Source organism: Microtus pennsylvanicus, chromosome 11, assembly GCF_037038515.1.
Source record: "Microtus pennsylvanicus isolate mMicPen1 chromosome 11, mMicPen1.hap1, whole genome shotgun sequence".
In the NCBI taxonomy this organism is placed as follows: Eukaryota; Metazoa; Chordata; class Mammalia; order Rodentia; family Cricetidae; genus Microtus; species Microtus pennsylvanicus.
Window position 1 is genome coordinate 29,709,232 of NC_134589.1, and position 72,089 is coordinate 29,781,320.

Genomic DNA, 72,089 nt, shown 5'->3' on the forward strand with positions numbered 1-72,089 from the left:
AGTTTATCAAGGCATCATGGGGAACCATTTACAGGTTTTCTGTTTCATCTACATCACCTGCTGCCTTATAGTCTATAAAATTTTAAGCTCTTGTATATTTCCTTTTTCCTGTTTGATCTGCTTTCAGATTCTGAATATCTGAGTATCTGTGTTTCTGAGGACCCCTTGGTTATCTTATCCATAGCCAAGTGGCCACATAAGTTCTTCAGAGTGCTGGGTGGGGTACTGCATGGTTATTCAGTTCTCCTCCCATTCTCAGATTTCTGCTAACACTGTCCTTCTAGTCTCAAGAATAGTTTAGTAGTTACTTTTTTTAAATTCAAAATGATAACAATTTGATCATGAAATTGTTAAGCTAATTATGGTATCTTGACTATAGTAATTCATCAATAAAAAGACAATGGATGGGACATTTAATGAAATAAAAGGATGGTTAGAGTTAAGAACATACCTCAATAAATATATGATCCAGAACTTAGGTCCTGCTCTTAAATTTCAACCTCTAGCACCACAGAAAAGAAAAGTAGAAAGAGATATATAACACATTCAAATGTAATAAAGTCAGTTTTCTGAACAATGTTCATGTAAGTATGCATAAAATATTTGGCAATTGGTATACACGTGTATCACTGTGTATATTATGAAAAATGCATAAATATAAAGGTCTGAATGAAAACTGTTACCTTGGTAACTGTTCAGGGAAGGCCCAGTTTAGAATGAGTCAAGAAACAGTAAGTTTAGCTTATATTATATATCTGGGCTGCATACAGAATTGGCAGTTTTTAAAACCTTAATTGTTTAAATGTTAATTTGAAAATGTTTTGAAGAGTTGTGTCACTTCAAAAATGCAAAAAAAATTAAGGGGAAAAGTATACATTTAATAAATATGGTTAATTTGAACTGTTCAAAGCTCAAAATGACTTGCCAAAATCATAACAAAACTAGTGGATTTTTATTCATAAAAGTAATGTTAAAGAGCAAAACAAAAAATAAAGAAGATATAATTGGGCTGATCAGAACAGATGGCATGGTGTTAAAGATAAAAATACAATTACTTCACTCTGAATTTGTTTCTTAACTTTACAATCAAGGAGAAAAATCACTTTAGAAAAGAGGATAAATTGCACATTTAAAATAAAGAGACTTAATCTCAAGTTAAGCTAGAATACAAGAGAGGCCCTTGTTCACTGAATCACCATCTTACTTGCCACACTCAATCTCAGGAAATGAAAAGAATGAAGCAATCATTAACATTTGAGAGAAAAAAATTCAGAACAGAGTGAGAAGAATTCAAAATGTGGAAGCTGAAGAAATGGTAGAACCTCTAAGCACGAAATAAATGAACTTTATTTAATACTCTGCAGAATCTGAAAAGATAGCACCTTGCCTGGGTCATTTAGTTTAAATGTGGAAACCAAGACTTGTTTACCAACTTAATGATTAAACTGCTTTAAAGTATTTAAAAGGTTATTCAAAATGTGTGACAAAACTACTGTCATGCTGTTGAGTAGGATCTTCTAGTAAGGAAAATTTGTTTGAGTTAAACCCTTTACATTTAAAGTACAAAGGCTGGATTAATCCCACCAGTATTTCACAGGTAAGTTAAGATGCCAAAAAGGTAAGAATCTGATTTTGGCTATTTTGACAATATAATATTTTGGTTATTTTTTGTGAATTTCAAACCCCAGTAACCCTCCTAACTCTTTCCAGATACACACCCCTCTCTGAATCCATGGTAACCTCAAATACTTTTATTTTATTAATGCATTCCACTGATTCCAATGTGCTCTGCCCTTATACTCAGAGTAGTTGGAACAACTACTGTAGTGTCATGACCTACCAGGGGCCACACCATTGAAGAAAACTGACTCTTCTTTCTCTCAGAATCCATTTACTGTCAACTTCTTCTCAACTAGGTGTAAAAGTCCATGGCTCTCTATCCTCCACATGCCGGAATGCTGACTAGCTAGATCTTGTGCATGTCTTGCGTAGACAACCACAGCTGTTAGTTCATGAGTGCTACATTCCTGTCATATCTGGATACACTCTTCTAGTTCTCCCTGACCTCTGGCTCTCGTGATCTTTCTGCCCATTCCTCCGCAATGGTCCTTGAGTCTTAGGAGTAGAAATGCTATTAATATCCCATTTATGGCTGAGCACCTCATTTACACTTATTCGCTGCACTCTGATCAGTTGTGAGTTTCTATATTATCCATCATCTGCTGAACAAAGAAGCTTCTCTGGTGAGGTCAAGAAGCTACAATAATAATAATAATCTGATCGAGATATCAGAATTTAAGAAGCACTCTCATGGTGTCTATGTTTATGTCCCTGAGCAAGCGAACAATAGTAAGGTCACCCATGGACTTATGAGCCTCACTACTATGAGTTCTTGGCAAAATTCATAGTACAAGGCCTGTGCTTCTTCCTGTAGTGGATACTTAAATAAAACGAGAAAATGGTAAGTTACCCCCATAGCATTTTTACCATTATTGTACTTAAGGACATATCATACCATGCCAGTTGCTATTGAAACTCTCACTGCTAAAAGGTAGGAAAAAATATTGATGACTTTTTCCCCAAGCAGTCTGCTTACCACCCTTAGGACTTATGAAAACTAGCCAGCAGGGTGGAAGCTTTTTGCTTATATTCAAATTTATTTCTCAAAATCCAGTAACTAAATTTATGAGGTATCTTCAGCAGCAAGGTTATAGACTCAAGTTATGTTTATTCAGCAAGAGCAATAAAAATAGCCTGTATCATTTGGGGCAGGGGTGTCTATGGGAGACCTCTGAGCATTAACTGTAGCAGGCATTCCACAACTGGCCCTTATCTTTTTATTTGTTAATCTAAGGTTTCTGAGGAACATTGTTTCCTGTATAGGTTAACATCAATTAATTTTTTTTTCAAGAAAAGATTTTACTGTGTAGCCTTTGCTTCTCTGGAAATAGCTCTTTGGACTTGCATAGATTCATCTGCTTCTGCTTCCAGAGTGCTTGGATTAAAGGTGTACCTCACCATCGCTTGGTCTTTTGTTCATAATTTTTCAATTACACTCTTACAATACATGCATGAGTGCATGCACACATACGTGCACTTGTATGTGTCTGTAGCTTATAAAATATTAGATTTCCATATGGATTCAAAATATAGGATGAAACAGAATGAATGACTATCATTTATTGCCTGTATTATGCAAATATAGATATAGCAAAGCCATAAATAAAAATCTCAAAATAAAAATGCCATTTCCCTTATCACAGGTTTTGTTTGCATTAACTTTTCTAAAATCTAGATGCTCTGTGTAGTCATTTTTGTTGCTGCTGTTTTTTTTTTTATGTAACACCATCCTGAACTTAAAATTCATAAAATCCCTGAAGTTTAAGCCCCACTCCTTCACTGAAATATCTAATCACACCAATTTGTAAAACAAAGTACTAGGTAAGAGCAGAAGGCTTTGATACAGATGTCTGAGTTATTCTTATAGCTACATCAGGAAAGGTCACTGTGAACAATAATTTTCAAGTATTTCTTTCAACTTTTACTGAAACGGCTTGATAACATTAGATTAACCATACTTACAACATTCTAGAAAAAAATGCCTTGTTGTGATCTATAAACACTGGTGTTCAGATACTTGTAATGTGAGTTCTTGCGCATTGCATTTTAAACAAAAATGTAGGAAAAATCACACTGGAGCGTTGGGTAAGAATATCTGTTTGGTGGTGTCCATCCTTCATCCACAGGTAAACAAGTCAGTGAATGCAATTGCTGCAGTTTTCTCTCCTTCATTGTAGCTGCATAGCCTTAGCAAGTACCAACAACAGCATTTTATGTTTAAATTTCTCACTGAACACAGGGGATCCCACTTTCTGGTATTCACATAGAACTTTCTAGTTCAGAATTTTAATGGCCCGAGATTTTACTCTACCTTCAAATTACCTTGTTTTTTGTTGGGGATATTTCAGGAAGACAGGGGTTCCTATGTTAGAACTATTTATTATTCTAACAATTGTTATTAGGAAGAGAATAATCATTTTGTCATTATACATGTTGCCTTTTATTCTGAACAATGAATAATATTGGTCTCTCCACAGGAGTGGAATCTATGTGCACATGTCTCAGGGGTGTGTATGGGTTTAATAGGGTAGAAAATCAGAATGTAGTAACTATCAGCGGAGACTGACATGCTGATATCGTTATTAGTAGCTTCTATAGGAATTATCAATCTAGTCAACTTCCTTGTTTGGTACACTTTGGTGGTATGTGACTTTAATCCCAGTACCCAGGGAGACAGAAGCAGTTGTATCTCTTTGAGTTCCTGATTTCCAGGACTGCAAGACAGAGCTACATAGAGAAAATCCTGACTTAAACAAACAAACAAAAAGGACGATATGTTTCTGGAGAGAGGTCTGTATCATAGTAGTCTTCACAAACCCTCATATCAAGGTCAGATGAAGCAACCCATTATGAGGAAAAGGGACACAAGAGCAAGCAAAAGAGTCAGAGACACCCCCACTCCTGCTGTCAGAAGTCCCACAAAAACCCAAGCTAAACAACCACAACGTATTTGCAGAGACCCTAGCACAGACCCATGCAGACTCTGATTGCCACTTCAGTCTCTATGAGCTTCCATGATCACTGTTTTTTGATTCTGGGGGCCATGTTCTCCAGACAGGTATTGTTTCTTCTATATTAACATTGTTTCTATACTGATGTAACACATAACTCTTTAATCACCCTGTACCTGGCAACAACAACACATTTCTGCATAAGTTACATTTGAAGAAGATTCACAATATATAGGAAGAAGCATTTAATGGAGTTAAGAGATAGATACATGTTTACATGATCCACAGAGAGAATGTTTGAAAACTCCTGTGCAAATGTCCCAGGTTTTTCCTTTCTTCCTTTCTTCCTTTCTCCCTCCCTCCCTCCCTCCCTCCCTCCCTCCCTCCCTCTCTCTCTCTCTCTCTCTCTCTCTCTTTCTTTCTTTTTGTTGACAAACATCCAGTCTTCACCCAAAACACTGTTCTCATTTCTGATTTAAAGAATGTCTATCAACTATGCAACAAATTCTAGGGTTGTTTCCCACTTGCTCAGTGTAGAGTTCACCCTAACAGTGACTACAACTTACCAAATGGTATCATATTTACATCAGCAATAAGTTGACATTCATTAGAATATTATTTAGCCTTTGAAAGGCCACTATTCATTACAAGGTTTGCCACATAAGACATATTCATTCATTCATTCATTCAACAAATAGTGAAAGTCTAGTATTAACTGGCAATTTCCAGCCACCTTGGAGTCATTAATAAATTAAACAAAGAGACAATACTCTTCCTGTCGAAGTATGATGATCAGGGAAACATCACTAAGTATTTGTTTCATGTTTAATTAATGATTCATTAGTGCATTTATCTTTAGCACTTTCCTACTTCTTCCAAAGTGCTAACAGGTGGCTTTTAAAATTATTACACATATTCATATGCCATCATCCAGCCTAATGTTAGACTCTAGCCACAAAAATAGAATTTCCTTTCTGATGTAAATTTAACACTTTCCAAAGCCTTCAATATTTTATTACCCAAAGAGGTTAATTTTTACAAATTCTAGTCCTGCAGACAAACTGGGATTCCAACCTAAGTGTATCAAATCATATCTGATATGATATGCTGTAAATAATTTATTCTTAAAAAATACTTCTACGTGTTTACATTATTTGTACCACATTTCTATACTAAGTCCTTAAAATAGTGCAAAAGTAAGACAAGGAAGAGCAATTCTGCCATGGGTATTGGGATTTTGCTTTCCTCCTTTACTCTGATGTCAAACCATGAAGCAATGCATGACATCATAAACAACCTCACTCAAGACAAAAAGCTGTCATATTTCCTCTAAATCTGCTTGTACACATTTTTAATTTTATATGCTAAAACTTATATTTAAAATTGACATTTCCAAGTTTCTGTTTTCTGAGTGAAAATCTGCCTTTATTTGACATTGTTTACTAAATAGGTCTATTTTTGAATTGCCGCACCTTTTCTACCTGTATACAACCATGAAGCAAACACTAAATACACATATTTTTGTGCTTTTTTGAGTATGCCTTCAGGATATGTTACAGAAAAGGACACATTATATAAAATGAAATGAATATTTTATGTAGCATTCAGAAAAGATTAGGGGAAAAGTACCAACCCCAAGAGCATCGTGAGTTCTTACTTTCTACAAAGCATATTTCCATATTTTATTTGGCTAATCTTTGCTTATATTGCCTTTGAAAGAGAATTCTTACTTTAATTTGTATTGCCAAGGTGAACATTTTTAGATGTGTTTTCAACAATCCGCATTATATAATTTTTTGAGACAGTCTTACTTCCTCATTCCATATTCTAGGTTTGTTTGGAACTCACTACGTAGCTTAAGCTGTCCTCACACTTAGGGCAACCTTTTGTCTCTCAGTTACTGAATTATTAAGACTATTTATGTAGCTGTGATCCACCATGTCTGCTTGTGTGAAATGTGGTAGAATTTTCTAATGGATCAGTAATTCTCTCTATTTCAAGAAGATGAAACACCTCTTTTACTACGAATCTTCAAGTATGTATGCATTAGCAATAAAATAATTACAAGTAGCTAAACCTTACCCTGTTCATATATTTTTAGTTCATAAAGTAGATATTAGTACAATAAAAATCTAAATATAAAGGAAAGTCTCTATTTCCCAAAGTTACCTACACTAGAAATCAAATGTATTCTTTGAAATTTAATGCTATAAATAATTTACTTCACAGTGTATGCCAGTGTTATGCTTGCGATTCATTGAAAGGGGAAAAACACTTTCACTTGAGTCTGAATGTGCAGAATGGGAACTTTATATTAAGCTATATTGTGCATTTGTCCTGTTAAGTTTCTGTTGTTCCTTTTCACTAGAGAAGAAAGGAGAAAACAATTGTGTAGGAACTAAATCAGCATTCCTAGGCTTCAGCACACACACTGTAATACTTTTCGGTTTTTTGGTTCAGAAGCTCCCCACAGGTAGTTAACTTGTACTCATTATTGGATTTTTTTATAATTTTATATGTACATATAATCTCCTTTGCACTCATAGTTCATCAGTGATACATCCACACTAATTTAAAAATGATTAAAATTGAATTTTGACAAGTACATGTCATTGATGGAAAACAAAATTGAGTTCTATAACCTATTTTATCAGGTGTTAAAGTTCAGAGCAACTGATTCATAAGAATTAATGAAAAGAGGTCTTAAGAATTTTAATGCAAATAATTCTTATAATGCATAAGATTATTCCATCCTTCAGAATTTTAAGATGATATTACAAAATAGTAATCTAAGTGTTTATACTTTATTTTATCTATCTATCTATCTATCTATCTATCTATCTATATATATATATATATCATAATTAATTAAGTTGATTAAGTCCTGCTATGTAGCAAATTCTGATCTCAAATTCCTCATGTAGTCCAGGCTGGCCATATACTCATGATCCCCCTGCCATGTGCATTCAAATGCTTAGATTACAAGCATGTGCCACTGTCCCTAATTTTCATTATATATTATATTTAAATTTCAACAGTTCTATATATTTACTGCCTAGAAGATTTTAGAATGTGAACAGTCCATTGATCTCACTGTTGAGATGTTTTTAGTGATACTGCTCTTATCTTCCTGTCCAATATGACAACACTCTTCTGATTGCTCTCTGTGAGTTCTTGGAAGCTGTTCTCCATGAAGCAGTGAAGGCACCACTGTGATCATCTAGGAATATATGTTTTCTCTTTTGGAACCACCTTAAATATGTCAGAGGAAATCTCCCCAAGTACCTACATCATTGTCATCCAATTCACTGAATTAGTATTCTAATCATGTCTTTTACCATCTCTCTTTTATTTTCAGGGGGTGGAGGAAGGACAGTTTTGTGCAGCCTTTTCCTCCAAATTGAAACAATCCACCCTAGAGGAAAACTTACTAAGATCCAGAAGTTGTAAAGCAAGGCTAGGATTCCAGAAGTAACCAGTTCAAAATTCTTAGGATGTCCCTCAAAAATTTCAGATTCACAAGGCTCCTCTGTTCTTAAGATTATATAAGCAGTAAGCATTTTTCAGGGAAAGAGACTATTTGATATGTCAAGATACCTGCAAATCAAGCATAGAGATAAGGAGTTTCTTCCTCCAGGAATTGTCACCCATCCTGAGGTGGCCTCTACTGATACAGCTGCCTATGAGTGATCTGTTCTGCTGTATGTGATCCCTCATCCAAATTATTCTAAATAAGCGAGATCAAGTTTACAGGGTCATCGTGCTTGGTGATGACATCATTCTTGTCTGCAGTTGATTCAGTATCTGCAGTGAATAGATATTTGCTTATTTCTCCCTAAGATTGTAACGAAACAGTCACCAGTATCTATACCACCAATTTCTGAGAGTACTCTCATCCCTGAATCTTTATTAGTTTCTCTCTGATTGGAAGGCCTTTCCTGTCTGCACCTAAGTTAATTCCTTTATTTTTAAAAAGCCACTATTTGTGTTAAAAGTAATCAAGTGCACTCAAAGGTTTCCTGTCCTAACACAAGAAAGTTCCTTCTATACTTTCTATGGTAAACAGAATTCTTCAGACTGTGGATTTAACTAAATTAAGGCTTTTGAGATGGGAAGAACATTTGGGATGATCCTACTTTTCCCTCTGTAACTACAAAGGTTCTCTTAAGAAGTAGACAGGAAAGTCACTAAAGGTTTTGAGCCAGTGGGAGAAAGATACAGAAAGAGATTGGAGGATGCAACACTATTGCCTTTGAAAAGTGAAAGATGGATCCACAAGCCAAAATGACCTCTAGAAGCCAAAGGCCCCTCTAGTAAGGAACCTTATTCTTGCCTAGAGTCAACTGACTCGTGTTAGGTATTATTGTCTCCAGAAGAAGAAGAGAGTGAACTTGCTTTTGAAAACACAGTATTTCTAACAATTTCACATGTAAATAACAGGAAATACACACTATTAAATCCCATTACAGCCAGGACACCATGCGTGTTTTACATGAGGACATTCTCCTGTCCTCCCTGTGGCACAATTTTATCATCCTCAAGGCTTTCCTCTAGGACTGATCCAAGCACACATTCTGTAAATGCTTGTGATTGGCTGTACATTTCACACAGAAAACACATTCTTTATCATTCCCATTTCCTTTCTTTATTCTCAGCACTGATGCTGAGTATGGTAGATTAAAGGAGACATTCATCGAAGACTTAGTGAGTATAATTTTTCTTATTACATTTACAGAAGAATATACTACAGTCTGATGATTTCGTAAACAAAAAATAATGTCTAAAATCATGGGTCCTCAATCTTTTTTGTTTTTTTCTTTATCTGAAACCTGGATTTCTTTTACTACAGAAGAATTTACTCACCTCTGAGGTAAGATCTGAGTAACCACATTAAGGATAGCATATTCCAGAGATTTAGAAAGAGAACTAAGTTACTAAAGTACTTATCATGCATGTATAAGGACCTGAACATCATCCTTAGGACCATTGTAAAGAAGTCGGACATGATGCCATGGCACACACTTGTAGTCTTGCTTCTTGACAGGCAGGAGAAGGAGCTCTGGGCATACTAGCTAGCCTGTCTAGCTGTCTAGGAGAGTTTCAGTTGCAGTGAGAGACCATGTCTCAAAAGACAAGGTGGGTGGCTACTGAAGAAAAGTACAATAGAAAATGATCTCTGGCTTTCACATTAATATGCACACCCAGGACCTTGCATCTACAAATATATAAACACTCACAACCCCTTTACACATCATTATTCAATAAGTATCGCAACTATTCTATTAGGTTCAATTTTATTCTTCTAACAGTGCCAGAATGATTTGGAAGGAAGAGCCAAATGTCTGCAAAGTCACTATGACAGTGACTAGGGACATTCTGATTGAATGCCTCCATGGCCTTGGTGGGCAATTAGCTAAAATGGAGAGTTTCTGTTCAATGTAGGATGGTGACACAGAAAGGGATATTACACAGGATGTATTTGTGGTGTCTTCTGACACATCCTGGTGGAATTATTGCAGAAGCAGTGCTGGATAATCAAAAGAAGGTCAGAGCATGTCACCTGAATATTCTTCTTGACGCAGCATCATCAGTCACAAGTGAGTGATCTTCCGTCCAAATGATATGCCTCACTCTTGCCCAGCTGAGATTAGCTTTATGACACCATGCACCAAATCAGAATCAAGTGAGCACTAGAGAAGTTGAGATGAGGTGCAAGACACAAAACTTTGAGAAATAAGAGAATAAGACAAAAGCAGCTTGGGAAAACAAAGCCATGGAAAAGAGCTAGAAGATCACAACATAAAAGGCTTCTGAAAGATGGAAGTGTACTAGGGAATACCTGTCTGGTGGGGGAAACCAACATGAAATGCTACATTTATCGGAAAACAGAACTTGGATAAGTGATAAAGGCCCTGAAATGCCAGAGAATACATATTAAGCAATGCCATTGCCAGAAATTTTGGTATTTGTTCCTAATCTATCCCCTTTCTATTTCTCTTGGTTTTACTTAATAAGTAGGTTGGTCCAATATAGATGTGTATAGAACAAAATATATTAAACCTAACCTGTTGTGTTTCTTAACGATGGGGTCTTGGGCATTACCTCTAGAACAGATATATAACTGAATTTTTCAAAATGTTAATAAACATAATTAAATTACATGAACTGTGCCTGAAGACCTAGCCCAGGTGCCTGGAGGTAGAATACATTTACCAGTGTGTCTTGTTCTATTGAGAGTACCAGCTGGAAACTCAAAGTTTTTCAAAAGCAAATAAGGAATTGAGTTCTGTGCAGGAGCAGTAGTCAAAATACGAGAAGCACGAAGACACTGACAATAACTGGAAGGCACTGGCACTTGCTGACTCTAAAATGAACTGTAACTTATTGGGAAGTGTCAGTTGTTAGGGACTGGACTTCAGCAGAAGACCACTGTCCATCCTGAATCTCGGCAGAGAAAGATTATTTAAGTGGGAACTCAATTCCCCTTTCCTTTGCAGTCTTCTTGTCTTCAATTAGACTAAATTACATTAAAGTTTCCTTTAAGGAAGCCCAGTCCAGAGAAGCATAAGACTAGTGGCTAAAGGCCAATTTGAAAAGTCAATAAATCTACATGTGCTAATGGAAAACATCCAGGTTTTACAACTGAACACTTGTCCTTAAAAGTTGAGGGAAAGTGGGCCGAAAAGAAGAACAAATGTTAATCAAACACAAGTCTCATTAGGTCTTGTTTATACTTTGACAGGCATTGCAAACAGAAAGAATATTCAAGTGTATTTGTGTTAAAGAAAGGTCAACAAACAAAACCCTAATAATTTTGTATTGTTCATCATCTTCAGAGATTTAATATTAATTTTGAAAAAAACTATCTTTTTGCATTTTACATACCAATCTCAGTTCCCACTCCCTCCCCTCCTCCCATTCCCTCGACCTCTCCACCCTACTCGACCATCCAGTCCTTAGAGAGCGTAAGGCACATTGCTTTGAGGAAGGACCAAGACCTTACTATATCTAGGCTGAGCAAGGTATCCATCCAAAGAGAATGGGTTTCAAAGAGACAGTAGAAGCAGTAGGGATAAATCCTGGTGCCACTGCCAGTGGCCCCGTAATTTGTCTAAGCCATACAACTGTCACCCATATTCAGAGGGTCTAGTTTGGCTCTATACTGGCCCTTCCTTGTCTAACCAGAGTTGGTGAGTTCCAATTAATATTATTTTTTAAGGCAGAATGTTTTTTAATGAACATGAGCCTTCAGTGGATCATTTTTGTTTGTTTGCTTGTCTTGAATTTATTATTTATTTATTTATTTATTTATTTTGGCTAGTGGAAGTAAAGAGAAAAGCATCAGAGGAGTGTGTGATGATCTGAAAGAAGAGGCAAGTGTTAACTTGCTATCTGAGTAAATTCCTATAGATCGGTCAAATTTAGGTTAAAACACTTCATGATCTATAATAAAGACCCAGAGGATGCCTGACTTAAAGTTATAGAAATAACTTAAAGTGTTAAATAGTGATGGCTGCTATATTGTTTCAGAGCTGCAAAATGGAACACGCTTCTGTGGTTTTGAAAATATACAGAGGAATCTAAGATGGCTGAAAGACACTTAAGAGAATGCTCAACATCCTTAGTTGTCAGAGAAATGCAAATCAAAACAAAAAAAAAACTCTGAGATTCCATCTTACACCTGTAAGAATGGCCAAGACCAAAAACACTGATGACAACTTATGCTGGAGAGATTGTGGGGAAAAGGGAACACTCCTGCACTGCTGGTGGGAATGCAAGCTGGTACAACCACTTTGGATGTCAGTGTGGCAATTTCTCAGAAAATTAGGGAACAGCCTACCTCAAGACTCAACAATACCACTTTTGGGTATATATCCAAAGGATGCTCAATCGTGCCAAAAGGACATGTGCTCAACTATGTTGATGGCAGCTTTGTTTGTCATAGCCAGAACCTGGAAACAACCTAAATGCCACTCTACTGAAGAATGGATAAGAAAAATGTGGTACATTTATTTACACAATAGAGTACTACACAGCATAGAAAATATAATGACATCTTGAATTTTGCAGGCAAAGGATGGAGCTAGAAAACATCATTTTGAGTGAGGTAACCCATACTCAGAAAGACAATTATCACATGTCCTTACTTATAAATGGTGTTTAAATATAAAACAAAGAAAACAAGCTCACAAATCACATTCCCAGAGAACCTAGAAAACAATGAGGACCCTAAGAGAGACATATATAGATCTAATATACATGGGAAGTAGAAAAAGACATGATCTTCTAAGTACATTGGGAGCTTGAGTACCTTGGGAGAGGGTTGAAGGGGAGGGAAAAGGCAGAGAGGGGAGCAGAGCAAAACATAAAGATCAATAAAAATCAATTAAAAGAAAATAAAATATGCCAAAGTTTTGCCTTGGCATGAAATAGCCATCGACAATGATTTCCCATGCAATACTTTAACATAATTAAACAGGAAACATTTCTCTGACTATCAAATTACATATGCCTTTGTCATATTTATGTTTCATAAGATGGTTGCCCTCTAGGAAGATTTGTCTTAGTGTCTAGCAAGGGCAGACATAGTAAGATTATATGCTTGCTGGGAATTTGTTGACTCTAAGATATTTGATTGAATGTGGGCAGTGATGCATTAACTATCTACTATGACGTGATTTTTACATATATGCTCATAATCACAAGGCTGCATATATATTAAGTGACATAAAGGTATAAATACACAGATCTGATCACAGTAGATACCAATAGTTATTCTAACAGTTTCCATTGCTTGGGGCAAAAAAGAGTAAGGCATGTAGGTCATGGAAGAATATGTCATACTTTCCTTTCTCAATATTATATGACAAATTAAATTAGAAAGTTAAACAATTTATTTGCTCTGCTAGCATATAGAATATAGAATAGTTTTTGTGCTAAAATAGTAAATGGGTTCTACATTATTACAAGCATAAAAGCATTTAAATTGAAACAGGTGCTTGTTTAACCCAGAAGAATAATATACAACCATTCCCATAAGTTTAATCAAATGGTGCTAACCCTTGCTCCACAGAGATGTGTATCAAATGTAACTTAGGGTGTGCAGATATAGAAGTCAAAGCTTTGCAAAAAAATAAAAACCATTCAGAACTTTCTGACCAATAACTCAGAGGATGGTATTTCACATCTGGCGCTATAATTTTTCTTTAATAACCAATGTCTTTTGGGGAAGATATTGTTTTTTCCATCCACACAGGATAACTCTGTTAGAATTTTCCCTTTCCTAAAATATATCTAGTTCACAGCAGCTGCAGTTAACTACACAATATAAGTCTAAAGGTATACCTAAAAGTCTAGCATGGTCGAGGAAAGAGCTGATCATGTCCCGCCCCCAACTGTGTTGTTATTGCCATTTTATTGATGGCTGAGAAGAAGGAGAAATCATTACTCTTTGGAGTGAGGGTGGCTGCTGGTTAATGCCCATTCTCTAGTGGACATCCCCAAACATTGGACATATGGACATAATAAATTGAATATGTGTGTTATTAAAATAAAAAAAGAAGAAGAAAAGTGGACATAAAGTTTGGTGGGGGAGCATGTTGGAGAGATATGCAAAGGGAAAATGGGTGCTAGCTATAAATACATTTTGTTGTATATGCACATATTTGAAATACCCAAAGAACAAATTATAAAAATTAACATTAAGCCGGGTGGCACACGCCTTTAATCCCAGCACCCTGGAGGCAGAGGCAGGTGGATCTCTTTGAGTTCAAGGCCAGCCTGGTTTACCAGAGCTAGTTCCAGGATAGGCACCAAAACTACACAGAGAAACCCTGTCTCAAAAAAACAAAGGAAAAATAAAATAAAATGAACAAAAAAAATGGAAGGAAAGAATGAAAGAAAGAAATGTCATAGAATATGCTGTCTGAATGTAAACAGGTTTATAACATTGGTTCCATTTCATGGTCAATCATGCCTGTCTGATTTTAAATCTGCGTTCTTTCATTAAAATAATATATGTCAGATATAGAAGAAATGATTATAGCAATATCACTAACAAAAGTCAATTTAACTTTTTGGGGGGTGGCTTTAAATGAAGATGCAGAGTGAGTCCTTTCCATAGAAGGGATGGATCAGCTAGAGCTCAGGTGCGTGACAGTGTGCTTTCAGTTTACCTTGAACTAGTCTTTAGGTGAAAACTTCTCTTAGATGTGAAAATCTCCTAGATGGCTACTCTATGAATCAATATATATTGGCACAGCTCTATTCAGCAATGTCAGTCATATTAGTAACTGGAAGTTCTTCAGGCTTCTGAGTTACACTTTGGGACCTTATTCCAAAGGATTCTTTCTCTAACGAAGTTCCCATGATCACTATGGGCAGCTAACCTTGATCGCAGTGATAGATACATAGATGACTCTAACCAATGGATCTTGGGTCAATGTCAACTCATGGCTATTGATTTCATTATTATTGTTATTATTATAAATTTTTAAAAAATATCAATTCAAATTCCCACTCCCTCTTCTCCTCCCATTCCCTCTACACACCCTCCACCCCACCCACTCTAATCCTAAGAGAGTGTAAGGCACATCGTTGTGGAAAGCCCAAGGCCCTCCCTACTACATCTCGACTGAGCAAAGTATACATCCAAAGAGAATAGGATCCCAAGAAGCCAGGACGTGCAGTAAAGATAGATTCCAGTCCCATTACCAGGGGCCCCTCAGTCTGCCCCAGCCATACAACTGTCAGCCACATTCAGGGGGACTAGTTTTGTCCTATGATTGTTCCTTCCCAGTCCGGCTGGAGTTGGTGAGCTCCCATTAGCTCAGGCAAACTGTTTCAGTGGATGAACCCTTCATGGTTCTGACCTCTTTGCTCATATTCTCATTCTTCCTACTCTTTAACTGGACCTTAGGAGCTCAGTCCAGTGCTCTGATGTGGGTTGTGCCTCTGTTTCCATCTGTTGTTGAATGAAGATTCTACAGTGATATTTACAATAATAATCAGTCTGACTACTGGGCAAGGCCAGTTTGGACACCATCTCCTCTATTGCTTAGGGTCTTAGCTGGGGTCTCCTTGTGGATTCCTGGGAATTTTTATAAAGCCAGGTTTCTTGATAGCCCTGTAATGGCTCCCTCGATCAAGATATTTCTTTCCCTGTTCTCATATCTGTCCTTCCTCCACCTTGCCTATCCCATTACCTCACGTTCTCAATCCTCCCTTTCTCTCCTTCCTTCTACCCCTCATGCACATGCTTCCAATTTTGTTAGGCAATCTTGTCTGTTTCCAGGTGGGTATGTTTTTGTTTGGGTTCACCTTATTACTTAGCTTCTCAATAATCATGAACTATAAGCTCAATGTCCTTTGTTTATAGCTAATATCCAATTATAAGTGAGTACATACCATATTCATGTTTTGGGTCTGAGCTATCTCACTCAGGATAGTGTTTTCTAATTCCATCCATTTGCATGCATGGTAACTTTTTTTTTAATGCTGAGTAGTACTCTAATGTGTAAATGTGCCATGTTTTTTTATCCATTCTTCAGTTGAGGGGCATCTAGGTTGTTTTCAGGTTCTGGATATTGCAAGTAATGTTGCTATGAACATAGTTGTAATCTTCTTGATTTTCTCAAAGAACCAGCTTTTGTTTTATTGGTTCTTTGTATTGTTTTCTTTGTTTCTATTTTGTTGATTTCTGCTCTCAATTTGATTATTTTCTGTCTTCTACTCCTTCTAGGCGAGTCTGCATTTTGTTGTTGTTGTTCTAGAGCTTTCAGGTTTGCTGTTAAGTCTCTAAGGTGAGTTTTATCCATTTTCTTCATGTGGGCACTTAGTGCTATGAACTTTCCTCTTAGCACTCCTTTCATTATATCCCATAGGTTTGGATATGTTGTGCCCTCATTTTCGTTGAATTGAATAAAGACTTTAATTTCTTTCTTTTTTTCTTTTTTGATCCAGGGGTGATTCAGTAGTTGACTGTTCAATTCCTGTGAGTTTGTAGGCTTTCTGAGAGTAGTATTGTTGTTAAATTCTAACTTTTTTTGTTTGTTTGTTTGTTTCAAGACAGGGTTTCTCTGTGATTTTGGAGCCTGTCCTGGAACTAGCTCTTGTAGACCAGGCTGGTCTCGAACTCACAGAGATCCACCTGCCTCTGCCTCCCGAGTGCTGGGATTAAAGGCGTGCGCCACCACCGCCCGGCCTTAAATTCTAACTTTACTCCATTGTTTTTCTATCTGTGGAGGTTTGCTTTGTTAACAAATATGTGATCAATTCTAGAGAAGGTTCCATGAGGTACTGAGAAGAAGGTATATTCTTTTGTATTTGGGTGGGATGTTCTATAGATGTCTGTTAAGTCCATTTGATTCATTACATTTTTAGTTTTCTTATTTCTCTGTTAAGTTTCTGTCTGGTTGACTTGTCCATTGATGGGATAAGTACTTTCTGTATGACTGGGTTTGTGGATATGTATTGTTTAAATCTGTTTTTGTCTTTGAATATCTTGTTTTCTCCATTGGAGGTGAGTAAAAGTTTCGCTAGGTATAGTAGTCTGGGCTTGCAGCCATGGTCTCTTAGTGTCTGCAGCACATCTATACAGAACCTTCTGACTTTCATGGTTTCCATTGAGAAGCTTGGTGTAATTCTAATAGTTTTACCTTTAAATGTTACTTGAGCTTTTACCTTTGCAGCTCTTAATATTCTTTCTTTATTCTGTAGGTTTTGTTTTTGATTATTTTATGGCAAGGGGATTTTTTTTCTTTGATCCAGTTTATTTGGTGTTCTGTAAGCTTCTTGTACCTTCTTAGGGATATCCTTCTTTGGGTTGGGAAAGTTTTCTTCTATAATTTTGTTAAATACATTTTCTATGCCTTTTAACTGAAGTTTTTCTCCTCCTTTTACCCCTCTAATTCTTAGATTTTCATGGTGTCTCAGATTTTCTGAATGTTTTGTGTTAAGAATTTGTTGGGATTTAATGTTTTCTTTGATCAATGAGTCTATTTTCTCTATAGTATCTTCAATGCCTGAGATTCTTTCTTCTATCTCTTGTATTCTGTTGGTTATACTTGTCTTTGTAGTCCCTGTTCATTTACCCAGATTTTCCATATCCAGATTTTCCTTGGTTTGTGTTTTCTTTATTACCGTTATTTCAGTCTTCAAGTTTTGAACTGTTTCCTTCACCTGTTTGAATGCTTTTTTTTCTTGGTTTTCTTGGGTTTCTTTGAGGGATTTATTAATTTCTTCCAATTTTTTATTTGTCCCATCTTCCATTTCTTTAAGGAAGTTTTTCATTTTCTCTTTAAAGGTCTCCCTTATTTTCATAAAGTTAAGCTTAAAGTCATTCTCTTCTACTTCTTCTGGGTTAGGTTGATCAAGTCTTCCTGTTATGTGTTCAATGGGTTCTGGTGTTATTGTGTTGCTTATTAGGTTGTTGGAGGAATACTTGCGTTGGAACCTACTCATCTCTTCCTTCAAATGAGGCCTGCAGTGTCTTGGCATCTTGGTCCTCTAAGGTCCCCTCAGTATTAGAACAAGCTGAATTTTAGAGTTCCACAGAGGTTGCAGGTAAATACCCAGATTTGGGGGCAGGTTTAGCTAGTCATTTGTATGGCAGCTGCATGGGTTGGGATGTAGCCTAGCTGCAGGAAACCTCCCTGGTGGCTGGCCAGACAAGCTGAGGGAGTTGAGGAAGGTCCCCTGGCTTTTGTCCCACTGGTGAAGTCCTAGAGAGTGGGGCATCTGGCCATGTGGCTGTTCACTAACCTCTTAGGTCCCCTCAGGGTTAGCGCAAAGTGAGTTTCAGAGTTCCAGAGAGATTGCAGGTGAATAGGCGGGTTTGGTGGCGGGGTGAAGCTAGTTGTATGTATGGCAGGTAGATGGATTGGGAAGTAGCCTAGCCACAGAAAAACACCCTGCTAGCTGGCTAGAAAAGCCCAAGGGAGTTGGGGAAGAGCTATTGGGCTTTGTCCCATGGGGAGGGCCTGGAGAGTGGGGTGCCCCAATGGCTATTACTTTATGTGATAAAGTCAGGAAGTTATGGGTTCTTAGGTGTATGACAGAGATGAAAGCTACCAAGAACATGAAGAAACAGCAATGGTTTTCAGGTATTCATAGAATTGGGTCTTGAGGAGGCAGCAGTATCTTATGTCAGAGTAACACGGGAGGAAACAGCACTAAACATGCCCCCGGGAAGGCAGAATAGTTGCAGAAGGAGAGTTTTACAGGGCAGGAGTACATATTTGATTATGGCAACAAGGGAAAAAACACTTGAAACTGAGTTAATAATTGCAAAAACACCCATAATTTAATGTATGGTTATATATTGACATAGAAATTATATAAACATGATTATAATTATTCAAGGTGTGACTAGGTTAATTCATGTTTATTTACTATAAATTATGGTATGTAGTATATGATGGCATGTATCTTGTATATACAAATAAAACCTTTCATACAAGTTTTTACTGTGTCAAAGAAATTCGAAAATCGCTGTACAAATTTATTTCTATAAAAATAAATGTATAATGGTAAAATATACTTTATATGAAAGTATTATTTTCATTATTAACAAAATAGCTATAATCATATTTAATTATTATTTTTCTTTATCAAAGACAGCTTTTATTTTGAACCCCAGTTATAAAGCTACCTGGCTTACAGCCAGTATAGCAGCCTATAATTTTAGAGACAGCTCTAGCATAGGTTTGATGAATACTATTCTTTTGAATCTCCTCTTTTTCTCTTTAAATGACTGATGTATGAGCTAGTGAATTGTTAAATATGGTTTATTTCACAAAGCCTCTGGAGTTTAGTAAAATGAACTGTTTTTACTTCAAAAGTATTAAGCAAAAATGTATTTTAAACAGACTTTATCATCTGTTTATTGACAACAAGAACAAGGTTCCCATTACTCCTCTTGCTCTTTTCCATGTAGTGTTTAAATTATTTAGAAAATAGCTGCCTTCATCGCTGACAAACCTGCATTTATAGTGTTGTAGAGGTGAAACCTTGTCTTACTCATACTTTCCATTGCTGTCAAAAGACACCATGACCATGACAACTCTTATAAAGGAAAACATTTTATAGAGACTCACTTACACTTTAGAGGCTTAATCTATTGTCATCATGGTGGGGAACTTAGCAGCATACAGGCAGACATGCTGCTAGAGAGGTAGCTGAGAATTTTGATCTACATCTGTGAGGCAGCAGAAAAAGAAAGTGATGATTTGGCTTGGCTTGGGCTTCTGAAAACCCCAAAGCCCAACCCAAGTGACACATTTCCTTCAACAAGCCCACACTTACTGCAACAAGTCCACATCCCCCAATATTTTAACTCCCTGTGAACCTATGGGGGCCATTTTTATTTAAACTACCACAGATAGCTCCAGAATATTCCTTGTTCACAGAAAATTTCAGTATGAAAGCAATGACTTTTAACCCCTGCTTCAGTTCATAAGCAAAACTCAACTACTTATGGACCATATAGCTAAGGTATGTAAATGTATACACTCACATAATGCATACAGATATCTAGAAGGAAATGTTAGTAAATATCATCACCCAAAATACAAACAGCAACTATCAATATAAAACACCCAATAAATAGTAATATATTCAACTTAAATTCTCTGTACAAAATTTCATATTAGAATTTAAAATGAAACTATAGAATGGGTAGAAGGCTACAAGTATAAGTAAAAAATAGTCAGAATAAACAAATAACTTCTGCAGTAATATTAAGAAATGTGATACTCAAATTATAAAGTAAGTAAAAGAGCTATATTTGGAGATTTGCAAAAGATATTACCCAAAGATGTAAATAAAAATGTAAAATGATCTAACATTTTCATTATGTAGGAAAAATTAAAAAGCAATGATAGTTATTACTTTCAATAATAGTCTAAAATTGATAATTATTGTGATGCCAAAACAATTCAGGAAAAATCACATTAAATATGAAGAGATAAGCACTAAATCAGCTACCTAGGCCAGAGTGGGCCTGAGAAGCAAGCTCCATGGGAGCAGGAACAGATTCAGTCTAGGGACATTTGCAGTCCAGGATTGAGCCAGCTACCTGGGCCAGAGCAGACCTGAGACAGTGAACTCCACGGGAACAGGTACAGGGAAACAACTTCATACAGAAAAACAAAAAACCCAGGATAACCAAAACAATCCTCTACAATAAAAGAACTTCTAGAGGCATCACAATCCCTAAATTCAAACTCTACTACAGAGCTACAGTATTGAAAACAGCCAGGAGCACCAATGGATCTGAATCAAAGACCCGGATATTAATCTACACACCTTCAAACCCTGATTTTTGACAAAGAAGCAAAAAATACCAAATGGAAAAAAAGAAAGCATATTTAACAAATGGTGCTGGCACAAATGGATATCAACATGTAGAAGAATAAAAAAAAAAAAAAAACTCTATCTATCACCAAGCACAAAACTCAAGTCCAAATGGATCAAAGACCTCAACTAAAAGCTAGCCTCACTGAACCTCATAGAAGAGAAAGTGGGAAGTACACTTGAACACATTGGCACAAGAGACCACTTCCTAAATATTATTCCAGTAGCACAGGCACTGAGAAACAACAATTAATAAATGGGACCTCCTGAAACAAAAAAGTTTCTGTAAAGCAAAGGATACTGTCAACAACATAAAACGACAGCCTACAGAATGGGAAAAGATCTTCACTAACCCCACATCAGACAGAGGTCTGATCTCCAAAATATACAAAGAACTCAAGAAATTGGTCATCAAAATAATAAATAATCCAATAAAAATGGAGAACAGACCTAAACAGAGAACTATCAATAACAACAACAACAAAAATCTAAAATGGCTGAAAAACAATTAAGGAAATGTTTAACATCCTTAGTTCCATGAAATGCAAATCAAAACAACTCTGAGATTCCATACCTGTAAGAATGGCCAAGATCAAAAACACTGATGACAACTTATGCTAGAGAGGTGTGGGGTAAAGGAAACACTCCTGCATTGCTGGTGAGAATGCAAACTGTAACATCCCTTTTGGATGTCAGTGAGGCGATTTCTCAGAAAATTAGAAAACAACCTTCCTCAAGACCCAGTATTACCACTTTTGGGAATATATTCAAAGGATGCTCAATCATGACACAAGGGCATGTGCTCAACTATGTTCACATCAGCATTGTTTGTCAGAGCCAGATCCTGGAAACAACCCATAAAGACAATTATCATATGTACCCACTCATAAGTGGTTGTTAAACATAAATCAAAGAAAACCAGTTCACAAATCACAATCCCAGAGAACCTAGACAAAGTAATGTGCTAGACTTTGTTGACCCCACATGGGAGGCCTTATCCTCTCTGAGGAGTGGATGGGGATGGGTTGGAGGAAAGGTATGGAAGCAGGAGGTAGGGGGAGTGGGAACTGGGATTGGCATATAAAGTGAGAAAAGATTATTTTAAAAATATAATATTTTAAATAAATAAGAAATAATAACAGAACTAACCTGGTATGTTAATTTAAATATGATGATAATCAATATGAAAAGGCATAGAGGAGTTGCCTTACATTTAGGCAAGGCTTTCCATTTAGCCTAAACATTGTTGACACACTTATTTGTATTTGATGAGTGTTTATTGTGATATTCACTTACGCTATATTTACAATCCTGCCCTTAATCTCTATTCGATAAAATGCTCATGAATGAAGATTAGTATAAAAGTTAACGTTCATGGTTAAATTCCTACATCCCTGAAATAATGACTGCAAAGGATCAGAAATATTAAGACCTTGAGCAATAAAAGTCAAACTAGATTAGATATTGGAGGAAAATAAACAAAGGGTATCACATTTTGAAATGAATGGGTGGGCAGATCACAGGAACTCAAAGTGTTGATTCAATAAATCCATTTATCAATGAGATTAATTAAATGTGATGCTTAAAAGTCTATATAAAATTGAATATGTCAAAACCGGTAGTATAACATTATATCAATGCAAGCATATATATACTTTGTGCATAATCTCCTCATACCCTGTTCTGTTCCATTTAGAAGCCTTTATCCCTCATACTACTTTTCTTTTGCTCCATTAAAAAGTTTTGTTTGTACTTTCATGTCATCTGTGTATACAAATTATTTTATATCTGTTTAAAATCTAGGACCCACTGATTACTGAAAACTTGTCATTTAATCTTTCCTAGACTAGCTTGATTTGCTTAATATGATTATCTCCACTTATATTTATTTCCCTGCAAAAAAAGAGCCTGTCCTGGAACTAGCTTTGTAGACCAGTCTGGCCTCGAACTCACAGAGATCCGCCTGCCTCAGCCTCCTGAGTGCTGGGATTAAAGGCATACCACCACCGCACAGCCACGTTTTTCTTGTTTATGGCTGAAAAATACAGTAACTTTAAACGATATTTTAGAAAAATCTATTCCTATTAGGGCAGACACTGAAATTAAGAAAAGTCAAGTAGTAAATACTGATTTGTAATATTTCTACATTATGTCTATTTAAATCTGTTGTGAGTGGCAGTGTTTGATCCCTGGGTGTCTCTATTTTTAGTTTTCTGAAGATCATTCATAATAATTTTCAAGTGGCTGGACTACTTCAAATTCCTGCCAGTAGTGTTTAAGGGTTCCCTTTGTCTTCTTCCTCGTTAGCATTTTTCTAAACACTCTTATTCTGACTGGGTAGAGATACAATCCCAATTTAGTATTAATTGGCACTTCTTTGATGGCTAGTGATGTTGTGAATGATTTCTTATGCTTATTGGCCATTTCTATTTTATATTTTAGCCAAGAAACAGTTAACTTTGCTAACACATTTATTGGGTGGGTTTTTGGTTGTCTTGTGCTTGATTTTTTTAGCGTAGTTTTATATATCACTGGTATTAATACTCCCTCAGATGTATAGCTAGGAATTATAAAAAGTAGCTAGCACAATAACCATTGAGCTGAATTAATTAAAACCTACCATAAATGGGACCCACCTAAAATGAAGAGATTTCTATTTCTCAACAATAAAAGCACCAGAAAATACACCCAGAAAGAGAAGGAAAACAAAGCAAAACTTTGGCAATAAAGAAGGGATACAGAAGAAATAAAGTCAAATCTTCAAAATAATGTAGAAATATTTGCTGAAGTGAAAGTAAAATGCTTTTAAAGATTCTTTCATATTACACAATGCTGGTATTCCAATGGGAAACCAAATTGACACATTCACACCTAAAGAACAGAAATAAAATTATACCACAGATACATTTCTGCAAAAATTACTCGAAATACATTTTAAGACCCATGATTTTCACAAAGGTAAAAATATGAAGGTCTTGAATATATTTGTGAGCAACAAAATCAATAAAAAATGTTAAGTTTATTTCTGTTTATGTAAGATGAATATTTCTTTAGAAAATGAGCTCTGGAAAGCTATGTAGAGTTTTAATTTGTCCAATGAAAACATTGTCAAATGAACAAAGGATAAATAAAAATAAGTACTGGCTATTTATAGAAAAAAGGAGATAGGAAAAGCATAAATATCAGTGAAAAAAAATGTTGAGCACAATTGCAACGAAAATGCTAATGAAACAACCATGATTTACTATGTGTTACTTTTCAATTGACAAACACATGCATTTGCATGATTGATCATAGCCACTGAAAGACTGGGGAAGAATTGGGACTCTTACCAATCATAGTTAAAAATGAAAGCTATGGTAAGGCAGCTATGCTCATAGCTATGACTTTAGGGGAGAGAGAGACTCACTTTTCCTTGGAGGAGTGGCTACTGGTATGTTATCCATGTCATAGTGGATGGTCCTAAACTCATGTGCGTAGTGACAGCAACAATTCGACTCGGTTTAAAAATAATAATCCTAGAGATAGCAATAAAAATTAAGACAGAGGGTAGGGTGATATCTTGTTTGTACAAATAAACCTTACCTGAAAATCAGAGGGCAGAGCTATCCATTAGTTTACCTTAGAGGTCTGGCATTCTGTCCAGACAGGAAGTGATATGACGGGAGGGAGAAAAGAAGCCAAAAGGCAAGAGGAGACAGGAGTGTTGAGAGAGGATACTCATTTGTTTTCCAATTGCTCTGGCTCAAAATAATCACACAGAAACTGTATTATTTGCAATACTGTTTGGCCAATAGCTTAAGTGTATTTCTGGCTTGCTCTTTTATCTTAAATTAATGCATTTCTATTATTCTGTGCATTGCCACATGGCTGGGACTTACTGGCAAGTTTCTGGTTACATGGCATCTCTCTGACTCTACCTACCTACCTCTCTCTATATATATATATCCCTTCCAGCCTGGTATATTCTGTTAAGCCATTGGCAGAAAGCAGATTCTTTAGTGCCAATAAAAGCAACACATATACAGGACTTCCCACACCATTTTCCCCTTTCTATTTAAATAAAAAGGAAGGTTTTAACTTAAGCTTAGGAAAATTGCATATAACAAAACAGGTATGAAATAAGAATTACAGTTACAATATTTATATATACTTTACCTTTTATCATAACTAAGGAAAACTGTAATTATAACTATCTATTCTTCAACTCCATCAAAGACTCCAGAAGGATACAATATTACCTAAGTGAACAGGAAGTGCATTGTAAGCAAATTCTAAAACTCTAGAATTGACAGAGATATCTTGCTACCTGGACAGTCACCCAAATGTCTTCTGTAACATTGCAGACACCCATCTTCAGCCTACAGGCCCATAGTATCTGATAGACATTTTTCACAGACAGTTCTACCTATATTGGCAGTTTGTCAGTCCCTTTTTTCTGTGTACTTCAGAAATTCTTGCAGACTCTTTAATGAAGGAGGAATCTTTAAGGACTGTTTCACCTTCTTTAGGCAGCTTCTTCAGTCATTTTTCTGTGGGTCTTGCTTGTCCAGTTCATACAGCATAACATCAAGTAGTCTAGGCAAGAGCAGTTTCTTGCCCAAATGGCTAACAAACTCCAAGAGGAGCCTCTTTGATGACCATCTTCCTTTTCAAGTAATTGGTGCTGCCAGGAGCAGATGTGAGTCATTGTCATGAAAACTCCTTAGTTATTAAAACATTTTATATGCCATATCTGAGGATCTCTGGAAGATTTGAAGAATGCCCATCTAACTGAAATATATCACTGTCTATATAGAAAACCTTACTAAAATGACTACAAGCTTGACCATTATAAATGACTATATATTAATCTATATTTCTTAATTATATATTACGTTTTCAAATGAGTTTCACAAACACAATACCTTAATCAAAAGCAGAAATATATATATATATATATATATATATATATATATAACAAATTTGTCCTTAAATTTGTATCAATATTGCAAGCTTCATACAAACGCAAATCTTTATAGAATATCCCTCTTTAAATTTAATAAACATTTATAAACAATAATTTAGGTAATTTGGGGATAGTTCTCTTCAAACTGCTTCCTCTTTTTTGTTTGGCAAAGTAATTTTTTGGAGTGTTCATGGCGTCCTTTCAGGAGGTCTTGGTCAATAAAGCCACATTAATACGGAAGGAATGCATAGGTTCTCATCTTCTGTGGAAACAAAAGAAGAACCTGTGTTCCAAAGCAACAAATCCTTAGACCCAAATTCTGAAGTCAAGATATTTTTAAAACATATATGTTGGTTTATCTTAGGAGCCCATATAATGAAATGCCTCTCTGTATTTAGCTCTTTCACAGTCAAAAAATTAAATAAAATATAATAATATACATTATCCAGACTCTCTGTATATATTTCATCTTTACGTGGCTTATTTTTCTTACTCTATTACTTTTTCTACAAGTATAATATTTATTTTATTATCTTTATTCCTTTAATCTATGTCTGCCTGTACTCTTTTATATTACATTCATTGTCTCTTACTCTTTTACTTCTCTCTCCCAAGCCTATGTACATTTTTTAAATACACTAGAGAGCTTTTATGTCTGAATCTGTCTTATTGTGTATCTGAAATCCTTTCCTGCCCAGGTCTTCTTAAAATGATAACCTGTGGCTTTGCCTCTTGGCTCCAACCAGTGCAACATGGTGTAGGCATGTTCACTGCCTCTGAAAGGCCAGCACTACACAGGTCTATATATGCATGTAGCAGGCCTATGGCACACCATTAAGCAATTAGTAACATGTTGCTTATAAAACCTGTTTCAATGCTCAGTCTCCTGAAAGAGGAAGAGATGTGCTGACAGCACACCAGAAAGCCACCATTTCGATATCATGTAATTTTGTTGTTGTTGTTTATTTGTTTTTGTTTTTTCTGCTACTGCTGAATCAGTAAGGGAACTACGGCATGCAGCCAGCAGGAAATAAGGCTAAACTTTTACTATTATTATTATTATCTTGAATTGCTTTCCAAGCTGTTTTAGTTTTACATGGATTTAGTCAGTCTCACATTGGTACACACCACAGGAGCTCAGTCTCTTCTCAGCTGAGAAGTTGAGTAGGTAAGGTGGTTGTGGTTTTTTTTTTTTTTCATCTCTCTGCTCTCTCATCATTTTTCCCTATATCTGACTCTGAGCCTTTATTCTTAAGACCTATTAGAACTTGTGCTACAAGAGGGCATGAAGTAGGGAAGGAGACTTGTTGGGTTGAGATCTGGGGAGGTTAGAAGTGAAGAATGAAGGTAGGAGGGTAGATATAACCAGGATGCATTTTATACATGTATGACAATTAAAAAAATAAATAAATGATACTACTATAAAATAAAAGCTGAAGTACATAATGATACAATCTAAAGGTATATACCCAAGGAAAAATTTCACATGTACTGAATCTCATTCCCACCAGTGCCCTTTTAGAAAATGTTTTCAGAAGAGGATGAAGATATGTTTTTAAAAATATTAATACACCCCCCAAGTTTGCCCTTTTGTCAGTGGGGTCCTTGGACTTCCATGAGTCCCTGTTCTTGTGCTGAGGAGTTCTTTCCAGATGTAACCTTCTTCTGGCAATGGATGGAGATAGAGACAGAGGCCCACATTGGAGCACTGGACTGAGCTACGAAGGCCCAGATGAAGAGCAGAAGGAGGGAGAACATGAGCAAGGAAGTCAGGAAGTATACACCCACTGAGATGGTGGGACTGATATAATGGGAGTTCGCCAAGGCAAGCTGGACTGGGACTGAATGAGCCTGTGATCAAAACGGACTCTCTGAATGTGCTGACAATGAGGGCTGACTGAGAAGCCAATGATAATGACACCGGGTTTTGATTCTACTGCATGTACTGGCTTTTTGGGAGCCTAGTCTGTTTGGATGCACACTTTCCTAGACCTGGATAGAGGGGGGTGGGCCTTGGACTTCCCACAGGGCAGGGAACCCTGACTTTTCTTAGGACTGAAGAGCAAGGGAGAGGGAGAGTGGGGGGAGTGGGAGGGAAATGGGAGGATGGGAGGAGGTGGAAATTTTAATTAATTAATTAATTAAAACTCTATTTTGTCATCAGTCAAAAAATATTAATACCCATATCACATTGAAGAGTTATCTATGGAAGCAAATGGATTGCTGACCAAGGAATATTTAATAATATTCTCAGAATATAAAATATCATTTAACCATTAAGACAGTTCTTGTTGGCTTAGATGTGCAAATACAAATGTCTCTAAAACTAATGTATACTTTAACTGAAAAGGTATATTCCAAAGAAAATATAAGGAATTCTTTATCTTGTTGAAAACATTTATAGTGCTCTGCATGCTTGTGTCTTCTGTTAAAACAACAACAAAATAAACAAGAAAATACTGTTATTTAGTTTTAGCACTGAGCATATATAGCCCACCTTTAACAACGTCTTTCTGTACTTTCCCTTTTTTGTCTCCTGCTGTATCCTTCTGTAGCATTATCATTGTATCTGTGTTTTCAAAAACACTGATGTTTATCTAAAATTGTAGATGAAATGTTCCCATATAACTGTTGACCAAAGTTTTCTCATTCACTCCTTGGAATAAAAGCTCCATATAAAAGAAGATGAATAGGTTATTCCTACCACTATGGCCCAGTAGCAGCTACCGGCAAATATTAAACAGTAAATAAGTATTTGGAGAATGAATGAATAAAAGAGTAAATGTAGATATTCACTTTTCTAATCTATAAAGTGAAGACATTTCTGAAATTAGATTCAGGCAATATGAAGAAGCTAAGCAGAAAGTTGGACTGTTCATCACCACTATCACTGACTCAGTGATAATCTGGCTCTGAATGGCAGAGATGATCATAATATGCTATTGACTCTGGCTACTAAAACATGTATTAGGGCAGAGTTCTGTAATGCTTTCATTGAAATTGCTTTTGTGGTTTACTTTATATCATGCAAACTAATAATTCTTTTCTCTTTCTAAATAAAAATAATAAAGCCCTTATTGTTGGATATTATTGAGAATATACTTTTTTTCATGTGTGCAATGTAAGTAAAAATTGGGAAAGCATGAACTCAAGTAGGTCTACTGCTTCTGTGATGTTATAAACTCTCTCTGCATCTGTCCCTCTGTACATTCCTGCAGACACAGCAATGCATTATTTTAATGGGCACAAGATAACATTCGTGGTAACTAGATGAAATAGTGATCCTAGTATGTTTGACTAATTTATTTCAGCAGATATATTGAATTGCACTAAAGCCAGATGTTCAAGCCGCCAAACTGAACAATGAAACTGCCTAGCCATTGACTTATAATTCTGCAAAAATAAACCTGCTTTGGCTTTTGTATGTTTGTAAAAGTAAGGTAAAAAGTTTCAACTCCTCTAATAGTGATTTATCCAATGGTTTTACTAAGACTGATAAATAGCTTAAACAAACCATGTAGAGAGATTCTCAGATACATTGAAGGTCATTTCTTTCAAAACAGTAAACAAACACATTCTCTCCATGATTATATCTTGGCAAAGAAAAGCAGAAAAGAAAAAGGGTTTAAATCAAGAAGTGTTGCACAGAAAGATTTAAGGAGAATCAGCTTTCTAGAGTCATATATAGAACTTCTTCTTTAACAAAGACATAAATACCAACACAGTTTATGCTGTTGTGTTGGCTTCTACAATAGCTAGGAACCTCATTGTCTCTTATATTGAGAATGTAAGCCAATTTTGGCTAAATACATAAAAAAAATAATTTCAGATATGTAAACTAATCATATGATTAGTAGAACAGGAAAACAGTAACTATGATCATACCATTACCATGATAAGCACAGCCCCATTTAACACACAGACACACATGCACACACATACAAGCATGCATGCACGCACAAGCACACCACTGTAAGCCACTGATAACAAAGTAAATTTCTATTAGTCCTATTTTAAAGTAGCTTTAGCATAATGAGGATGTTACAGGAAGCATGTGACTTGTAATTTCTAGGAATGCTGTTATAATCAGCCACTGACCGATTTGAATCTGAATGAGCTCAGCTGTGTAGTAATATGAGCGGCAGCGGGGCTGCGTCCCCAAATCCCCAGCCGCCTGGCTCGGCTAGCTTATGCCCCAAATAATTACACGGACACTGTATTCTTTTAAACACTGCTCTGGCCCATTTCTAATCATCTGTGTAGCGCCCCTAGGTGCGCTTACCGGGAAGATTCTAGCCTAAGTCCATCCTGGGTTGGAGCTTCATAGCGTGCGTCTTCCCTGGAGCAGGTAGCATGGCGTCTCTCTGAAGGCGTCTGCTCCGGAGAGGAGAGCTGTGGAGTCTGACCTCACTTCCTCTTCCTCCCAGCGTTCTGTTCTGTTTACTCCTCCCACCTAAGGGTGGGCCTATCAAATGGGCCTAGCAGTTTCTTTATTGCTTAACCAAATGAAATCAACAGATTGATATGACACTCCCACATCACTTCCCCTTTTTCTGTTTAAACAAAAAAAAGGAAGGCTTTAACCTTAACATAGCAAAATTACATATAACAAAACAGTTATCAAGTAAAAATTACATCAGAAACATTTATACATGTAACAAAATTGACCGTAAATCTCTATCAATACAAATTATTCATACCTATATCATTTCCCCCTTTAAATGTAAAAGAACATTTATAAACTATATTTGGGAACATGGGCGCAGTTTTTTCTCTCCAAACTGCTTCCTGCTGAATGGGGGCGTCGTTAATTAGGTCTTTCATGGTATAACCTGTGTGCCAGGTTCATCTCAGTTGGCAGTTGAGCGAAGCAATTTTCTGAAGATGTTCACAGCAACCCTTCAGGAGGACGTGGTCCATCATACCAAATCGGAATAGAAGAAATGAACAGGGTCTCATCCTCTGTGAAAACAAAATAAGAAACTCCTTTCCAAAGCATCATGTCCTTAGATCCAAATTTCGAAATCGTAATACCCTTATATCCATTCTGGTTTAGCTTGGCAGCCCATATAATGAAATATCTCTCTGTACTTAGCTCCTTCACAGTCAAAAAATTTAAAGAAAACACAATAATACAAAGAATCCAGACTCTCTGTGAATTTTCCATCTTTACGCGGCTTATTTTTATTTATATCTGTAACTATCTGTACTCTGTCTCTTTAAAGACTTTACTTTTTTCTTTTTAAACCATTAACTTTATTCTCTATATTCTTTTTCTTCTCTCTCCCAAGCCTACGTACATTCATCCAACAGTGTGACTCATTTAGTGGTCTGAATCTGTCCTATTGTGAATCTGCAATTTTTTACTATCCAGGAGCACTTTTGATTTGCGCCTTTAAATCACTAGGCGCTTAAGAATTTAAACTGTGACATTCCTAGGTTAACTTTTTGCTTTTTGAGCGTATATCTTTGACCTGGAATAACCCTGTAGACCAGGCTGTCTTTGAACTCTCAGAGATCCGCCTGTCTCTGCCTCCCAGGCATTGGGATTAAAGGTGTTTGCTACTACACCTTGAACTCACAGAGATCTGTTAGTCTCTGCCTTCTAGGCACTGGGATTAAAGGCGTGTGCTACCACACCTTGAAGTCACAGAGGTCTATCTCCCTCTGCCTCCCAAGTGTTGGGATTAAAGGTGTGTACACACAACAACTCTCTTCCTTTTTTTGTTTTTTGCTTTAAGAACTTCAACTTTCAGCTTGCATATATTTTTAACACACTTTAAACCATTCAGAAATTTTCTCTGTCTTTGAATCTCTCTTTACTGTATATCTCTTTTTCTGACCACAAGAGCCTTTAATTTACCAAGCAATATCAGTAGGACTAAAGGCGTGGCTTTGCCAGCTAGATCCAGTCCATTCCTTAGCTTTTCAGCCTCTTGGCTGAGGTACTGGCTGTAGCCATGTTTATAGCATTTCAAGGTCCCTGCCAGCCAGCAAACTACAACAGACAACACTCAAGTCCTCTCTCTGTAGCCGGCCCTCCTGCCTCAAACAGTCAGAGTTTGCCCTGGCAGGATGGCCCAGAAAGCCGGCATTTTTAAACAGCGCAGCTTTTTTCCTGCTACGGCTGAAAACCGAAAAGCATGTGTTCAGCTTTTCGTCAACACCATTTAAGTGTTTCGTGGCAGGACCTCTTAATGAGCTGCAGGCTTTGCAGCTAAAGCTGAGTCAGGAAGCCTCTCTTAGATGAGGCGCTTGCTTGCCTCTAGCAAGCAGAGTAGACCAGAGAAATTGTCACAATCAAGAAAACATGCTTTACTCTTTCCCAAGCTTTCTCAGGCTTTCTGTGGACTCAGTTAGCCACACGTCTGGGCGTCATTTGTAGTAATAGGGGCGGCAGCGGGGCTGCGTCCCCAAATCCCCAGCCGCCTGGCTCGGCTAGCTTATGCCCCAAATAATTACACGGACACTGTATTCTTTTAAACACTGCTCTGGCCCATTTCTAATCATCTGTGTAGCGCCCCTAGGTGCGCTTACCGGGAAGATTCTAGCCTAAGTCCATCCTGGGTTGGAGCTTCATAGCGTGCGTCTTCCCTGGAGCAGGTAGCATGGCGTCTCTCTGAAGGCGTCTGCTCCGGAGAGGAGAGCTGTGGAGTCTGACCTCACTTCCTCTTCCTCCCAGCGTTCTGTTCTGTTTACTCCTCCCACCTAAGGGTGGGCCTATCAAATGGGCCTAGCAGTTTCTTTATTGCTTAACCAAATGAAATCAACAGATTGATATGACACTCCCACATCACTGTGGATAGTGTAATAGAAGTTTTCTACCATTCTGTCCAAATAGTGTATCAGCTGACAAACATCTATGATTGAGAATGGTTTTTTTGTGAATCTAAATCTAAATAAAGAAAGAATTCCTTATAACATATTGTGGATGAAGGAAACTAAAATCTGAGAATAAATGAATTGAAGTGATAAAGTCAGTAAAGGCTAAGAAAGTGCTGTGACTTTATCTGTGAACTCAGCAAGGATTATAAAATTTCAACAAAACATGACAATATAAAAGACACATGAATGTGTCTTAGTGTCTTACGCCAAAGAAATGAAGATTTACCAATTGTCTAACAAAATTCAAAGTATTTATTTTGTGAATTCTGTGATGTAGAATGACAGTCTAAAATAGTAACAGATATCTTAGTAAAATAAAACACCACAAATAAAACTGAAATGTTTAGGAGAAGGAGGGATGACATGAGAACAGAAGAAAGGAGAGAGCCACAGAGAAAGAGAGACAGAGAAAAAGAGACTGACAGACAGAAACTAAGAGACAAAAAGAGAGGCAAAGAAAGGTGGACCCTAAGAGGGACATGTGGATTTCCCTGGGAAGAGACAATAGATGAGATGTCTTGGGTCAATTGGGGATGGGGGTTGGGGGTAGAAGGGAAGAGATACAAGGATGGGAACATGAGGGATCAGGATGGATGAGTTGGGGGCAGGATGGAGGGGAAGAGTGATGTAAAAGACAGCTTAATAGAGGGGAGAATTAAGAGGTTAGGGGGAAACCTGGTGCATGGGAAACTCCAACAAACCCATAAAGATGGCCCCATCTAAGGCTCATAGCAATAGTGGAGAGGGTGCTTGAACTGACCTTTCTCTGTCATCAGATTGATGACTATGCTAACTGTCATAGAGCCTTCATCCACTACCTGATGGAAGCAGATAAAAAGATCCACAGGCTTCCAGGAGTTCAGTTAAACAGAGGGTTCAGGGATTATATAAGAAAGGGTGGGGTCAAGATCATGAGAGGGAAATCCACAGAGACACCTGGCCTGAGCTTTTGGGAGCTCAGAGACTCTGAACGGATGGCTAGGGAGCCAACATGGAATCAACGTAGGTACTCTGCATGTGGGTGACTGTTGTGTAGTTTGGTCTTTTGTGAAGTTCCTAGTAGTGGGACACATGAACTGACTCTTTATAATCTATTCCCTTGGCTGGGATGCCTTGTTTGGTCTTTATACAAAGGAAGGGGGAGTTTTGTTCTGCCTCGATTTGATATGCCATGCTTTGTTGATTCCCATGGGAGGTCTTACCCTTTCTGATGGAGATGGAGAGGGAGTGGATGGGGGGTGGAAGAAGAAAGGTTGTTGGAGAGAATGGGAGGGGAAACTGTGGTTGGCACATATAATAAATAAATAAATAAATAAATAAACAAACAAACACACACACATAAAAGCAATACTACTACTTCTCAAAGAAAGATGAAAGGGGGCTTCAGGAGTTTCCTCGGGGCAATTATTCATCATTCTAAACACAGGTCTAAATATGTAACATTACTCTGCTACCAAAATTTAGAGATCCAAAATAGTAAAAACTACATTTCCATGATAGCGAAAGATGCATAAATCCTTAAGAAAGTACTAAAAACTAAACCTTTACAACAGAAATGCTGATGTACTAATATGTTTCATACTAGAAATGTAGTGATAATTCAACATGTGCAAGTAATAATAACAAAGTGAACAGAACTTAAAATTGGGGGTAAAAATAATTCTAACATCTCAAAAGATCCAGAACATGTTGCACAAAATTTGAACCCTGACCTGGATGAAGGTGGGTGGTCCTTGGACTTCCCACAGGGCAGGGAACCCTGATTGCTCTTCAGGCTGACTAGGGAGGGAGACTTGATCAGGGGAGGGGGAGGGAAATGGGAGGCAGTGGCGGGGAGGAGGCAGAAATCTTAAATAAATAAATAAATAATAAATAATAAATAAATAAATAAATAAATGAAAAAAATTCAAAGTTGGATCCAGAAGAATATTACCTCAGAATATATATATATATATATATATATATATATATATATATATATCAATTATAGTCAACACCAACATCAATTAGTCATTTACTCTAAAATCAGGAAGAACACAGGTGTGTTCATTTTCAGAATTAGTATTATATAAAATTAGTACACACCATTTAGAGAAGATAAACAAAAAGAACACATCAGTAAAGAAAGCAGAAATTTAAATCATCTCAATTTGTAGATGATATGACTCAATATTGAAAAAAAGCTAAACTTGGGGTGCAGAGATTGCTCAGTGGACAAGAGCATTTTACCAGAGAACTCAGGTTTGATTCCCATCACCCAAATGGTAGTTTACAACTGTCTGTTATCTTATTTCCAGGGGATCTGATGCCTTCTTCTGGCCTCCTTGGGCACTACATGCAAGTGCTGAACAGACATGAATGCAGGCAAAACTCCAATACACATAAAAATAGATAAATAGATGAAAGCTTTTGTCCAGAAAAGCCAATGTTCAGGAGAGTGAATAACCAAGCTATAGAAGAAGAGAAAAAAACTTCCACTGAACATGCAGAGATAAAGTGGGCAGCTGCCAGAACCTTTAGCCCTACATTCTAGTTTCTTTGGCATGAGAATGTACTCTGCAGGCTGTGTGTGGAAAGAGAAACCTGGACAGCAATCCAGTCATAATCTTCGACCTATAATCTGTCTTGTGTTCAAGATGTGTTGGGCAATGGTAACACAAAGCTTGTGGGAGCTGTCAACCAATGTTTGGTTTATCTTGAGGCTACTCTACAAGAGGGAGCCCATGTTCTGCAATGCCTAGATGTCCAACATCTGGAGACTGGATAGCCCAAAGATCTAGGACTCTATCACTGAGCCATATTTCCAGGGTCAGTTTTAATACTAATCAATAAACCTTTGAATTAAAATTTTTCTTTTATTCTTTGTTGTGTTAACTCATTTCAGATGATCTTATATATTCCAGGCAGGCTTCAAATCCACTATCCATCCCAGAATGATCTTGAGTGCAGAATATATTCTCTAGCACTCTGAGCACAGAGCTGACAGGACTGCATCTCCAAGCCTGATATTTTTTACGTTTTGAGTCGTCACATATTTCCCCAAGCAATCTAAAAGTTTTGAAATTCCAAAAATCAATATTTATTCTTACTGCCCATATGTTACCTGGTAGCCTTCTATTCTGCTTAATGCTCTTATTACTCCCCCCTCCAATTTCTCCCTTAACTTGAGGTTACAATTTTACTTTTCCTATATTGATTTTTATTGCCCACTTGAAGATTACTAGCTATCACTCAAACATCAGTGCAATATCCTGGAGACATCTGGGAGATTAGCCCTGAACGTAGAATAGAAACTCTGGGTTATAATTCCATTATTGTCACTGGGTTTGCCTGCGAAGTCTGGATTTGGTCCTATAGATAGATTGGCTGCCTCAGCAGGATCAGCATCACTCAAAGTTTTGAGGAACACAGCCTTTGTGCTTAGATGTAGAAATTAACAGCTTGTTTCCATGAGGTCCTTAGATGACTGATTTACACATATGTTTGAGAAGCTCTAGACTAATTTCTAGGTTAGAAATTAGTGGTACTTTCTAAAGCTTTCCTTTCCTGCTTGTGCTACATGGGCAATCACTGAAGCTCATCAGGACCACTCAAGTCTAAAGTTTTGGAGGAGCTGTGATCTTAAACACTGCCAGCTGTCTTTAAGAAGCAATCAAAATCTCAAGAGGGTCTCCCATCAGTAACCAAACTCCTCTTTCTCAGAACTCTTTCCTCTTTCTTCTGTGTTACCAGCAAACCTGATGTTACTTCCAGAGCATGTAATTGTGTTTGTGTGTTTCTTTCTATATTACCAAAGTTAGGATGAAGCCCATGTTATCTCAAACATCTTTAATAACGAATATTAAACTTATAAGTCTTGATAAATTTTGCAACTTTTTAAGGTAAAGCTATTATGTAGATTCAGCTGTACATTTCTTTCTTATATCAATAATAAATCATAGCTTTAAAAACAGTACTTGTTTCTTAAATCACCCACATTAAAACAAGTCAGCATCTGGGTGAGGTCAGAGCGAGGAGACCTTTCCAAAATTCAGTAAGGTTGATGGATGGGAGGAGCTTGACCTGGAATTTGCCACCTTTGACAACATGTTTACTCTGAAAAATTTATGTTCAGTTGGAGTTGAATATATTGTTGGAGCTCTGGTCTTCTTACAAGTGAAAATGAAGGTGATCGTTCAAATTTACTAAATAGGAAAGTAGAGTAGTTTTGGACTTCAATGCTTTCTACAATACAAATATTGTGCAAATCATAGGTGACTTACAGTATTCACTCTTCAGTAACTAACACATTTTAAGCTATCTCTTCATTACCACAACAATCTTTCTCTCCTGATCTAGAGACAAATACAGAACATTTTGAAAAACCAGTATCAGGAATAAGTCACAAGATAATGTTCAATACTAACTCAATAATTCTCACTAGGAATCTTTGATTACCTTTTTAGAATAGTTGAGGCATTCGAGATGGAAGACATTTAATATATTTTTTTTTAATTTTAAGTATTATTGTGAGCATGAGATAGACTTTTCTTTCATCCTTTGAAATACTTTTAAGAAAATCAGAAATTGACTTTTGAAAGGCACAAAACATTGAAGAAGGACACTTAAAAGAAATCCCAAACTAGCTCAGAATTGAAAATAATAGAGAATTATTTATTTAGGGGTAGACTCACAAATCACAATCCTCTGCTGGAATGGAGAACAGTAACCAAATCCCACAGCTGGAAAAGAGGCTGGATGCACGCTTTACATATGCATAAATAGTATAAGAGGCCACGCCCAAGTGGGCAGGTCACTTAAAGGCTACTGGCTGTAGAAATTCCTACAGCAAAGTATTACCAACCCTAAATTCATATGTCACTCCTTGTTACACAACTGTGTTCATATAAACAGACCAAACCAAAGCAAAACAAGACTCTCAAGTTGATCACTTATAAAGTGAAATGTTGGTAATATTTAGTTTGTCACTTAAGGACGACAAAACTTTTCCATAAATTTTAGAAAACAAAACAAATAATTGAGGCTCAAATGTGAGTGATGATAAAACAAGAGCTGTTAGAAATCTTTCAGGTTTTGTGAATTTTTTTGACAAAAATTTTCATCAAATTCTTGAGTGAAAATTTTAATTTAAAATCAACAACTCTTCAAAATAAATAATGATGTTACACCAAATTATTTTTACCCATGTTCTAAAAGTTTAAAAAACAATGATGTATGTCCATTTGACATTTCTTTTAGAAAGTCAAATTTTTTTTCTAATAAGCAAGATAGTTTTCTAGTTCCATCCATTTGCATGCAAATTTCAAAATGTCTTTTTTTTTCCCCATCCATTCTTCAGTTGAGGGACATCTAGGTTGCGTCCAGGTTCTGGCTGTTATGACTAACGCTGCTATGAACATAGCTGAGCACTTGTCCTTGTGGTATGAATGAACATCCATTGGGTATATGCCCAAGAGTGGTATTGGGTCTTGAGGTAGGTTGATTCCCAACTTTCTGCGAAACTGCCATACTGTGGGATCACTGGCAGTGAGACCAGGATTTAGCCCTACTGCTTGCACTGACTTTTTGGAACCCATTTTATTTGGAGGGATATCTTGCTCAGTCTAGATACCATGGGGGCGGGCCATTGTCTTGCCTCAAAGCAATGTGTAAGCTTTGTTGACTATCAGTGGGAAGCCTTAGCCTCTTTGAAGAGTGGATGAGTGGTAGGATGGGGGAAAATGGAGGGAACAGAAGGAGAGAAAAGAGTGGGAACTGGGATTAGTATGTAAAATAGAAAAGATGATTTTCTTAAGAATAAATAAATAAATAAATAAAATGTGAAATGCTAAACTACAAAAAAGTAGTTTTCTATAAACGTATCATTTTCTTACACTTTGTACAATGATCTCATTAAATTGAGAAGCAATGGATTACATATCAGCCTGAAGTCCTTTATCTAAGTTGGTCTTTCACTTCAAGTCCTAAAAGGATATAGAAGCTGAGTATAGAAAGAAGTGTACAACATGATCCCAGTATTTTCTAGATATATACAGAGGGACCAGAAATCCAATGCAAGTATTAATGACATAACTATCTCTGAAAATCAAAACAAAAGGGGGAGGGCTTCCTTGGTCTATTTCATTTCACATACTAGAAGACAAATACATAGTTTAAAAGCATCAGCGATCTTAGCTGAACTTAATAACAAAAGGTTAATTCCACATAAAACAAGAAGACTTCTGTAGTACCTAAAGAAATAGTTAAAAGGATAGAGCTATTGTGGCCATTCACTGAAGAAACACTACCATTGTCTATTGTTAAGTATTTGTTTTTGTTGTGGTAAGGTTTTCGTTTCAGCAGAGGTCTCCATTCTTAATTATTTATTACAATTACTGGGTGTTGTAAACATTTGGTACCCAAACTAAACCTTGAACCAATTAAATAAGAATCTCCAGGGGTGCACCATAGGCGTCAACATATATTTTTAAAAGTTCTCTGGGTGATTTAAACATTGGGCTAAATTTCAGATCTGCTGGTCCACTTCCAGTCATTTTTCAGCACAACAATGACTGCTAACATTATGCTGCCCCAGACATCAACAACAGTACTAAGAACTACCCTCCGCTCTCCTTCTGCAATACAGTAGCCTGTCTGATAAATGAGGGATTATTTGCATACTGGGATGCAGGTAAGCAAAACAATTTGTTGTTGTAATAAAAAGGTTAATTAAGAAAATCAGAGACTACAGCAATGATGATGGAGAAGGCGCTTTTAATGCTTTCTTTTTAATTGCTTGCTATTTACTGTAGCCACACGCAATGAGGCAGCTAAGGTAGAAATCCAGGTTATAATGTCTGAACTTTTTCTTTGTTTCTACTAATCTATTATTTTTACTCACAAATTTGTCTACTACTTGGCCCCAAATGTGTAGATAAGTTTTTCTAACTGAAAGGAACTGAATTAAAACCCAAATTAACTAATTAGAAAGTCCAACATGTAGAATATGTGTATGGGCAATGCTCTTAAAGCAGATAATTATTTTCATTCTTTAAACTCATAAATTCACATTCTTATGGATTTGGATAATGGCGTGGGTTCAGCATTAACAAGAATATAATTGAATTATATTTAATTGGAAAAATATCTATCATCTATCTATCTATCTATCATCTATCTATCTATCTATCTATCTATCTATCTATCTATCTATCTATCTATCTATCTATCTATCATTTACCTAATTACCCACTCACCCAAAGAAATACTACAAATTTTGTAAACTACCTTAGCCATAGAGCATTTTAAACTTCCTATAGCTAAATACCATGGGCCTCTTGGAATATACAGAAGAAATATTTCCCAAGTAAGACAGCGACCACTTGGCAAACACTCCAGGAGTATCCCCAGATGTGCCTTTGATGACTCAATTATTCACCTACACTTCTTATTCATTTTCTCTGGGTAACTTGATTGCTATGCTACTGATTTACTAATGACAACATTTTGATCTAATCTGATCTCGCTTTTCTCGTTCAAGCAGCATTGCTATCTCAGTTCACATCATTTATCTCATCTTGAAGTTCCTTCTATAATTTACCACATTGATTTAACAACAATGTTTTGCAAAGGTATATACAAAAGGTAGTTACACATGTAAATATCTCCTTGGAACCAGAAAAGTTCAATATTGCTTTTCTCTTAATAGCATCATTCTATAAAATTGCATTCCATAGCACTGAGGATTAAAATTTGGGTGTTGTGAAATAAAATACTGAAAATTTGTACTGAAAATAAGACTTTGCTAACTTCATAACAATATATTGAAACTAAAGACAAACAGTTAAGCAATACCTGTGACCTAAAACACTTGTCATACCTAAAAATTATCATCTATCTATCTATACCTATCTACCTATCAATCATCCATCTATCTCTCTATCTATCCATCCATCTATCATCTATCTATGTATCTATCTGTCTATTTATCTGTCTCTCTCTGTATCATCCATCTATCATCTATGTATCTATCTATCTATTACAAAGAAATATGCCTAGCATTTTAACTGTTGCTCTGCTTCACATCTTTACTTCAAACCTAGTTTGTTAAAAATCATGATGTTTAGTCTTGGATGTTGGTTTGATTACTTCTGGAATTAACTAAGACCCAAGCTGCATGGCACTCATATGGCAAATTTTCCTTAATCAAGTTATTTGAAAAATTTAAGCAGGAAGACCCACCATAAATCTGGGCCACAATTTCTAGTGACATCATAGATAAAAGAACATGGAAGAAGGAAACTTCTCCTTTTGTCTGCTTGCCCTCAGTTCATTTGATAACTCTGTTTACCCTGTTTCTGCAGCTAGTATTAAACCTGATTCTTTGGGCTTTCAATGTATAATAAAAACAAACAGGTCTCCAAAAGCTTTCTAGGACTCCAGCACAAGACTGGGACTCCTGAGGCATCTAGCCTTGTGAACTAAATGATTACTGGAGTCAGCCTTTATATTTTTAACCAGCCATTGTTGGGCTAGCCAGACTACATGCTGTCTTAAAAAATAATCCCCTGCTAATAGGCATATATTTATTATATCTATTCTGGTTTTTTTTTTTGAGCAGCAGTTCTCACTCAGTCTGTGGGTTTCTGCCCCACAGGAGTCACATATCAAATATTTGCATTAGGATTTGTTACAGTAGCAAAATTATAGTTAAAAAGTAGCAAGGAAATAATTTCATGGTTTGGTGGGTCAATACAACCCTAAAAGGTTGCACTATTAGAAAGGCTGAGAACCATAGCTTTAGGAATTCTGTCTAATACAGTAGTATATAAAATACAATGTATCTTTGGTGTATGTGATTAGAATGTATCTGGCTTTCTGAGTTATCATCTATGTTTGACATGGTGTAACAATGGTAAAGACCCTAACTTCAGACCCTTGGGAAAATAGCAGAGTCTTAACCCAGGGGTGAGACTCAGCAGGAAGACCCTTTGCTGGGGGCTCAAGTATGAGAGTCAATGGCGTGTGAAGATGCCCACCACGGCTTTCTTCCTCGGATATTTACAGCCTGAAGACTACTGCCCTATAGACTGTGACTACCGAGATTATCTAAACCTGTCTCCTGGATCCATATGGATACTATACACTCTGTTTCCTTTTTATCTGTATGAAACAACCTGCCTCTATGTTTAATTGTATACAATAACCCGACTTTCTTTCCAAATCTATATAATAAACACACTGAGTTTTTGGAGTTCTGAGGTTTTTCTATCACAGAGCCTAGTCCACCCAAACTCAGTGTTCTGTTTATGTGCCTATCTTTCATGTCTTTATTTCCTCACGACCCCAGGCAGGTCTGCACTGCAGCCATGCAAGGATGCAACATTTTATCCAGCAATTTAGCATAAGAAATCTTGGAAATGAGGGGGGGTCACAAATATGTCTGTTTGGAAGCAATGAATGAAGATAGACCATGCCCAATTTCACTGCTTTTTTTTATTCAAAAAATAATCAAATTAAATTTGTAATTTAACAGGTTGTTATTAAATATTAGAGGTATTGCTAACTAATTTAGCAGTTATTTGAATGTTCCATCCCTCTCAAAGAAAAGTATTTAGAATACAATTTTTCATCCCATTTATCCTTGGATGAATCTTATTTTACTATGAACATTGCTCTTTTTCTAATAATTTTCTTGAAATTTCTTCATTTGTCTTGTAGAAATTTTCTTATGTTAAGAAATGTTTCAGTAAATAAGGAACTACTTTAACAAACAGATAAGAACAAACATATTAAAGATAAACTTGGATTCATTTGAAAAAGATTTATAGATATAGATATAGATGCACACATCCCATACATGTGTATATATACTATACATACATTACATACATGTATGTGTGTGTGACACAGAGAGAGATAGATATAGAGAGAGAAAGAGAGAGAGTGAGAGGGAGAGAGAGAGAGAGAGAGAGAGAGAGAGAGAGAGAGAGAGAGAGAGAGAGAGTTTGTGTGCATTTGTGTGTAATTGCCTCTCAGGAATGATTATGTTCTTGGTATTGTTTGATAGTTATGAATTATTTAATAATTTGATAGTTATTAATTATTCATGAAATTTGTTTTACATATCCTCTGCAGTGTTTAAAATAAAGGATTAAACATCATGTACTCAAATTTCCCTACCTAAGATTACCCCCAAATCCACATTTTAAAAATAAATGTGTAATATTTCTATTAATTATAATTTTTATATAATTTGTCTTCAGCAATAATAACTAAGATGTGGTGTAGGAGGTCTTTCTACAATATGTTGCCCATATTGGTTAATGAATAAAGAAACTGCCTTGACCTGATTGAGGCAGAACTTAGGTAGGCAGGGAAGACGGAAACGAATTCTGGGAGGAAGAAAGCAGAGTCAGGGAGAAATATCATGGAACCGCTAGAGATGGACATGCCGAATCTTTCCTGGCAAGCCACTGCCATGTGGCAATACACAGATTAATAGAAATGGGTTAAATTAAGTTGTAAGAGTTAGCCAATAAGAAGTTAGAGCTAATAGGTCAAGCAGTGATTTAATAATACAGTTTTCTGTGTGGTTATTTCGGATGTAAGATAACCCGGCGGCCGGCAGGATGAACAAGCAGGCCCTCACCCTGCAACAAAGATGGTTATTGGTTGGTGCAGTCTGTTACCAGTGAAAGCCTAGATATGCTTACGTTCATGGCTATCAACAATATCCAAATATTAAATATTAAATCAGTGTTTAAGTAGCAATTACAAAAGCCTGAAGAGATGGATGAGAAATTTTCCTTACTGTAAAATACAGTTCTGCTTTAACTAGAGGAATTAAATATCTGATAAGAAAACAATCATTTTCTTGTTGACTAATAATGTAGTCTCATGCACATAAAATAAAAAGGCATAGATAATGAGAAGAGTCTAGGACAGTAATTGAAGTACAGCAGACAGGAATTAGAGTAAAACCTAAGAGTATTAAAATAGAGGACAGCAAAGTGGCCTTAAGAATTACAGTGACTTCTTGAAGCAATTGTCTTTCTTTTTCAAAATAAATATTTATTTATTTTGCATACGAAAGGCAGATTCTCATCCCTCCTCTCTTTCCATTCCCGCACATACCTCCTGGCTCAATCCACCCTTCCCCTGTTCTGTTTAGAAAGGGGCAGGTCTTCCAAGGTTGTCAACAAAGTGAGGCACATCAAGGTGTGGTAAGACTAAGCACCTTCTATTGTAGTTAGGCTGGACAAGGCAATCCGGCATGAGGAATAGGTTCCCAAAAGCTAGTCAAATCGTTGGGGACAGTTCCTTTCCTTTCCCATTGTTAGGGGTCCCACAAATAGAACAAGCTACAAAACTGTTGAGACAATTTTCAAATGTCCTTAAATCTTAACTTTAAAATGTTCTACAGTTTTTCATTAATTCAATAATTCTCTTGTATCTTCAAGTGGTTGTTGTATTTTTAATTTGCCATAATTTTTCTTTGCAGTGTCATGATGGCCATATGTCTTATGGGGGATTCTGTCTTTGCATTTTCCAACTATAACAGGAGGAGAAACTGTAACACCAAAACCAGGTCTTCAAATCTTATTTTCCCACACGATAAACTGGAATACATTTGTTCCTTTTTATTCTCTCTCTCTCTCTCTCTCTCTCTCTCTCTCTCTCTCTCTCTCTCTCTGTCTGTCTCTCTCTCTGTCTCTCTGTCTCTCTCTGTCTCTGTGTGTGTGTGTGTGTGTGTGTGTGTGTGTGCATGTGTGACTGAACTATCACAAAGAGAAGATTCTAGAATGGAATTAGAATAGATAAGATGGTAGTGTTCAGAACTAAGGTACATATCTGATACAGGATGAGAAATACTAAACACAACAGTGCAAGACACAAGTTCTGTCCATGTCAAATATGATGATATTCTCTTTTTTATATAAAATTATAGAGTAAAATATGCAAAAATGATCAAAGGAAGAATTAGGACAGAAATTTCTTAAAATGTTATCCTCTAAAAATATCACCTGAAGCAATGTTTCAAATATTTTATAATAAAAAACAAGCAGCAACAAACACTAAACTTCTGGGGTAATTAATACATAGATAAAACTGGTAGCCAGGAAGTCAATAAGACTATAGGTAGAGCCAGATGGTGGTAGCACATGCCTTTAATCCCCAGCACTCAGGAGGCAGAGGCAGGTGGATCTCTGTGAGTCTGAGGCCAGGCTGATCTACAGAGCATGTTCCAGGACAGGTTCCAAAGCTACAGAAAAACTGTCTCAAAACAAAACAAAACAAAAAAAGGAACAAGAATAAACAAACAAAAGGCCACAGTTAGATAAAAATAACTGTCAACAGAGCAGTTTTGAAAATTAAGATAACCAGCTAGCTTCCAGATCCACCCTAAAGCTTGCCAGGTGTGCTGGCACGTGCCTGTAAATCCAGCAGTCTGGTGATTGTAGGAGCAAGACTCAGGGATTCAAGGCCAGCCTAAGCTACAGAGCACAATGCCCTCACAAAACAAAATGAAACAAATCCTGGATGTGGAGGTTAAGGCTGACCCCAACAATACCCTTGAGAAAGCTGTAGAAGCAGTGAGAAAGTAAAAAAAAAAAAAAAAAAAGTAGCATTAAAAAGCCTGGGATCGATAGTCCAACTTCAATCCTCTATTAAAGAACGCCATGGGATAGGGGCATCTCTCTTCACCATCCAAGGGAGAACAGCACCAGATACCCCAAAACAAGGATAATTATGGGAAAATGATGTTCACAGAATTACTAGCTAAAGAATGAGTATTTATTGGCAAAACAAAGAGGCCAACTATGCCCTAAATCCCTTTGTGTCTTACAACACTGATCTTGTATGCTTTTTGAAAAGGGAAAAAATGAGAATGGCATGAGAGTCACAGTCAGAAGAAAAAAAAAATGAGCGTGTCCTGGAATGGAAAAGGAGGACTCTAAGAGGGCTCCAAAGTATATACCCAGTGTGCAATTTCCTCTGGAATATGATGGGAGGGTAGCACCTTTGGTTAGATGTCTGTGATTGTTACTTGCTTGGTTGAAGATTTTGCTATTTGCTGTGAAAATATAAACCAGCGTTGTGTGAAGGGGTCAACTAAGATGTGAAAGTGTCTTCTGTCATTTAAGAGGGACACTTCAGTAAGTAAGAAAACAAGAAATCTCATACTTATTGCAAAATAAGTGAATTATGCTAAAATCCTAAATAAATTTGCAAGAGTCCCTATTGCAGCCCTGGTACACATTGGCGTGTGATTTGGTATAAGTGTGGGCCGAAGCTCCGGGTGAAAGCTTCCAGATGTGAAAGCAAATAGCACACCTGCATTGTTTTCTTCTGAATTAGCTTGCAGTGATTTCTTATGCAACCACAAAGCAAAGAAACTTAAAGGGAAGGAAACAGGAGTTCTTAGGTTGCTTTTGAAATAATGAATGGGAATACTTAGACAGATACTTGGGAGTCACAAATCAGTGGTAAATTTGGTAACATTTGAGCCAGGGGTTGGATCTGAGTATTAATATATATATGTATAATAAATATATCAACTATATCTATATGATATGTTTTAAAATATGATATATGTGATATGTTTGATTTATATATCTATATATTTACATACACACTCAGGAATATTGATGGTCAAACAAAATGTGAGAAAGTACAGAAAGGAACAACCTTGATTTTCATTAAAGCATTATTAAATTGTCCAATAAACCAAATGAGCTAAGATTTGTTTTTTGTCTTCCTGGGTGCACAGAGGGGGATGTCTCTGTGTGTTTGTGTCTGTCTGTCTGTTTTCTCAATCTGTCCATTAACCAGTATTCTAAACACACACACACACCAACACATACATGTGTGTTTACATATAAGCATGTCCCACAAATATATATTAGACACACACATAGAAACACACAGTGAGTACTTGTAATAATTGTAGGGATGAGAATTAAAGTTAGGGCCTCAAATGTGCTAGGCCTGTATATAGCTAGGCCAGCGATACCATTCTTGGGCATATACCCAAAGGATGCCCAATCATACCCCAAGGACACTTGCTCAACTATGTTCATAGCAGCTTTATTCTTAATAGCCTGAAACTGGAAACAACTTAGATATCCCTCAACTGAAGAATGGATAAAGGAGATGTGATCCATTTACACAATGGAGTATTACTCAGCTGTTAAAAACAATAACATCATGACATTTGCAGGCAAATGTATGAAATTCGAAAAAAAATATCTTGAGTGAGGTAATACAAACCCAGAAAGACAAACAGTATGTATGCACTTTTAAGTGGATATCAGATGTAAAGGATAACCATGCTGCAATCACAGATCCTGAGAGACTGCATAACAAGGAGGGTTCAAAGTGGGTGCATGGATCTCCCTGGTAAGGGGAAATAGAAGAGATTTCTAGTGTGGTCTGGGGGGCGGGTGGGGGCTGGAACATAAGTGATCCAGTGTGGGAGGGATGGAGTGGTAGAACCCTGAAAGAGAACTGGATAGGGGGGCACCTTGCAGTGAGGTAGAGACCTGGTGCAAGGGAAACCCCTAAAAATCTACAAGGATGATCCCAGCTAAGACACCAAGCAGCAGAGGATAGTAGCCTGAAACGGCCCACTCCTGTGACCAGGCAAGACTTCCAGTGGATGGATTGGGACACCAATCCATTCACATAATGTTCAATCAACAACCTGCCCTGCCTAGGAGATGTACTGGGGTAAGTGTGGCACAGGGATTGTGAGAATGACCAACCAGTGACTGTTCCAGCCTCAGACACATGCAGTGAGAGTGAGCTCACCTATGACACTGCCTGGAGTGCCAGGTCCCAGAGACTGGGTGGCCCAGAGACCAGATATATCCAAACATGACTCTAGAAAAAAAAAAAAGGCATGTAATGTGCCTAAGGCTGTTCTGCTATACTCACAGATTGGTGTCTAGTCCAATTCTCATCAGAAGATTCTTCATCTAGCAAATTATGGAAACAGATGCAGAGAGCCACAGTCAAACATCTGGCCAATCTCAGGCAATCCTGTTGAGAAGAGGGAGGAGGGATTGAAGGAGCCAAAGGGGTCAAGGACATTACACAAAAACCTACAGAATCAACTAATCTGGGCTCATAGGAGCTCAAGGAGCCTGAACCAACAACTGAGATGCCTGCATGGGACTGACCTAGGCCCTCTGTATTGCATATAAGTGACGGGTGTATAGCTTGATCTTCTTGTGGAACTCACAACAGTGGGAGCAGCCATTGTCTTTGACTCTTTTTTTCCCCTGGATTTTGGGACCCTATTCATCAGTAGGTTGCCTTGCCCAGTCTTAATACAAGGAGAGGTGTTTAGTGTTGCTACAGCTTGATATGTCCTGCCTTGTTGATTTCCATGACCTTTTCTTAATAGAAATGGAGAAGAAATAAATGAAGGGTCAGGGTGAGGGATGGACTGGGAGGAGAAAAGTGTACGTGGGGGGGGGGACTGTAGTCAGGATGCAAAATAAATAAATTTAAAAATATTTAGTGGCATTTTAATTTGCAACAAATTATTTTTTTATTTATGTATAGTTTGCTGTGTGTGTGTGTGTGTGTGTGTGTGTGTGTGTGTGTGTGTATGACTTTGGGTTAACATGTTCCTTGCTAAGTGTGTGGAGGTGAGAAAGAAACATTTGAGAACCAGGTTTCTCCTTTTACCATGGGTCACCAGGCCCCATTTCCACCCTTTGAATTCCCATTTACTGCATTGTTTTAATTTATTTTACCTTCCTGGTGAGTTTCAACTATTTGAATAAGTATCCTGAGCATGCGCATGTCATCATTTCCATTGTCTCTGGTACTCTGTCACTTAGTACTCGAGGTAAGTGTCTGGTTCCCAGCCCATTTGCATCTCTCTATTACGCTGGAAAGGTGTCTTTTCGCTGGAGACATACAATCCATGCTTTTTCTCCAAGTAACTAATCCTTCCCTATGTATGTGGTTTTTGTATTTTACCTTGGATTAAGTCCCATAGTAGGTATATTTTCTTCTGGAGGAGGTTTCACCCAAACAGAGAGTATATGTCTTCACATTGATCTCTCTCCAAGCAGCCGAGTAAAATGCTTTTCTTCTAGGAGAAATTGTTGAGAAGCCTGTGAATTGACCTTTTTGTGCACCAAATTGACATTTGTGAAGGTAGTTTTATCTTCGTTTAAGCTAGTATTGATCAAATCATCAAAGATGGTATTACGGTTTGAATAACCCTTCTTGAAACACAATATTAGTAATATCTGGAATTTAAATCTTTAAACTGTGCTCATCTTGTTGAATATCTTAGGGGCTTAGCTGGTAACCGACTTGGTTATTTTTTCCCTCACAGTTACCACAAAACTTTGATAGATGTACTTGCGTTCTTCCTCATTTGTCAATCATTGTTCAGTGAGTTTGTTATGTCTTCTAATATCTCCACCTTCATCTACAGCAATGAAGCTTCCCAAGACCTCTGGTTTATTCAACCAAGAATCAGAATCGAGCAAGTGTTCTGTGAAGTACTGAAGGGCTCTGCAGGATCTAGGCTGATTTGCAGTGATCAGAGGGGAAAAGGAGTAACTACAACAAAACCATCCTGAGACAATTTGTAACATACCTTAACATAGATTAAAGTATTCTTTACTGCAAGAGAGGTGGTTAAATTGTTACATGAGAAGCATTAGAATTGGGTTTTTTGGAATGAGAGAATTCTTAAGTCCCACTGCTGCAAACTATGTAGGGTTTTAGCTGAGATTTAGTGAGAGGCTTTTAGGCTTCTGTTTCTCAGGTAAGCTTAGGAAACAGAAATGTTGAGGTGGAAATAGGTCAAGGCAAGCAGTAGTATTAATTACAGTGAAATCCTCAAGAGAACTCTACTACAAAGCTGCAGATACAAAGGTTAAAATAAATTCTACAGATCTGCAAGATTATTTATACTTCTACAGATTCGGAAGCATTCAGCATAAACGGAGTTCTGGCATTAACTCCACCTACACAATATAGCACACGATCAATGCTATTGTTTTATCTCACATGAGTATTGTGAGGTTGTGGTTTTTCATATGTGTTTGTTTTACGTATGCTTGCCTTTATTTTCTATTTAAATTATTAATAATTGCTAGTATTGTAATAGGGTTTTAGGGGGAAGGTATCCAACTCACAAGAAAGCCTTTAACTAGAACTATCAAATAGCAAACCCTCCTTAATCATAACTACATGCGATGACAAATATAATAGGAGAAAAACCGTCTGTGTGCTCCCTTCTGCCTCCTTATTCACAGCACACAGCCGAGGACTAACATCCGTTCTGTATAGCATAGCATTCTGTCAGGACCGTCATCAATCAGATAATTTTAGGACCTCTCAGATTATCAGAATATAACCAATGAACACAGAGAAAGCATACCTGGAAAGAGAAGGGAACAGAAGTATGTCAGGAGAGGTTGATGAGGGACACAAAAACTTTTAAGCCTCTAAACCGCCTAACTGTAAATGGCGAAATCTGAAATTTGGTGTTATCAGTGAACTGAGCATCCTGTGAGTGTGGTCACCGATGGTACTGCAGGAATGAATGCTGCCTAGCCACATAATTAGACTGTCTAATGGAACAAAGCGTTTTCCTAATTCTTTTCTGAATTTCTAAAGCACAATCAGAGATTCAAAAAGAAAAGTTATCTAACACACTTAAGTAAACAGTGTGTTCTACTGCTATACAAAAAAAAATTTGCAGTAGCAAAATGAAAGTAAAGGCCATATCATATTGTTGAGTCTTTGCAGAATTGTCATAGAGATTGAATATATATATATATATATATATATATATATATATATATATGTATATATCCCTAATGATGATCATGATAACTTCATAGTACTCTTATTAGAATAGTGAAATTTAAATCTGCCAAGGAAGTATCAAAGTACAAACTAAACATCATGCCTTTAGCCCTATAGAATTATGCTTAAACTTTGTTATTATCATGTTCTTTGCTATCACTTATATTTTTTAAACCTGTCCCCTGAGAGGTAACATCATCCAAAGTCCATTATCTCAGTGTTGACAGAGAAACACACAAATTGTTCAGTTGACTGACTGGGAGTCATTATAAAATAGACTTATTTTGTTTTATACTCATGGATCAAATTTGTTATCCTGGTTATAGGTCTATCAGATCACCAGTTGAGCGCATTAGAACTTTCAACATTTACCTTAACCACTAATTAATAGACCTTGGGAAAGTAATGTAGTCTCTGTGAAACTCAATTTCTCATTTTTCAATGTTAGTATATCATTTGTTAACTTAAAAGTGCAATAAATGAGTTTACCCTAGAGTTGCACAAGAGAGAAATGAGTTGAAAGCATTTTGAAAACATACAAATAATTGCTTTTTTTGTTCAAAGTTTCCCAATGGTCTTAGTTGTTCTCATAGATAATTAAATATAGCCCTGACTTACTTAAAAAACAAACATTATATACATATATATGATGTTGTATATAATGTAAAACATATATATTACATATAATGTATATATATATATATATATATAATCTCAACACACACATATATAAAATGTTAGATACCACACTGAAGATTGGACATGAAGGATCTACTCTAGTTCTAGATGTATTGTATAAGCAGCTGGTTCGCTATATAACATCACTTATTTTGGCTTATACATTCTTTCAGGAAAATTTCACATACTATCATCTGTTTCACAGATACTATGGTGAAGTTCTTTTGGATATATATATATATATATATATATATATATATTAAAGAAAATAGGATTATTTCTTTTGTGCATCATAGAGCCACTTATGGAAAATGTTCCATATAATAAATTTAACATAATATACCTATATCTATCTATCTATCTATCTATCTATCTATCTATCTATCTATCTATCTTCTTTCTTTTGTCTTTTATTTGGGGTGTTCTCATGTGTGTATGTGAGTGTGTGTGTTTGTGAATTTAACACACATTAGGTTCATCTGAAAAATGGGAACTTTCTTTCAGAAGCTTGACCTGTTGACAAACCTATTCTGCATTTATTGACTGATGATTAATGTGGAATGATCCAGTCCACAGTGGATGGTTTCATCCCTGGGCAGGTGGTCGTGTGATATAATAAAAAGCAAACTACAAAAGTCAGTAGGTTGCATTCCTCCATGCCCTCTACTTCAGCTTTTGCCTCCAGTTTCCTGCCTTCACTTCCTACCCCGACTTTCCCAGCGATGGGGTGCTAAGAACTGTAAACTGAAATAAACCCTTTCCTCCCTGATTTGTTTTTGGTTTATGACCAAAAACATAGCAATAGAAAACCCAGCTAAGACACTGTAGAAGGCGATATTAGTTTACTTTCTACTTCTATGAATAAAAGTGTAGTGATTGACATAAAAGGAAAAAGTACATTTGGTTCATGATATCAGAGTTTCTTGTCTGTGATTGAACCCCTTAGCTCTGAGCATCTGGGGAAGGCATTACATTATTCTAAGAGCATATGGTAGGGCAAACTACTCCAAACTACTACTATGGTAGCATAGAGAGGGAGAGAAGCAGGGCAGGCCCTCAGTATTATCCAGGTACGTGCCTCCAATGCCACACAGATTTCCCACTAGGCAGTATCTGTTAATGATTCATCTATGTTTCATGAACTTCACCCTGCTCTCTTAATGTCACATTCATTTAACAAATAGACTTTTATCTGTCCTTCCTCCATCTTGACCATCCCATTCCCTCAAGTTCTTCTCAACTCTTTCCTTCTCCCCTTCCTTCTACCCCCTCTCTTACCCCATGCTAACAAATTTTGTCAGGCAATCTTGTCTGTTTCCAATTTCCAGGTGGGTTCTTGGGTTTACTTTAATACTTAGCTTCTCTAGGATCATGAACTATAGCTCAATTTCCTTTGTTTATGGCTAGTATCCACTTATGAGTGAGTACATACCATATTCCTTTTTTGGGGTCTTGGTTACCTCACTCAGGATAGTGTTTTCTAATTCCATCAATTTTCATGCAAAATTCAAAATGTGGTGTACGAGAATTATCTGTATTTTGCCAATCATGTATTTTAATAAAATGCTGATTTGGCCAGGCAGGAAGTATAGGCAGAAAAACCAGACAGGACGTAGAGGTGAAAAAAAAAAAGAACAGGAGTATTCTGGGAAGCAGGAAGCTCTCACTCCCATTCTAGCCCAGACCACCAAGAAGCAAGATGTAACCTGCCTGACTGAAAGGTACTGAGAGCCATATGGCTAACATAGATAAGAATAATGGGTTAATATAAGCTACAAGAGCTAATGAGAAGACTGAGTTAATGGGCCAATCAGTTTATAACCTAATGTAGACTCTGTGTAATTTTCTTTGGGGCTTGTCGGCTGGGGGGTATCGGGTGAGACAGAAACCCCAATGAGCAGCCCCTCATGTTAGAAAGATATCATCATTTTTTACCGCTGAGTTGTACTCTAATGTGTAAATGTGCCACACTTTCTTTATCCATTCTTCAGTTGAGGGGCATCTAGATTGTATTTAGGTTCTGGCTATTGCAAATAATGCTGCTATGAACATAGTTGAACAAATGCTTTTGCTTTTGGATATATTCCCAAGAGTGGTATTGCTGGATCCTGAGGTAGGTTGATTCTCAATTTTCTGAGAAACTGCCATACTGATTTTCAAAGTGGTTGCACAAGTTTGCATTCCCACCAGCAATGGATGAGTGTTCCTCTTATTCCACATCCTCTCCAGCATAAGCTATCATTGGTGTTTTTGATCTTAGCCATTCTGACAGGTGTAAGATGGTATCTCAGAGTTGTTTTGATTTGCATTTCCCTGATGGCTCAAGAAGTTGAACATTTTCTTAATTATCTTTTGGCCATTTGAAATTCTTCTGTTTAGAATTCTCTGTTTAGTTCAGTACTCCATTTTCTAATTGGATTCTTTAGAATTTTAATGTTTAATTTTTTGAGTTCTGATATATTTTGGAGTATAGTCCTTTGTCTGACATGGGTCCCATTCAGTAGTCTGCCCTTTTGTTTTATTGACTGTGTTCTTTGCTTTACAAAAGTTTCTCATTTTCAGGAGGTCCCATTTATTTATTGTTGCTCTTAGTGTCTGTGCTGCTGGGGTTATATTTAGAAAGTGGTCTCCTGTGCCCATGCATTGAAGGCTACTTCCCACATTCTCTTTTATCAGGTTCAGTGTGGTCAGATTTATACTTACGTCTTTAATTCATATCACTACAGAACCTTCATCCAACAACAGATTGAAGTAAAGGCAGAGACCCACATCGGAGCATTGAACTGAGCTCCTAAGGTCCAGTTGAAGAGTAGAAGGAATGCGAATATGAGCAAAGAGGTCAAGGCCATGAAGGGTTTATCCACTGAAACAGTTTCCCTGAGCTAATGGAAGCTAACCAAATCCAGCTGGACTGGGAAGGAACAGGACCAAACTCGTCCCTCTGAATGTGGTTGACAGACGGAGCAGACTGAGGGGCCACTGACAGTGGCACTGGGATTTATCTCCACTATATGTACTGGCTTTTTGCGATCCTATTCTCTTTGGTTGTATATCTTGGTCAGTCTAGATGTAGTAGGGAGGGCCTTGGACCTTCCATAAAGCAAGGTGTCTTAACCTCTCTTAGGACTAGAGGGGGTGGAATGGGAAGGTATGTGGAGGGAATGGGAGGAGGAGAGGGAGTAAGAATTTGGATTGCTTGTTTTCATAAATAAATAAATACATACATACATACAAGTAGACTTATACATGGGAAGCACTTATCCAAACCATTATATGTAGTAACAATGAAGGCCATAGACCACAATAAGGTCACTGTCCTTTCAATGCTAAGAATATTGAGCTCTGCTGTGACTCTTCCTACAAATTGTCAGAAAAGCAGTATTTTATCCCAATTTTTGCATTAAACCTTAACTAAATTAGAATTAAATTTGATATGATGTGCAATGGTTAATATGCATAAACATTTGCACACAAAAGACAAGATCAGTTTTTCTGAAATTATAAAAGAGAAAGTTACAAAACTGTAGATCTTATTTCCTGTAGGAATTTAGATAAGTGCCTAGATCCTCAGTGAAACCAAGTTATTAAGTGTTCTGTTACTGTCTTTACTTGAAGAAGCATTTGTTTCCACAGAGGCCGTGAAAAGATGGATGAGAGGAACTCCCTGAAAGTTAATTTAGAAGCATTTTTCTCTATTTTGTTGTTATTGTTTTCTGGTTTATTTTTTTGTAGTAATATTATGAAGTATCATAAAATAGTGCACAAAAACCCAAATTTAGATCCATCCTACCCCAAAACTTCTAGTAGACTGATAATAAAGCCAAAAAATAAAGCACAAATTACACTTAGTAAAGATAATACAAGGCTTTATTTTGTAACATAACTCTTCTTTAAATATGAGGAATCACACTGGATATTTGTATAAACTTTGCTAATTGTGCTATTTGATTCACTGCAACACTCACTTCCCTAGTAGCCAGAGTTAGCAGTGAGCTTACATAATGTTCCATCTGTGCTTTGTTGTTAATGGAATAATATTTATCTTTTAAAGTATTTGATAAATAGTCTTACACTTTGCGTATATCTGAACGCGCTTTTCCAAACCAACCCATCAATAGAGTTAATCTAATTGGTAGGTAAAGATAAAGTAGTCATACCAATAAAAAGGAAGTTTCCTCTCTCAGACTCATGAATTATAGGAATGGGAACACCAGAGGAAGGAGGTGATGAGAGAATGAAAACTTTAGAAATCTGACCTCATAATTTAATTCAGAGTAACAAGGTCAACGTAGGTGGGTGGATGAAGGAAAGTGAAAATCTTTGCAACTGCCAAAGTCTGATGTCAGCAGCTAGTATTGGTGGTAGAGAAAGTCTATGAAAGTATTTGGGCGTGTTGCTCAAAATAGTGTCTACAGTACCAAAAAAAAAAGTGAACAAAGATGCTTCAAAACAGCTAAGAAGTCCCAAGGAGTTATTGTTTCCCATAGTGAGCTGAACTATTCTTATGTGGGGGAAGCTGACTTTTGACTAGAGAATGATGTCTGCATTTTGGGATAGGGCCTTTAGGTGAGGTAATTAAGTCAAATTGAAATAATTATTAGTATTTGATACACAGGATTTCAATAAGAGGAGGGATAAGAGCACAGCTAGCAATAGGGGAAAGACCATGTGAAAATTCAGCGAGAAGACAGCCATCTATAATTCAAGAAGAGATGCCCTATAAAGGATTAAAATAAATGTACACATTGGTTTCATATTTCTGCCCTCCAGAACCATGAAACACTATATTTATGATAGTAGAGTCCCCTGCCTTCCAGTCTATGTCACCCTTAGCAGATGAATACTCTGCCAAAAGAACAGGAGCAGTGTTTGTGACAGCAGAGAAGAATGCGAGTTGTGTATTAGCAGAAGAGAGAGAGGAGTCTATATGAGGATTAACACTTGAGCATACATCCCATTGTCATCAAAATGTCCACAGCCATAAAGCCAGGTAAGATCATTATAGAGTAGAAATAAAAGCGTCGAAATCTACACAGTTTACTGTCTCCATTCAAAAGACTTCACTATTTTACTGTCTCTAGTCCATAACCCACTGTACCTAGCAAATCTTTCTCAGAAAGGTAAAAATTGAAAGTAACTATCATTCATTTCAAAGACTCTGGAAGTTCACCAACTGCTAGACATGAACCAATGAAAAATGCGTAAAATGATTATATACACCAAGAATCTTTTTATATTTTGCTATTTAAGAATTTTTACATTGCTGTATCTACCAATCCTAAATATTATATCATAATCTGTACTCAGGTGATGAGAAGCCATAAACTAATCTCCCAAATCACTCCAGTCTCTGTTTCCCCTTCACATGTCCTTCTGTCATAAGTTTAGACTCTCTGTATTCAAATTTCCTTCATATATATTTATCAAACATAATACATTTAGATCGCACTCTAGTCTAGCATAAGCTATTGATTTGTGTACATCTACAAATTACCTTTTTGCAAATAAAGTCATACTTATAGGTCTTAAGCAGAAATGAATTACTGGGGAGTAGGTTACTATTCCATCAAATAAAGCTTGTTCTTTCCTTAGAGATGGCTCTATATGCAGAAATGATAAATCATTAACTGTTTGTATATGCACCAATATTTCATAAATTTATCTTTATCTTTACAAAGGATAGCTTAGTGACATATCTAAAATCTCAGACAATTTGTGACAGTGATATGGTTTCACTGACATTAATTGTGAGAGGATTCTTTTAATCTTGTAAAATAAAACTGGTATCCGCAATTTTCTTATATGTGACAGGAATCCTCCAAGTTTTAGCAATCATTACCCTATTATCATTGCATTCAATAACTGACCATGTAAGCTGTAGATTAGAAATGGAAGGGGTTAGCTTGATTACATAGGTATCACATCTAGGTCTTGGAAATCAGAGATTAAAAATTCTCAAAACAAAGACAAGATAAAAGAGACAGAGAGACTTTTATCAGCCTGACTTATTCTTGTCCTTCATGTGTTCAATAAGTTATCCAAGATTTTTTATTTAAGTTTCAAATGATATCACTAGCTATGCTTCACCCACTAATAAACAAGATAATTCCTCAATTGCACAGTTTATATCCAAAAAGGGAATTATAGGTAAATCTACTATTGTGTATAAACAATAGACTCAATAAATATTTGTTGATAATAAGTTTAAATATTTAGTAAGGTAGTTTTTGCAAGCAAAGATAGAGCAAAAATTAAGAAAAGGTATGTTCTGCTGGGCGGTAGCAGTGCTTGCCTTTATCCCAATACTCAGGAGACAGAGGCAAGTGAAGTTCTGAGTTCGAGGCCAGCATGGTCTACAGAGTGAGTTTTAAGACTATGTGGGCTACAAAAAGAAATGTTTCAAAAAAAAAAAACAGATATGTTCCAAAAACATTTGAGGTTTTCAGAAATTAGTTATACAAAGTTTAGGATTATCCTTGTGAATATCTATATAACATGTTGGCAAAAGTTAAGACATTAATGTGAATGAAAACACAAAACAAAATGGAAACCTATACTATTACAGTGTGAATTGAGTCTCTCTAGGCTAGTATTGTATATGAATTTAAATGTGAAATACTAGAGCTCTCAAAAGAGTTCAATTTAATAAAAAGAAATTATTAATCTTTAACCAATGGAGCAAATAATAGAATTAAAGTATAGCCTGGCTCTGGGTTGAGAAATTATCAATTTAGATATTTGCAGATTTAGGTATGTCACTTTCATGGTATAGGGGCCATGAAACCAAGAAAGTAACATCACTAGGTAGCTAGTGACGAAGACATTCAGACACCAGACACAAAGATGTCTAGAATCTTCAAAGGAGACATAATAGCATCACACTATTCCCAGGACATATGTAAAGTATTGAAAAACAGCATAAACTTACTAAATGATTGGTTTTCACAATATAATGGTTAAAATGTAAATAAAATGGAATAATGAGTAATAGTTTAACTTCCTTCTTTCTAAGTCACATATTAGTAACTTTCGTTAGCCTTTTAGTGACTGTGTGTAAAACTCTACACTGATAGTACCTTTATTTGAAATGAATAACCATCTTCTGAACGTCATAAAAAAGACTTGGAAAAGAGAAATTAAACAGATAAATTGATTAATAAAAACACAACACACCTGATTTTTATAAAGAATTGGACAAAAATAAACTAATAGTAACAAAATACTAATTTTATAGAGTTTAAATAAAAATATTGCTACATTTATATGTAACCACAAGAAAGAGATAAATATCTCAGAAAAATAATCAAGCAAAGTGTATAAATTATTGTTATTCCCATTAAAATTAGAACACTAAATGAAACATATTAATTTTAACGAATATAAGTAAAATGATAAATCTATGTTATGCTAAATATTAAGTATAAAATATTTATAAAATAAAAAGTTTCTTTGTACAATGGATTGCAGTTATGGAACTTAACAAGTGACCAAATTACGGAGAACAGATATCTGTGGGTGTTGACACAAAATATGACATCTATAAAACCTTAATATTTTGGTACAATTGCAATTTTTCAGTGTAGTTTCTCCTTAGAGTTCTTCTCACACGTGACCCAGGTTTGATTTCTGGCCTTCCACCTAAGGCTCAAAGACAATTGTAGAAAGGCATAAAAAACTGTAAGAGCCACAGTCTTGGGAAAAGCAGAGCAAAACACTATCTTCTGGTTCTGAAAGGACCACTGCTCTCAGAACTCACAACAGCCGAAGTTGACCTTTGCAAGGACAGCGCAAGGTCAAGCCAGTCAACATTCTAGTATGGAATGGAAAGCGGGTCATATGCCCTAACTCTAGCTGGAAAGTTATTGACAATTGATGGCTTAGGGGAGAGGAAAGAATTTTCACATAGCCGGATTCATATCCTTCAAGAATATTTCCTCTCCCTCTTCCAAAAGACAGTCCTGGTAGATCAACCAGGCTCCAGTGGACTTTCTCATATGCATGAGTATATGACATTACAAATTGGAATCATTAGGCTGTAAAAAAGGCAAAGAGGGACATAAAATTAGAAGATAGCAGGAGTTCATAAGGGATCTGGGTAAATTTAGAGGGAGGAGTGGCAGGTTCATATGATCAAAATAAATTGTAAGCATGTATGAAATTCACAAAACTAATAAAATACTGAACAGCATTACATGTATATGAACATACCTGCACAGAAACTTCAGAAGCATCAGCAACAGTGAGGATAGGATATATATTATAATGGCAAACACTATGTGGAGCCAGAACTGTAAATTTATTACCGAGTGTACTCACTAGCCATGCTTAGCTGCGCAATTATTGAAGAATTCCCCCAAACAAACAAACAAACAAAAAACGAATAGGGGAATTCCTATTTCTGTTTAAATCCTTGGCTCAGAGAACAGCACAGAGAGCCAGGGTGTAATGCACCACCTGGAAGGAATGGGAGCAGAACAAAAGCAGCGGCAGCTGCAGAAGGAAGAGAGTGACTTGGCAGATTGAATCCAAGCTAGTCAGCTGGCTTCTGTTCCGCAGAACAGAGACGAGACAAGAGCTCCCGTGTAAAACTGTGAATGCTGTACATGTAAGCAAGTAAGGGTGACTCATCATCACAGGGAGTGCAATAAATAGAAATAACCAAAGTGATCAACATGAAAGGGGATAGTTTGCGTATGATAAATATGTTTGCGAGAGAAGAGAAAATATGATATAAATAAATGTAGGATGGGGAATCTATATTGAGAAGTTGTAATTCTCCCAAAATACGGCTATTTATGAAACTAAAATGAGGTGATGGCATCTAACATTTTGTATGCAACTTAAAAAATACAACAGCAAAATGATTATTCTATGTAGGATCAACATAAGATTGGAGAAAGTAGAGCAGGGACCATGGTAGTTTTAAAACACATTAAGAGAATGGCTGGAGGGAAGGCTTCTCAAATAAGAACACTTGCTTTTCTAGCAGAAGATCCAGTTCGATTTCCAAGCACCCACATAGCAGCTTACAACCATCCTAACTTCAGTTTCAGAATTTCCAATTCCCTCTTCTGGCCTCACCTGACACACAGTGCTTATACATACACATAAGTAATAAAATGAATTTTCATGTAGTAAGAGAAGTGAGTGAACCTAATGGAGACAATAAATATAAAAGAATAGATTTCCTCATTTCTTATAGGTACACAGCCATTTTAACCTCCGAAAGGAAGGGAAAAAAAAAAAAGCAGGAAAGCAAGGAGGCAACATATCAACATATATAAAGAAATAATGTCTGAAATTTCCAGATATTCACTTACAGATTTGAAATGGTCTGTACATACGTATTAAGAAGAATTGCTGGGGAAAAAAGGCATCCATTCCTAAGCTTATCACATGCTGTCTGGTAAAATTGAACTGTGAAAAAATGCTTGAAAACAAAATAATAGGTCACATACTAAGAACAGCACAATAGAGCTAACCTCTAATTAAAACTTCCAGATAGATGAATGCGTTTCAACAGTTTGAAAATATTCAAGAATTATAAAAAAAGGATTATCAGTCTGGAGTTCAACATGTAAAATTAATAGACACAGATTCATAGTAAAAAGTTTTAGAAATTACAAGCAAGTGCTTAGTACAATTGATGGAAAGCTAAAGGGAGTTCTTTTATCTAAAGGAAAATCAATTAAAATTCAAATGAATAAAACAAAATGAAGACTATTAAAAAGATACAGATATGAATTTAAGAACCACTATGCAGGACTGGAGGAATAGCTCAGGAAGTAGGAGTGGTGGTTACAAATACCTGATCTGAATATCCAGTTCCAAGCAGATAAAAAAAATCCAAACCTGGCTACCTGTGTACAAGGCTATACCACCAGTACTGTGGGATCAGAGACAGGAGAATCCTTGGGATTTGGTGGACAACCAGTGCAGGTAAAACATCAAATACCAGGCACAAGGAGACACTTTGTTTCAAGAGAATAAGGAGGAAAGCAAAATAACAGGGTATGTGATGTCCTCTGGCTTCCAAACACATGAACACAGGCACATTCTCACACATGTGTGTTCATGTACAATGCACCCACACACATGTACACAAATGGAATGCTATCTATATGCCTATAATTTTTATTTAAGATCACCAAAAGGAAGGTTCATTTGATAAGAAAAATAATATTCCTTGCAATTTATGATTCTATTTTAAACAGATTTCGCATGTGACAAAATATTATGAGTTATTGGAGTAGGTCATTATTCTGAAGCAATTTTTATAGATTATTATCAATGACTTAGAAATAACTCTAAGTATATTGAAGTGCCCTTATGGAAACATAAATTCTTCCAGAATGAATCAAAGATTCAAAGAGTATAGCTAACAGAATAATTGAAACAATATACATATATAGTTCATAAGCACACCTTAGTGAAAAAAGAGATGACAGGAATAAAAATAAAGGAACATAAAACATATAAATTAGAATTAAAGAGAAAATTTCAGATCTAAACACATCCAAAACAACAATAACACGAAAATGGTCTAAACATGCAAATAAAATGGCAGCATTTGTCAGACTGGATTTTTTTAAAAAAGGAGATATTTTATCTATAAGTGGGTAACTTTAGATGTAAAACTACAAATAAATAAGTGGTAAAATTTGGGGGAAAGTTGTTTAATACACAATATTCTTAGGTACACTGAAATTTCTATAATCACATTTAGAGGTATCAGCCTCCTTGACAAGGAATCACACTAGAAATAGAGGCCTGCTTCAAAGTGATAACTTGATCCACACAAGAATTAACTATTATAAAACATTGTTGATACCTATGAAACCAATAATAAAGGTTTCATTTATTTGTATGGACTTGTGGGTGTGTGTGTATATGCATGGGTACATGTCTGTGTATGTGTGAGTGTGGAGGCCAGAGATTAACCTTGGCTGTCTTTTTTTTTAAATGAGTTCCTCTTCCTTTTTTAAAAAATATTTATTTATTTATTTAGTACGTATACAATATTCTGTCTGTGTGTATGCCTGCAGGCCAGAAGAGGGCACCAGACCCCATTACAGATGGTTGTGAGCCACCATGTGGTTGCTGGGAATTGAACTCAGGACCTTTGGAGGAGCAGGCAATGCTCTTAACCTCTGAGCCATCTCTCCAGCCCTTGGCTGTCTTTTTAAATCATCTTCACCCTGATTTATCTGAGACAGGGTTACTTACTTAACCTAGAACTTACAGTTTCAGGGCACCTTCTGTCTCCTCTTGCTCAGAGCTAGGATTACAAACGCACACTTCTGAGAATGAGGTCTTACACAGGTGATGGGCATCTGAAGTCAATGCCTGATGCTTGTTATCGGTCTAGAGATCGAGACATCACTCTCTGACCCAATTATAGAGGGTTTTTTTTTAAAAAAAACCTATTTCTATTCATTTTTCAATTTATTTTTATTCTTGTCTCATAAAATACATCCTGAATACAGCTTCCTCTCCCTCCACTCCTCCCAGTTCTGCTCCCTACCTCTCTCTATCCCAGATCCACCCGTCCCTGCCTTTCCCCAGAAAAGAGCAGACATCCCAGGGACATCAAACAAAACCGCAACAGGATAAAATAAGATCAGGCACAAAATCTCATATCAAGACTGAACGAGGCAACCCAGTAGGAGCCAAAGAGACCCAAGAGAAAGCAAAAATTCGGGGACACTCTCAGGAGTACTCTCACAAGAAAAAAAAAAGAAGAAAAACAAGCCTCAACCTTACATATATACAGAATACCCAACACAAACCCATGTACGCTCCATGATTGCTCCTTAAGTATCTGAACTACCATAAGTCCTGCTTATTTGATTCCCCAGGGCCACAGTCTTGCGGTGTCCTTGAACCATCTGGCTCCCACATCCCCCTCCCCACCTTTCATGTGTTTCCCTGAGTTCTGAAGGGAGGGACCAGATGGAGACCTCCAACCAAGGCTCTCTCTTTCCACCTAATGTTTGCCCATGGGTCTGGATCTGCTCCTATCACCTGCCAGAGGCAGCCTCTCTGATGATGACTAGATTAGGTACTAGTCTATGAGTATAGCAGAACATCATAATAAATAATTTCATTACTTATTATTATTAATTATTATCATCATCATCATCAGTAGTAGTAGTAGTAATATGCCAGTGATGTTTGTTTCTACAGTAGGTCTCTGGGGCTGCCATACCTTTTGCTATTTGGCTATCCAGGCAGCATTGGACATTGGCTCCCTGTCCTAGGTTGGGTCTCAAATTAGACCAGTCATTGGTTGGCCACTCCCACAAGTTCTGTAGTACCATTGCCCCAGCACATCTCGTAGGCAGGAAAGATTGTAGGTTGAAGGCTTTGTGCCTGGTTTGTGTCCTTGTCCCACCACTGTAAGACTTGCCTGATTACAGAAGAAGGCTGGTTTAGGCTCTATCACTAGGAGTCCTCCATCACTAGGAGTCACCGCTATGGTTACCCTCATAGATTCTAAAGAGTTTCCACTGCACTAGGTTTCCACATTGTCCCTCTCCCATTTAAAAAATGTTTGAAATTAAAATTAAACATAACATTTTTTTCTTCCCTTCCTTCTCTCCAACTCCTCTCACTTAGTCCCGATCCCTGGCACTTTGTCAAATTCAATGTCCCTTTTTCTTTAATTGTTGTTATACATATATGTGTGTGCGTGTATAAAGAAAATTGTATTTAAATGTTCATATGTGTGTAATATATACACATATTACATAATATACATATAATATGCATTATTACACACACACACAACTAAACATATATTACAACTTTTTGGTACACATAATGTTTAAATGTGTGTGATACAGGGATGGTCATTTGGTATCAAATAACCATTTTGGGGGGTGGCTATCCCCTGGAGAAGGATATTTTTTTCCCTCAACATTTCTAAGTTTCCTTTAGTTTTTCTTTTGTCTACATTGAGGTTTTCTGAAATCTCACCTTCTATATTAGCACATCTATTTTTGTTGGTATTGTGCAGTGCCGCACACCGCATCCCCGTGTCTGAGCTCTGTGCGCTATTACCCAGTTCATGAGCTTTGGACAAGGGAGCTGGAGGTTGAGAATACAGACGCAGAGACAGAGCACACAGAGACCTTCAATCCAAATTCTTAAGCCCATATTTTAAAGTCAAGATACTTTTCTTAGCAATTCCTAGAATCAAATGTCTTTCTCCAGTCCAGAACACAAAAGACAACACAATCAACATCATACATCGGTACACATTTCTTTTTAAGCTATATACATTCTATCTTTTCCCAATACATACGTCCCCTCCGGCCAGGGACAACCCTGTTCGGTTACCCCTCTTTCTTGGTTGACTTAACCGAAACTGAGCGAAGGACGTCAGGATTAACACATACCCCAATCCACCCTCACCTTCTGAGGGCGACCTTTCAGAGTTCCCTAGTTCCCAAAATCTCAGTGGGAAACCTCCAATTGCTGCGCACCACAACCTGGTCTGCCCAGTTCACGAGCTTCGGGCAAAGGGCTGGAGGTTAAGAATACAGACCGACATGCATGCAGACCTTTTAACACTGATACCAAAGCCCCAAGAATGCTCCTTTATTGTGTTCAGGGGCAGATTATATAGAAATAGCCACGCCCAGCCAAACCCACCAGAAACCACTCTCCTGCCATCAGGAACTCCTGAAGGTCTCTTGCTCAGAGCAACTGTAGGCACTCAGATCAGGGGAAAACAAGTTGTTAAAGAATTCAGGATCTGGGGTCTCACTGCTCCCAACAGTGCAGGTGTTATTTAGGAATCCATCTGGTTGAGAATCCATGGTTATAGCTCCTTTGCCATTCTAGATATACAATCTTACAGCACACTGGATGTTCTGGCTCTTATAAATGTTTCTAGCCTCTCTTCTAATTTGTTTCCTGAGCCTAAGGTTAAGGGGTTGTTTTGTAGATGTATCAGTTGGATTTGGACATCATGGCATCACTTGCTTCCTGTACTTTGATTCATTGTTTTTTATGTTAAAATCTTTGTTGTAAAGAGAAGTATCTTTGGTGAGGGGTGAAAACTACACTTATCTGTGGCTACAAAAATAGGATATAAGGATAAAAATTTGGATGGGAGGAAAAGATCAAGAGGGCCAACTACATGGTACTACTGAGGTCACAGATCTTAGAGAATTTACTGCTGTCATTTAACTAAAGCAGCCTAATTCCTAACTGTGCTCTAAATAATAGAGATTTTAAATCTGTAAAGCAACATCCAATATAATTGGAAGAGGAAATAAACCTAATTGTCTTTTCGAAATTTTATATCATCTTTCTAAACACTAGGACAATTGGCAATTAATGAATCACTTACTGAAAACACAACAAGATGAAAGATATCTGAATGCTACTGTTTGCCACATAAATTTAAATGTTTAGAAGTAATAAATGAACAGTCGTTTTATCAATGAAGTCACATGAGAGACAGGTTCAATTAGAAAAGATGTTCAGAATTTTTAATGACTAGAAACACTTGAATTAAAATAATATTTCATTGCATAGCAAATTTAAGATATGTGGCTAAAGATGTTGTGATTGCTATTACCTATACAATGGAATTCTTCTGAATAAAGATGAAATAAACTATTGATTTTGATACTATTGATGAATCAAATTGGCAGCATTTTAAAACACTATATGGCCTAATACTGATGATTGAAAAGTGAATGATTCTATTTATATAAACTCATAGAAAAGTCAAAGATACTGTAACAATGAATCAGATCGAAAATTTCAGACACATAGTGGACATATGATTTTATAAGAGAATATATAATATTATTAACCAGGAAGCAATAGTATGGACTGTTTCATACTTTTTTTGCTGTAATAATACATTCTTTAAAAATGAAAAGATTAGTTTTGGCGGAAGCAAAAGTTTTATTCTTTTTATCTACTAAGCAGGCATGCATATATTATACAATAAATACATGTACAATATATTCATAATATTGATGTTTTATGGAAGAAACAAGATGTCACAAATTCCCCTTGGGAAGTTACAATGATAAGGAATTGGGAAACATTGCACTGCAAAGCAATGAATTTAGAAATCACAAAGCGATCCAGTGTTTCCTGTTCTAGCTTTAATGGAATAGTATGTATTCCAATTATGTGCAGCGTTTGTTGACACTGTGTAAACATGTGTCACTGTGGTTGGTTTAATAAAAAAAACTGAATGTCCAATAGCTAGGCACGAGAAAATAGGCATGATTTTTGGAGAGAGAGAAAGAGAGAGAGAGAGAACCCAGGGAAGAAGAAAAGTAGCAAGATTCCAGGGAGACATTAAAGAAGTCAAACATTTGGTTCAGAACAGAGATAACTGAACCATGTGGCAGAACAGAGATTAATAAAAAGAAGCAAGCTATTTTAAGTTATAAGAGCGAGTGGGAGAAGCCTAATTTTAGGTCAAGGTTTAATAATTAATAAGTCTTCATGTTATTATTTGGGAGTGGCTGGGAGGACAGAGAAAGACTTGCTACATATGGCATCTAATGTGGTGTATATATTTCCACATAGGACCTGAGAAAGCTTCAAAATGTTCAAAACACACAAGCAGAGATCCAGACACAGCTTTCTAGTCCTTTAATGTCTCAGGGTGACTGTGATATACAGAGATGTGACTCTGGACCATTGCCTGTGGACTTGTGCCAGCCTACACCATATGCGAGGCTGCACATTGGGCTTAAGGGTTGGCTCACCCAAAGAATGATTCAGGTACTTAGTAAAGACAGATCCAGACGCTAAAGACCTCTAAAATGGTACAATATGCATGAAAATGTGCTTAGACACTTAAGAAAGAAAAGAAAATAGGTATAGACAGTCATAGAGAAAATAAATAGTTCAAAAATAATAAAGTCTTTAAAGAGAAAGTAAAGTAATAGAAAAAAATAAGCCATGTAAGGATGGGAAGTACTATACTACAGAAGTTCGAACCTTATATTGCACTTTGTTGACTTTGAATGCTAATGCGTGCCATTCCCGCCACACATGTCAAATCTGCTGGTTTCTGACATGCGTGCTGTTTCCTACATGTGCACTGTTTCCAACACTTGTGCCGCCCCGACACGCGTGCCTCTTTCTGACACATGTACCATTTCTGACATGCGTGCCACTTCTGAGGCGCGTGTTTTCCGACATGCGAACTGTTTCCAACATGCGTGCTGTTTCTGGCACATGTGCCGTTTTCGACATGCATGCTGGTTCCCGACACATGTGCCACTCCCTGACACACGTGCCCTTTCTGACACGCATGCCGCGGCCAGCGCGGTGCTATTCCGTCACATGTGTTGGTTGCGGCACACATGCCGTTTCTGGCACGCATGTAGTTACCACCACCTATGTCATTTTCTGCCACGTGTGTCAGGTCTGTCACGCTTGTCATGACTATCATGTCTCTCATGCGTGCCATGTCTGCCATGTGTGTTGTCTGAACCGGTCTGAACCAGAATCAACTGGACTATACCGGTCTGGTCCACTATGAACCGGTCTGAACTGATGTGTCCTGGTCTGAATCAGTCTGAACTGGTCTGGTCCAGTATGAGCTGGTCAAGCCAAATGGATAGAAGCAGAGTGTTAAAGGAAAGGAGATAAAGGATTGAAATATACATGCAGCAAGAAAAACCCCTTGATAGGACTTAATAAAAATTTGAGAGTGAATTTACTTAATTAGTATTAATTCTCTAACAAACAGCAACAAAATCTTGTTATTGACTAACATATAATGTTACCTTCAAAATTAATCAGTGTTTTATTAGTCACATGTGTAGTATCATGTCTACTATACAGACAATTCCACTCAAGTTCAGATATTTTGCATCAAAAGTTCTGAATTCCATAAATCATGAATAAGGATAGAGACTTAAACATGGGTAACGGTGTGTATTCTTTTTAAATAGAAATGATTAAGCTGCTGCACCATGGATACATTTGTAACTGCGTAGTAAAATATTTGTTTTAAAAAATAAAGTGCTTATATAACTTATCACCAATTATTTGCATTTAAAAGCATTTTAAAGAATAACCTTACTGAAATCAAGAATTAGATATATTTGATAATATGGAGACTACCAACGTGAGAATTAATTCTTTATTGCTCACCCATTCCAGTTATAAATTATCCCTCATCTGTACCCACATCAGGTCTGATCCAAACTCAGTCTTTGTCTAGACTAACCCTCTCTTGGTAAAGCATTCAGTGTTCAAAAGCTATAGGAAGAGGTTAACGATGTCAGCTACACTGCATCATAAAGTTCTTATGGTGTGTTCAGCAAATATTAATGAGCTTGGTTGTCTCAAAGATGTAAGGACGCTAAGGAATCCAAAAAGATAAAGTATGCATCATACGGCACAAATCATAATGACTTAATTAGGTGTTAATGTGGGTTTTACTCTCATTAGGATTTAGTAGTAACTGAATATTTAAGTGTTCACTTAGCGTTTCCATCATCATAGTTATAGTCTAGTAAGGACATCATCCCTTCCATCAGAGAACTTAATGGAAGAGAAGTTTCTGCTGTAAATTAGGAAAAAAAATTCTGTTTCTCAACTGTACATCTAATGCTAGACTGTAGAAAGTAGAAATGTTGAATGAGGTATGATTTGCACACCTTCGTTTCCTCTAAACTTTAGTGTGTGTGTGTGTGAATGATTGTGTGTGTGTGTGCTTGTGTACAGTGTCCACAGAGGCGAAGAGTGTGTTGGATACACCAGAACTAGATCCTAGAGTTTCACGTTGTGTAAGTTGCCTAACCTGGGAGCTAGGAACCAAACTCCAACAAGTGCAGCAATCATCCTTAACTACTAACCCATTTTTCAATTCTCTTCTAAAACACCTTCTCTTTCTGATTAGTCATGTAATTAGAAGGGAGAAGCTGCCATCCACCATAATTCTCAAAGGTGCTAAAGGTCAGCATGCCTGTGCTCTTGAATTAATAGTCTTTTGTGAGTTGGTGTCAAGGAAAATTCATTAAACTGTAATTATGTGTGTCAGGTGCCATCCCAGGAGTTGTTGCAAATGCTATCTTTAAAACGCCCTTTTACAAACCTACTTTTTCCCATACTTATTCCATTATCAAGCTATGTCTGACAAACAAGGAATTGCCTAAAGTAACATATACAATACACAGGTAAGCTAAGATTTCAAGAACCCTTTTTATTTCAAAGATTATAAAGGTATTTCTACTGATATTCCTTATTTACAGATCCACTAAAACTGGGTGAAACATTAAAATTTCTCCATACTTTGTTACCAAGAAAACAGACTCTATCAACAAGAACGTGTTTCAGTCTTGCACTGTGGTAAACCCAACCACAGCGTGGTTTATCAACTGTTTACTGGGCAGAGGATTGATTATAAGTTTTACATTCATTGCATGTAAACTAGGTGGTGGCGCACACCTTTAATCCCAGCACTCGGGAGGCAGAGTCAGGCGGATCTCTGGGAGTTCGAGACCAGCCTGGTCTTCAAGAGCTAGTTCCAGGACAGGCTCCAAAACCACAGAGAAACCCTGTCTCGAAAAACCAAAAAAAAAAAAAAAGAAGGAGAAGATAACCTTTCCCTAAGTGCTATAAGAAACTTTGGTTAAAATCAGAATCTTTGTCAGCCAATTATTTTTTTTTAAGATATACAAATAGAGAACCAGAAAAGAAACAATAGGGAACCACTGAAATTATTGAAATTCAGATCGATTACTTACCCTGTAGTATCAATTCTTTTTATAGAGATCCACGTAGCACAGCATCTAGGAATAGCATTCAAAATCCATCCACCTGTACAAAACAAACAAACAAACAGAAACCACACAATATACTTGCAGCAGTGCATTGATGTTATTCTATTAAGTTCCCTATTTTCTAAGTTTGATTTAGACACACTTCTCAAGGGATGAGTTTGAATACATAGCTTTAGAAACCCTTATTTTTCTCGATAAGCCATTTTTTTTTCTGATACCCATGGGAGATCTGCCCTTCCCTAAACAGAAATGGAGGCTTGGGGGAGTGGAAACAGAAGAGGGGTGGGTAGGAGGGACTGGGAGGAGAGGAGTGAGGGCAAACTGCAATAAGGATATAAAATAAGAAAGAAACAAAAAGAAAAGAAAGAATGAAAAAATATGCTAAACAAAAAATAATTAAATTATTTATTTATTTTACATCTCAACCTTGGCCTCTCTTCCATCCTCTTCTCCCACTCCTTCCCCCATCACCCCTTTGCCTCTCCCCTCAATCCACTCCTTCTCTGTATTCACTCAGAACAGGACAGGCCTCCCATGGGAATCTGCAAAACATGGCATATTAAGGTGCCTTTACACATAGCACCTCCTCCTGTATTCAGGCTGGGCAAGACAATCCAGCATGAGGCATAGGTTCCCAAGATCCCGTCAAAGCACCAAGGCTAGCCCCTTCTCCACTGCCAGGAGTCCCACAAGTAGACCAAGCTACACAACTGTCATATTCATACAGAGGACCTAGGTCAGTTCTTTACAGGCTCCCTAGTTGTTGGTTCACATTCTGTAAATTCTCCTGACTTAGGCTAGTCATTTCTGTGGGTTTTCCTATGATGTCCCTGACCCTGCATGCTCATACAATCAGCCTCCTAAGCAGGACTCCCTAAGGTTGGCCCAGTGTTTGGCCTTGGGTCCCTGAATCTTCCTCCATCAGTCACTGGATGAAGGTTCTCTGATGACCAAAGGGTAATCACCAATCTCATCCCAGGGGATGACCAGTTCAGGTTATGCATCTGTTGCTGTCAGGACTCTTAATTGGGTCTATCCTTGTAGAAATTCTTTATGGGAACCAAACCTTAAAAACAATGCAGTTACCATTTTGATACTCTTCTATGATTTTTTGCTCGGATTTGCACAAAGCACTAATAATACTTCAAAACAACACATGAATACAAGAATAACAAAAGAAATAACAATGAAACAACAAATGGAAACAGCATAGAGGAGACAACTCAAGGGAAGAAAACCAACGCCCGTTTTTAATTACTGGGGCACTAATGAAGACACTGAATCAAACAAAGGGTTTCCTCTAAGTTTTATTAAGCAAAGCACAATAACCATGAAAGTCTCCCAAACAGCACTTCCCAGCAAGAGGAGGAAAATGCCCATCAGCCCTTGAAGGAACACACACATTAGTGCTCAGCTTCACTGCTCCTTGATGCAGGTTCTAGTCTAATCTCCATAGAAATGGAATTCTTATTGTGCCTCCGAGATGCCTTAGAACTGCATTGCAATCTCTGTTTGGGAGAGCAGTTCAAAGGAAATGAAATCCAGTCTACTATCATGGGAGTGAATACTGTCAGCACTGAGAAGGACCCAATTTGACTTTTTGAAGGTAGCCAGAATGGATTCTAAAGCAACCTTCAAAAGCTAATATTGCAATCTACTATGGAGAATGAAGGAAAAGATTCTCTGTTGTTCTATTCTCTCACTCAGTAATTATATCCTTAGCGTTCTGTCCATTTTCCTTTTCTTTTCCTTCTCTTTCTTTTTACACACCTGAAAAGATTACTAAGGTCCAAAGAAAAAAAAAGAGCTAAAGGTGATGGTTCATAGCTGTAACGCCATCACTTTGGAGAGTGAAGCAGGAGGATGGCTATGTGTTCGAGAGTGGTCCAGGGCTACAGGATAAGAGCCTATGTCAGAACAAAACAACAAAACAAAGCACAAGACAGAAAACAAATGTACCCAAATCATCAAAATGTAAGCATCTGTGTAGCTGGTAAAATAAACATGCCAATCATGCATAACCGTACAGAGTTTCTCCTCCCAGGGGTA